We start from the raw sequence: 70,744 nt of genomic DNA, 5'->3' as shown, positions 1-70,744 counted from the left end.
ACAGTCCTCTACTTACAAATGACTCAAGTTACAACAGTTCAGAGATACAAAGTTGTCTCCACATACAAAATATACAGTGCTGTTTCTATTACATGTTGTTTGCTATTACATGTTGCAGTATTGTATAAACTGTTGTAAGTAGAAGCAAAACAAATTAAAAGCACATCGAAAACAACCAAAAAAATATTTTATATACTATTTGTCCAAAGTTCTACGCAAGTAAATAATTCATCCAAGTTTCACTATATATAAAATAACTTACAAATTCAGCTTACAACCTCTTGGAATATATATCCTAACCACTAGAGGGAGCAATGCAGTTGGGTGAGCCCTTTTAGGCCTCTTTCAAATCTAAATACGAAAACGCAAAAGTTTAGTGTTTTTGTGTGCATTTTTTTTAGCGCCACTGTGTACTGCGTTTTTGTTAAAAGTGCTTTTCTAAGTGCTATTCCAGGGCGTTTTTTCATGCACTCCCTGATGCAAGTCAGGAAGTGAACTCTTTGACCTGGAAAAGAATAAATACAACGTATTTATTCTTAAAACCTGCACAAAGCGATTGTGAGCGTTTTTCCTATACCTTGTATTATAGCAAAAACGCCCCAAAAATGGTACAGGCACCACAAAGAGGAAGCAATGCGCTGATATGAACCCTGTCATAGAGATTAATTGCACAAGCGTTTTGTGGGCAAAAACGCCCTTAATGTGAACGAACCCTTATGGTTGTGATAGTTGATAAAGGGTGTGTGTGTGTGTGTGTGTGTGTGTGTGTGTGTGTGTGTGTGTGTGTGTGTGCGCGTGTGTGCGCCTCTGGTATAGGTAGCCAGTTGACCATCTCCCCCCCCTCCAGCTTAGATAGCCCCTCCCTTTCCTCCAGTATAGGTGTCCTAATGACCCCTCCCCCATCGCACTAGTATAAGAAGCCAGATGGCCCGGCTCACCCTTCCATATAGATAGCCTGATGACCTCCCTCCCTCCATTATAGGAAGCCAGGAGACCTTCCCCCTAGTATAGCCTGCTGCCCATCCCCCCCTTGATTCTGTGATGCCCTAGGCCATGGCCTATGTGGCATTGGCTTCAATCCAGCCCTGCCCCTGTGCGCACACAGAATCAATAAATTAGCAGATATTTCGTCCAAAGTCCAACTCAATCATCAGGCAAGTGTTTTTCTTAAACATCAACCATGTCACTTTCCATAAGGTACGTTTGATTCCAGCTTTGGTAGATTTGGCACAACCCAATTATCAATATACTGTACAAGTAAAATGTAAAATGTGATTACTAGTGCTTGGTTGTTTTGGGTCTGTGATGCTTTCATTGGTGATTTTCATCAGCTGTTTAACTTCCCTTTAAACAACACCAGTTACCTGGTTGTCCTGCTGATCTCTTTGGCTTCAGTAGAGTCTGAATCACACACCTGAAACAAGGATGCAGCTAATCTAGTCAGACTTCAGTCAGAAACACCTGATCTGCATGCTTGTTCAGGGTCTATGGCAAGAAGTATTAGAGGCGGAGGATCAGCAGGCCAGCCAGGCCATTTGCATTGTTTAAAAGAAATGAAATATGTCAGCCTCTATAGAGGGTGCAGACAGGAGCAAAGAACATCTATCAGGCCCTAGGCATTGTGACTGTGGGTACATGTAAGAGTGATGTGCAGGTACTCTGCAGGGGAATGAGGGGATTCTTCCTCTATTACACATTCTTCATGTACAATCTGAACCAGGTTTACAGATGATAGACAACACCTCTGTGTTCAGAATGACAATTACCTGTCTGGGAACCTTTTTGCATAGTGGGAAATAATGGCTCTTTCCAACTGCAAGCAGTATCTCCCTCTGTGCACTTGCATAAAAAAACAACCTTTTAGCCTATCACATTGTTAGTGGGTGTGTTTATAGTTAATGGCATTTGCTGCTGTCTGTTCTTTTCTCATGTCTGCCAGTAGTAAAAATGATAACCCGCAGACAAACATTAAGAAATCACACAGCAAATTTCAATCATTTCTTGATCTATAAGACTTGTAGTTACAACCTGGCTGGAATTCTTCTATGGTTAGGAAAGCCTTTGACAAGGTTTTATAGGCACACAGGTACATTGTCAATGTAGAGACTTTCACTTATACACACTACACCTGCTAACGTGCCTGAAAATGCGCAACACAAACACTGTGGGCTGTTTAGCTACGGCGCCATTACCTACGGCACATTTCACACCTTCTACACATGTGGATGCTGCATGGAGATAATGTCGCCGGCAGGAAAACAAATCAGATGATGTGTTTTTGATGTCAGCTGTGAATGATCTTTTCTTCGAATTGAGACAATTTACCTAAATGTGAGAGAAGTCACAGTGCCTCAGCCTCGCTGAATGGAAGAGGAATGATTCTGCGCCGCTCCCATGCTGCTCTCTCCTCGCTCGTGCGTCAGTGTCGTCCTCACACCTTCAGTGAAAACGCTGCTGTTCTGGCTTGTGACCTGTATTGATGGGAGATCATCACGTGAAAGCAGCAGATCCATGTCTGAAAGGCAGAGTGAGGAAGCATGTGCCTCTATAGTGTGGCCTGTGACAGTGACATGCTCATCACTTCCTCTGTCTATCTGCGTGATGTCCTGTCTGCACATCTCCCAACACTACACGTGCCCATCAGACCTGGATCATCCACAAGGCATACCTAAGCAGTTGCCTAGGGCCTGGAGAGAATCTAGGGGCCTGGTGGATGCTACCACCCACCAAAACTCACTAAGAAAAAAACAAACCCCAAAACTACAGGTGACCATCAGTGGTGGTAAAAATCTTGTTTAGCCCCCCCCCCCCCCCCCCTCATTAATACAAAAAAAGAAAAAGCAGATTGCATAAATAGGCAGCGCCACTTAAACATAACTAGGCAGAGGTACCTGGCTTCTATGTTGCCTGGTCTGTCCTGCTGCCAGGTTTTCTGGCAGCCCTCCATAGTGTTCCCTGACCTTCTAGTGGACCTCCTCTCATGCTCCCAAAGGCCTCCCATTGAGGCACCACAACTCCCAGCATGCTCCCCATAGAAGAACCACAGCTCCCTGCATGCCAACATGAAGGCCTCACAGCACCCAGCATGGCTGTGGTTCCTCTATGTGGCATGTTGGGTGTTGTGGTGGAGAAGGGGGGAAAAAGAAAAAAAAACAATTAGGAAGGGCAAAAAATATGGTATGTTCCAATAACTACAAAAGCATCTTAGAAAATCATAATACTTACCGTATATACTCGCAAGCAAGCCGAATTTTTGACCCCCCAAAAGTGGGCCAAAAGTTGGGGGGTCGGCTTGCTTGCGAGTCATGTGTGGGTGGGTGGGTGGATAGGTGCTGTCCCTCCCCGCTCCCCCCGCGGCCACCGCTGCTATTACCTTAGGCGGCGCCGCTGCCTCTATCCCCGTCCTCCTCCGGTAACTCATTCACAGCAGCGCGCCCCCCGCTGCTGTGATGACGCAGGAAACCATAGAGAGCGGTTCCCATAGTAACGGCATCACGCTACAGGAAGCCGCTCTCTATGGTTTCCTCGTCATCACAGCAGCGAGAGGCGCGCTGCTGTGAATGAGTTACTACCGGAGGAGGACGGGGATAGAGGAAGCGGCGCCGCCTGAGGTAATAGCAGCAGCGGCGGCCGCAGGGGGAGCGGGGAGGGACAGCACCTACCCACCCATACTGGGGCATTATGCTAGCTATATGGGGCACTATACTAGCTATAATGGGGCACTATACTAGCTATAATGGGGCACTATACTAGCTATACTGGGGGCACTATACTAGCTATACTGGGGGCACTATACTAGCTATACTGGGGGCACTATACTAGCTATACTGGGGGCACTATACTAACTATACTGAGCACTATACTAGCTAAACTGGGGCACTTCACTAGCTATACTGAGCACTATACTAGCTATACTGAGCACTATACTAGCTATACTGAGCACTATACTAGCTATACTGGGGCATTTTACTAGCTATACTGAGTACTACCTACCTATACTGAGCACTATACTAGCTAAACTGGGGCACTTCACTAGCTATAATGAGCACTATACTAGCTATACTGAGCACTATACTAGCTATACTGGGACATACTGGGGGGATCACGCGGCCAGCGTTTCCTACCCCCGGCTTACATGAGGGTCAATCATTTTTTCCTGTTTTTTGGGGTAAAAGTGGGGGGGTCGGCTTACATGCGGGTCGGCTTGCTTGCGAGTATATACGGTATTTATCAAAAATGATTTAAAAACACGTCATAAATTCCAGTTGGAGAAAGCCCAGAAGAGATGTCTGCAGAATCTGGAGACCAAGCGGGAGGAGGTGAGTATTGCTGCCCACTGCTAGGGGGACATCCGGGGCACCCCGGAATAGATCCAGGGCACGTGCCACTGATCTTTAGGGCTAGCAACGATTCTGGTATACCCCCTCCCCCCCCCCTTCCATACCCATGCATTGTAATCTCACCTGCTCCAGCTGTGGTGACTCCCAGTCTCGGGAGTCACCAACTCTTTATCTCAGAATTTACCTCTCCTTTGCCCAAGTGCAATTCACTTTTTCTCCTGAGCTTTCTCTTAGGAGATTCTTTTTCAACTTCATTTTAAAATAATTTTTCAGCACTTTGCAATTGAAAAAGAATAGAAAAGTAGATGACAAAGTACTACTAAAGTTATTTTGAGTATTTTCTTGCTTGCCAGTAGTTTAAAAAGCATTCTATTTCCAAGGTGTGAAAATATCACTTAAGGTAGCCATACACTGGTCAATTTGCCATCAGATTCGACCAACAGATAGATCCCTCTCTGATCGAATCTGATCAGAGAGGGATCGTATGGCTGCCTTTACTGCAAACAGATTGTGAATAGATTTCAGCCTGAAACCGATCACACAGGGCCGGGCCGAGGCATAGGCTGGAGAGGCTCCAGCCTCAGGGCGCAGTGTAGGAGGGGGGCGCACAATTCATTCAGCTGTCATTCCTAATTGTGTATGAAGCAGAAAGAAATAAGAAAAGGGGATACCCTGCAGTGACTGCAAGCCAGATAATTATATGTTAAGGTGTTGGGGAAGTTGTGGGCCCTGTGGCCCTCTTAGTCTAATAGCAATCAGTGAGTGACGGCTGGGGTGGGAGGGATGGAGGGGCACACTTTGGTGTCTCAGCCTTGGGTGCTGGAGGACGTTGTCCCTGCTCTGCGATCACAATCTGTGGAGCTGCCGCTGCCGCTGCCGCCTGCCCGCCAGCTATACATTACCTGATCTGGCCGGCGCGACTCCCCCAGTCTCCGCTGTCTTCTTCTCCGTGCTAGTCTCCGGTGCGGCTGGCTTGCTTCACTGAACTTCCTGTCCAGGGAAAGTTTAAACAGTAGAGGGCGCTCCACTGTTTAAACTTCCTGCCGGGGCAGGAAGTTCAGTGAAGCTGCAGCCCGGAGCGGAGAAGACAGCGGAGACCGGGGGAGTTGCGCCAGCCGGAACAAGTAATGTATCTCAGTTGTATTGCGTCGGTCGTCGGGCATTGGAACGCCGCTATCGACGCACTCCCGACCCGCCGGCGATCGAGAAAAATCTTCCGCACGGACGGTTCGACGGGAATGATTGATTTCGGATGGATCACATCAATTATCCCTCCCTATAGTTAAAGTGAACCTAAAGCAAAATAAATAACCTTTAACTTACCTGGGGCTTCTACCAGCCACCCTGCAGCTGTCCTGTGCCCGCGCCATCACTCTGTGAGGCTCCTGACAGCCACAGTGCCCCTCTTTCATCCAGATGACTCAGTGGTCGCCGGCCACTGCGTATGCACGAGCATACTCAATCTCGCTCCCGGCATGCACAGTACTGATTTTTAAGTATCAGGAGGTGTGCAGACCAGGGGCCACACATCTAGCTGAAAGTTCAAAGTTTATTCGACCAGCAGCAGCGATCCCCGCAAAGCTTGCCGGCCTCGCACCTCATCACGCTCCCGCGGCCAGGAGTGTTCTGCGCATGCACAGTATGCGGAAATCGCTATTGCGCATGCACAGAGCACTTCCGGCTGCGGAAGTGTGATTAGGGTACGTGCAGCTCAGGGCCACGCATGCGTAGTAGCCTCCAACTGGCAGCAACCGTCCAGCTTTGCGGGGGTTGCCGTAGCTGGCCAAAGGGACGTGGACATGTGTCGTGGGCACAGGAGGACTCCAGGGGGCTGCAAGAAGCACAAAGATTAACAACACACCTGATTTGGGAAAAATACACAATTATTACCCTCTCGGAGGAAAAATAGCTACCATACTGGGGCCATACTAGCTATTACTCTAATATGTGTATTATGTGATACTGATAATGTCTTTATTATTTTAGCACTTTGGCACCTTAGCACTTTAACATTGTTAGCTCCTGACGAAGTTTCTAATTTATTGAAACGAAACATGTAGGGTTTTGTGGTGTGGGGTTTATAATAATCAACAATGGGAAATTGGCAGGCTTGTCGATATGACTAACTACCCGTACCTACCAACCCAATTGTTACACGTATTCACTATTAGTAGTATTTGTATTTGATCCTTTTAGAAACATGAATTAAAAGTTATGTTTTATTGCTATTTTTCCTCCGAGAGGGTAATAATTGTGTATTTTTGGCTGCAAGAAGCCCCAGGTACGTTAAAATCATTTTATTGTAGGTTGACTTTAGATTTCCTTTAAGGTAAAATAGATAAGGAGAGGTAATTCAAGAGAAAAGTTTTGTGAATCAACCCCCTAGCAGGAGTTTGACTTCACAATCAAAGAGATAAACAAAGTTAAGCAAAGGCTGACTTCTTTTCTATGTGTACAAAGCTTGGTAACTGGTAAGTACAGTTCTACGGAGTACTGACCTGTTTTCCAAGAGTTACAGTAAAACTGTTCTGCTGTAGTACTGTGTGCTGGAGGGATCTGCACAGGTCATCAGGAAACACCAATACTCCTGAAAAGGAAACTTCACTTTCACGCTTACATATCAAAATGTACCTTCTAATAATATCCATTTCTCCTGGGGGGGTTGATGTCTAGCCTAGGAGACTCCTTTGATCATGGGTGTAACTAGAGGGAAGAAGCCCCTGAGATCACCAGAGGGTCCAGAGCTGTGGGGGCCCCAACTACTAACCTTCACTTCCTCTGATACAGGAGACTATACTTTAGATCAGGTGTTTTTGTGGCTACATTTATTATGGGTGTGAACATCATGAAGGCCACACCCTTGTTTTTTTACCCTTGTGAGATGGGCAGTGAAGGGCATCAAGGGGAGGCAAGGGAAGGGATGTGAGCATTGGAGGGGCCCCATCAAAGTTTTGCTGGGGGCCCCATGAACTGTATTTACGCCACTGCCTTTGATGTTAAAAGGGAACTTCCAAATTTCACCAATAAGCTGCCTCTCCCAGGCCGACTGCCACATTTGTACATTAGTGGCAGTAGTAACCTCACCTCCTGGACAACAGAGGTAGGGAGGAGCCCCTTGTCCAGAGCTTAGCAGAACCCTCTCCACAGAGCATGACCCAACCTTATGGACCATGTGGGTCTGTAAATTCGGGGGCAGAGCCCCACACTAGTGGGCTCCGAATTCTCTGGGGAATACCAGCCTGCAGCAATGGACAGCAGTGCTTGGGAGGGGTAACCGCATGCTGTTTTTTTACCCATAATGAGTTGTACTAAAATGGGGTCAGTAAAATAAGGACCGAGATTTCGCTGTGGAGTGCAGGACACAAGGCCACCATCCAGTAACATTCCAGTAGTGGGTACAAGGTGGGGCTGGTTCAGACGGATGCTTGGGGGCAGTAAACTTGTTGTTTCCGGTGGCACTCCCCAAAAAAATCCTAACACCGAAGACCCTCAACCCACCCTTTTTACCTGCTTCGCCTCAGGGATGTAATGACCCCAAGCTGATGCACTTTCTTACATTTTGATTGGCTCAATCCCCAACTGCATAAAATCTCACTGACACCCTCTGCCAAGCATTTCTGAAAGGCAGAGGAGCTTATTATGGTTGTCTAATAATGGAATAATGAAAGTCTTGGGATTTGGATTGGTTGGGTAAATTACTGTCCTGTAATTATCAGAGTCATACTTTGTCAGGTCATTAACACTCCTATTAGTAGACAGAATGTAGATCTCGGTGTGTAATGAGAATGTGTAGCTGAGCCACATTTGCTGGAATAGCTTCTGATTACGGAACATGGCAAGACTTGTTTGAAACAACTGGGATTCTGGGCTGAAGTAATTTTATCCAGAGGTGTTTTTATGAAGACAAGTCTTGTCAGACAGCAGACGTCACTGCGCCACACAGGGAGCATCATGAATACTCAGCTGTAGGTCTTGTTATTAGCAGATTTAGGTGTCCTCTCGCTAGGCAGTTCTTACAAGTTTTGTTCTGTTTGTATTTACAGCAGGAGAAGCAGCTGTAAAGCTGTAATTCTGATCGGCTGGGCCGTAGCTGGGGAGGGGGGGGGGGGGGGGGGGAGGGCAGGGGACCGAGGACGAATTTATACTTTTACTGGTTCTAGGCCAAGTATGTTGAGTGGCCCCTTCCATTTAATGTGCAGCCCCCTCATCCATTTGTAACATCCATATATGTAGGTCTTAGTAAAATATCATTAAAGATTACCGATAATGAAGTAGTAGAATATCTTTAACTTTATTGATATTCTACTAGCGGTAATATCTGGTTCCTTTTCTTACTTGTACGCCACTGAGGGGTCATTGATGTAAGGTTCAAGAACAGCACATTAAAATGGAACTACAGTCAAAATTAAGATAAGCCACACCATAAAAACCTGTAAGTACAAACCTTTCTTTTCATAAAATGACTGAAAAGGCTAAGGGACTGTTTCCACTAGCCACTGCACGCAGCTGGGAGACGCGCGGCGGACACTTCCGGGTCTGTGGGAACACAGACGAATCCCAGAAGCGGTGCCATGCACGGCTATAGGATTCGCTACCTCCAGCGTGAAAACTGTGGGCAATGCCGGCCAAATCTCTAGGGCAAGCGATACGGTTGGCGCGCCATTATTTCCTATGGCAGAGTTTCCCCAAGCGATTTACCTGCGGGGAAACTCTGTGGATTCGGCCTGGTTTCCGTGCTAATGGAAACGGGCCCATATGGTCTGTGTTTAAGAGCTGATTGAGAGTGGCATTTGAACCAGCAGCAGTGGCGTCTCATTTAGAAGTTGTCAAATGGTTTTCTGGTAGCGAGCAGAAAAGCATTTGGCAACCTTTAGCGGTGCTTCTCGTCATTCCATTGTTGCGTTTTGACACCCGCACGAGACTATGGGATCAAGCTAGTAATTTGCATAAACAATGAGAAACAATTGTACTGACATTTATCCCGTTAGCAACTTCAATAGAGTTATCTCATTTGTGATAAGTGTACTACTTTTGACCTCAGTCGGCAGAACTCGTTGTGCCGTAAATTCTTGGAATGCTTCGATCTCTCTCTATACTAGCAGCAAATATAGAAACTGAAACCAGACGTTATCTGTTATTGTCTAACACTGCCCCAAGTGGCCATAAATAGATATTTTAACAGCACTAATTAGAAGCAGGGAAATGTAATAAATAAGAAATAAAAAAAAATGTGCTAAAAAAAATTGGCCTGGAGCACTTGCAAGCCTAAATAAATTGGCTGCTAAAGGGTTAAATGGACAGCGCTTGAGCAAAGAACCATTGTTTTTACAGTCATGTGAATCAGGCCTTACAGTAGGCTGATCAGTTACATAGGAGAAGCTAATGGTGCGTACACACGCACTACTGTAATGAACGACGGGTCCGTCAGACCCTCCCACTGGGCGTTCTGCTGACAGTAATGCGTGTGTACAGTCTGCCGGCAGACTGATAAGGCTCAGCGGATCATTCAGAAACAGCCTTTTCAGTGTGCCTGACAGACTGTACACACGCACTACTGTCGGCAGAATGCCCGCCCGGCGGGAGGGTCTGACAGACCTGTCGTTCATTACAGTAGTGTGTGTGTATGCACCTTTATTGTTGCTGTGAAAATTCCCAGACAGTTCTTTGAACACTAATTGCATTTGATAAAACTAAGCAAACACAGCATAGGATTTATTTTCAGCAGGATTTGATTTCCTCACCCAAAAAATTAGATTGGATTTGATGATGTACCATATGTATGCAATGGCAGCTCCTGGCCATAATGATTTGTGATCTTGGGGGACTTGTGATTTTGATACAGATGACATTACATGCAAATAGGATAACCTTTGCGCAATAAAAGTAGGAAAACAAGTTTTTATTGTTTAATGCCAGACTGTAATAGCACTTTAACTACTTAAGGACCGTTGACGCGGCAGCAGCCCCAGGACCGCTCAACGCCAATTGGCGTGAAGTCCTGGGACAGAGTTTTGCAGGAAATCGCACACATCTCCGCTTCAGTCTCCCAGCGGCAATTGCCGCTAGGAGACTGTTAGCCGGCAAAACCTCCATCTATTTACATTGTACAGCGCTGCGATCTGGGAGGCACAAGAGCTGACTATGACAGCAGATCTCAGTGATTGGCTGGCGGGGGAGGGAGGGCTGGGTATAAAATAAAATAAAATAAAAAATAGTCACATTTATTTAAAAAACAACAACAACAAAATAAATAATTTAAAAAAATAAACAGTGTGGCAGGATCAGAGCCCACCAACAGAAAAGGGGGGGAGGAATCACTTGTGTGCTGAGTTGTATGGCCCTGCAGCGAGGCCATAAAAGCTGCAGTGGCCTAAATTTTAAAAAATAGCCTGGTCACAGGGGGTGTAAGCCTACGGTCCTCAAGTGGTTAAAGAGGGTTATCTGAAAAAAAAAAAATCAATATTGTTTTAGATTTGCTAGTTTGTTATTGCATTGTCCTTCAAAGTTACTAAATAATCAGAAATCAACATGTTATACTCTAAAATGCAGCAATAGTATGATTACAGCAAGAAGAAAGATGAATGAGACTAACAGTCTATTAGTTGGTAGTCCACAAAGTAATAGATTACAATAATGCAGATAAGATATTATAAGAGCATTTATTAACATTTTAGTTGTATCCTGAGGGAGAAAAAGTTGGATGCAAGACATGTTTTTGAGCTGGAGATGACAGGACAGGAGCTGGTTAGGGAGTGAATGTGAGGAATAAAAGAGAGAGAGGAGTCAAATATTACACCAAAGCACTGTGCTTTAGGAATTGAAGTTATAGGGGTGTTATTAACATCTATTGTTGTATCAGGCAGAGAAGTGGACAGAGACGGTGGAAAAATGATTAGTTCTGTTTTACTCATATTTTGTTTTAAGAAGCGAGAGGTCATGAAATACAGCAGGCAAGCAGCCAGTCAGAAACACGGGAGAGGAGAGAATTAAGGTCTGGGCCGAGAGGTACACTTGTGTATCGTCCCCATATAAGTTGTACTGAAACCCAAATTGATTAAGTTGCCAAGACCGTGCATGTAGATGGAAAAGAGGAGGGGGCCAAGGACAGAGCCTTGAGGTGTCCCCACAGATTAAGGATGGGGAGATGAGATCTTGAGATTTGATCTGAGTAAGAGACTGTGAAAGAACTTCCAGAGAGATAGAAAGATATGCAGGAGAGAGTGTGGCCCTTTATACCTATAGATGAAAGTATCTGTAAGAGTAGGTGGGTCAGTGCAGTGCATTACAGTGTCTGAGGTGTGCTGGTTAGAGATGGCCCAAACGGTTCGCCGGCAAACTTCCGTGGTTAGTGATCGTGGAGAACCACAAACTTTTCCAAAAGTTCGGTTCTCCCCCATAGTGCATCATGAGGGTCAACCTTGACCCTCTACACATCACAGTCAGCAGGCACATTGTAGCCAATTAGGCTACACTCCCTCCTGGAGCCCCACCCCCCTTATAAAAGGCAGGCAGCGTCAGGCATTGGACTCACTCGTGTGCTTGCATTAATTAGTGAAGAGAAAGCTGCTGCAGACTCTTATAGGGAAAGCTTAGTTAGGTAGGCTTCTTAGCTCCTTGCTGATTCTTATTGCTAAAAAAGCACCCCTCAACAGCTCTTTTGAGAGCTAATCTTGTTCTTGTGATCTATTTTTTTTTGTGTGTGTGTGTGTGCAGTGGCGTCCCTACCATGGGGCGGCCAGGAGCGCTCCGCTCCGGGTGTCAGCTCCAGGGAGGGTGTCATCAAGGCCTCTCCAGAAGCCTTGATGACATAGGAGGGGAAGCAGCGCTGAAGGAGGGGTGGCAGCGTCGGCGGGGAGGGGGGAAATACCCCCCCACATCTCCCTCACCTGGGTCCCCTCCTTCGGCGCTTCCCCTCCACGGGCGCCGGCAACGGGCACTGACAGGGCGGCTGATAGCCGCCCTCAGTTTACCCGAGCAGGGCTACGGGAAGATGGCCGCCGAAGCCCGCACTGGAGACAAAAATAGACGGCAAGATGGCCGCCGACGCCATCTTGCCGCCTATTTTTGTCTCCAGTGTGGGCTTCGGCGGCCATCTTCCCGTAGCCCTGCACTGATGACGCAGCAGGAGACGGCGCGGGACATTCAAGAGGAGCTGCGGAGGCTGCCTGGGACTCGGAAGAGAGGTTTCATCTGCAGGTAAGGTTTTTTTCTTTTACAGGTGCACCGGCCCGGCCACCCACCGCTGCTGCCCACCTACCCACCACTGCTGCCCACCTACCCACCAGGCTACCCACCACTGCTGCCCACCTACCCACCACTGCTGCCCACCTACCCACCGCTGCTGCCCACCTACCCACCGCTGCTGCCCACCTACCCACCACTGCTGCCCACCACCTACCCACCACTGCTGCCCACCTACCCACCAGGCTACCCACCACTGCTGCCCACCTACCCACCACTGCTGCCCACCTACCCACCACTGCTGCCCACCTACCCACCGCTGCTGCCCACCTACCCACCACTGCTGCCCACCACCTACCCACCACTGCTGCCCGCCTACCCACCAGGCTACCCACCACTGCTGCCCACCTACCCACCACTGCTGCCCACCTACCCACCGCTGCTGCCCACCTACCCACCACTGCTGCCCACCTACCCACCAGGCTACCCAGCAGGCTACCCACCGCTGCTGCCCACCTGCCCACCGCTGCTGCCCACCTGCCCACCACTGCTGCCCACCTACCCACCACTGCTAGCAGGCTACCCACCACTGCTGCCCACCACCTACCCACCGCTGCTGCCCACCTACCCACCGCTGCTGCCCACCTACCCACCGCTGCTGCCCACCTACCCACCAGGCTACCCAGCAGGCTACCCACCGCTGCTGCCCACCTGCCCACCGCTGCTGCGCACCTGCCCACCACTGCTGCCCACCTACCCACCACTGCTAGCAGGCTACCCACCACTGCTGCCCACCACCTACCCACCGCTGCTGCCCACCTACCCACCGCTGCTGCCCACCTACCCACCACTGCTGCCTACCTACCCACCAGGCTACCCAGCAGGCTACCCACCACTGCTGCCCACCTACCCACCGCTGCTGCCCACCTACCCACCGCTGCTGCCCACCTACCCACCGCTGCTGCCCACCTACCCACCACTGCTGCCCACCTACCCACCGCTGCTGCCCACCTACCCACCAGGCTACCCACCACTGCTGCCCACCTACCCACCACTGCTGCCCACCTACCCACCAGGCTACCCAGCAGGCTGCCCACCTACCCACCAGGCTACCCACCACTGCTGCCCACCTACCCACCACTGCTACCCAGCAGGCTGCCCACCTACCCACCAGGCTACCCAGCAGGCTGCCCACCTACCCACCACTGCTGCCCACCTACCCACCACTGCTACCCAGCAGGCTGCCCACCTACCCACCAGGCTACCCAGCAGGCTGGCCACCTACCCACCACTGCTGCCCCCCTACCCACCATGCTACCCACCTACCCACCACTGCTGCCCACCTACCCACCAGGCTACCCAGCAGGCTACCCACCACTGCTGCCCCCCTACCCACCACTGCTACCCAGCAGGCTGCCCACCTACCCACTAGGCAATCAGGCTGCTCACCCTTCACCACCTACCCACCAGGCTATCAGCTTGCCAACACTCAAATCTGCTACCGATATTGTGTATTTTGTGGTCAGATCTGCTACCGACATTGTGTATTTTGTGGTCAGTTTAACTACCGTCATTATGTATTTTGTGGTCAGTTTAAATACCGTCGTGTATTTTGTGGTCAGTTTAACTACCGTCATTGTGTATTTTGTGGTCAGTTTAACTACTGATATTGTGTATTTTGTGGTGAAATCTGGTGCTGACATTGTGTATGTTCTGGTCAAATCTACCGCAAGATTGAATGATTTTTTTCTGGTCAAATCTGCCGACATGATTGAATGTATTTTCTTGTGAAATCTGCTCACATAACGTGTAATGTCTGGTGAAATGTTCTCGCATTACGTGTATTTTATGTTGAAAGCTTCTGACATTTTGTGTATTTTCTGGAGAAAAGCTGCGCAATGATGTGAATTTTCTGGAGAAAGGTTGACTAAAACTTGGGTGCACTTTTAAATTAGCTCCGCCCCATCCGGTCATAGCCACGCCCATTATTTCGCCGCGGTAAGCAGGTGTTGTACCGTGGGGGGGGGGGGGGGGGTGTCTTTCAATACCTAGCACCGGGTGTCAAATGCCCTAGGTACGCCACTGTGTGTGTGTGTTCCACTGACACTTGTGTTGCATAGACAGCCTTGGTAATTCCTACTGTGCCACTGCCAGGCCCAGCACATTCAGTGACTACCTGTGTTTGTGACAGGTGCACATTGTAATACCCATCACTGCATACACGTACTACCTGTTGTTCACTTCAGTGCACCCACCTACCTACGTGAGCGCACGCAGTGTCACTGTGCCTATCTGGTACCTGTCTGTGTGCGACAGATGCACATGTAATACCCATCACTGCATATACCTACTACCTGTTGTTCACTTCAGTCAGTGCACCCACCCACCTATGTGAGCGCATGAGGGTCACTGGGAAGGGGGGGGAGGGGAGGTGGTTGGGCACTCCCAAGATAATAAAGTCATTGCTTCATTGTGGACAGACCAAATTTGATCAGCTGGACAGTCACTGTTGTTCGATCATTGAGCCCGGCGACCATATGGGCTTGAAAACCGCCACGGCCTACACTCTTGCCACGGTGCGCACTAGTCCAGCACGGCCGTCACTACGCAAACAGCTGTTTGCGGTGCGTTACACAGTGAGTTTGGTGTGTCAGTGTGAAGCAGTACTCCAATTACACTCCCTGATTGATGTATACACATGCAAGACGTTTTAAAGCACGTTAGGCCTGCAATTTAGCATTCAATGTGATTTCTGCCCTTAAAACGCTGCTTTGCGTCCAATCCAGATTTTTCCCCGGGACTTTTGGCATCTATCCCACTCCGCCATGCCCCCCTCCAGATTTTAGACCCCTTGAAATATCTTTTCAATCACTTTTCTGGCCAGCATTCCTCCCCATTGAAGTCTATTGCGGTTCGCGAAAGTTCGTGCGAACCGAACTTTTGCGGAAGTTCGCGAACCGAAAATCGGAGGTTCGGGCCATCTCTAGTGCTGGTGCAGTGAAGTATCTGAGGTGACTATAGGACAGTGCAGTGCAGTAAAGTGTTTGAGGTGACTATGGGGCTGTGCAGTTCGTTATAGTGTCTGAGGTGTGTTGGTGTAGTTTTTGAGGAGACTATAGGGCTGTGCAGTACAGTATGGTTTCTGAGGTGATGGTGAGGCTGTCCGGTCTGGCACTGAAAGCCACCCATCAGTAAATAAATGTCAGATTACTATTCTGTGGCATTTGAATGTGTAAATATGCTTGAGTGGCTCACACTGCCTTTCTCACTGACTTTCTGCAGAGGCGTAAGTAGGTCACCCAGAGCAGTCCTGCCAAGTGCTGTGAATAAGGCCTCTCAGCTCTGTGCTGCTTCCTGTGTAGCACAGGGTGAAATCTCCACTAATAGAACACTTCTCCCATGGCTGATAACACTTGAATTAACTATATTCTGCAATATGCCTTATTCTCCGTATGCAAGGAACAAAGCCAAGTACAAAATCGTCTTCTGCATATTCCAAAGCTATTCAAAAGTTCTTTTCTTTGGCCTCTGAGGAAGCTTTGTTTTAAAGCGAAACAGCTGTCAGGCCTCCCTCACCCCCACTGTATACCCTGATGTGTCTTCCCACCGTGGATTAAAGGTATATCTTTTGCAAGCTCAGTGCCTCTATTTTTCTCCTCGATATCAATTTCACAATTATTTATTTGTGCATTGTGACGATAGGGCTGTGCAGTGCTGTATAGTGTGCTATCCACTATGCCAGCATAGGGCAAAGTACGGCCCACGCCTGTAAATCTGGCCCGCCACTAGGTGGCAGGATTCCTCCTCTCTCCTGCAGAGTCCTGAGCAGAAGGAAACTGAGGGTTAACACTCACCTAATTGGTGCTTCCTGTGTCGGGTCTCCATGGCCACAGGGCGTCACTTGAGACATCGTCAGGACGTGCCAAGGTATTACATGCTGGGGTATTGCACGCCTATTACACGCTGGCACCAGTGGCGTACCTAGGGCATTTGACACCCGGTGCTGGGTATTATAAGACACCCCCCCCCCAAAAAAAAGGTAAAGGGGCAAAAATGGGCGTGGCCATGACCGGATGAGGGCGGAGCTAACTGTAATTTGACGTGAACCCGGGTGAGAGTGATATGGAGGCTGCCATATTTATTTCCTTTTAAACAATACTAGTTGCCCTGCTAATCTATTTGGCTGCAGTAGTGAACTGAATCACACCAGAAACAAGCATGCTTGTTCAGGGTCTGTGGTTGAAAGAATTAGAGGCAGAGGACCAGCACGGCAGCCAGGCAACTGGTATTGCTTAAAAGGAGATAAATATGGCAGCCTCAATATTATTCTCACCTCAGGTTCCCTTTAAAAGTGCAATGCAAAGACAGTGGACCCAAGTTTTGGTGACCCTTTCCCCAGAAAATTCACATAATTGTGCAGGTTTTCTGAAGAAAATACACGCAATGTGTGCAGATTTGCCCAGAGAATACGTTCAATCATGTCGGCAGATTTGCCCAGAAAATACATGCAATCATGTCTGCAGATTTGCCCAGAGAATACGTTTAATCATGTCGGCAGATTTGCCCAGAAAATACATGCAATCATGTTGGCAGATTTGTCCAGAAAATACATGCAATCATGTCGGCAGATTTGCCCAGAAAATACATGCAATCATGTCGGCAGATTTGCCCAGAAAATACATGCAATCATGTCGGCAGATTTGCCCAGAAAATACATGCAATCATGTCGGCAGATTTGCCCAGAAAATACATGCAATCATGTCGGCAGATTTGCCCAGAAAATACATGCAATCATGTAGCAGATTTGACCAGAAAATACATGCAATCGTGTGGCAGACCTGTCCACAAAACACTTCAATCGTGTAGCAGACCTGGCCAGAACATAAACGCTACCCCTGGCTGCTAATATAAATTTAAAAAAAAACAACATTCACTCACCTGCAGCAGAGCTCCTGTTCCGGCCTCCGTCCAGTGCGCAGCTCCCACGATTCTCTGCAGCCAGCAACTCCCAAAGTCTCCAGAGCAGGGCTTCGGACATTTTACTATAGCCCTGCTCTGCCGCTGCGGTGAACTGATACGGCATCTATTATATGCCGAAAGTCAGTTCACGCTGGTGGGTGCTTGGAGAATTTTAAGAGGTGCTTCAGCACCAAAAACACCCCCCCCCCCCGGTGCTGCCACTGCCCCCAGTATAGGTAGCAGTGGCGTAGCTAAGGAGCTAAGGGCCCCGATGCAAGTTTTACAATGGGCCCCCCAAGCACTCTATAGTAACAATTGATACGGCGCACCAAAACCTGCCAATGGGAACTACAGTGTCAGAGGGGCAAGAAAGGGAAGGGGGACAGCTTGTTAATGATTACCACTATTCAAAGTATCTATAGAAGTGATTATTATGAGCACAGAACCAATAGAGAGCTAATACTGTAGTTGAAGGAGGGCCCTTCGGGGCCCCTCTGGCTCAAGGGCCCCGATGCGGTCGCAACCTCTGCAACCCCTATTGCTACGCCCCTGATAGGTAGCTAGCAGTTGCCCCCTGTATAGGTAGCTAGTTGCCCCCAGTGAAGGTAGTATAGTTGCCCCAATATAGCTAGTATAGTTGCCCCCAGGATAGGCAGCATAGCTGCATTCCCCAATGTAGGTAGTGTTGCTGCCCCCAGTGTAGCTAGTATAGTGGCCCCCGTACAGCTGCCCTCCAGTATAGCTAGTATAGTTGCCCCCAGTATAGCTAGTATATTTGCCCCCTGTATAGCTAGTATATTTGCCCCCTGTATAGCTAGTATATTTGCCCCCTGTATAGCTGCCCCCAGTATAGCTAGTATAGCTGCCCCCAGTATAGCTAGTTTAGTTGCCCCCAGTATAGCTAGTATAGTTGCCCCCAGTATAGCTAGTATAGCTGCCCCCAGAATAGCTAGTTTAGTTGCCCCCAGTATAGCTAGTATAGCTGCCCCCAGTATAGCTAGTTTAGTTGCCCCCAGTATAGCTAGTATAGCTGCCCCCAGTATAGCTAGTATATCTGCCCCCCAGTATAGCTAGTATAGCTCCCCCCCAGTATAGCTAGTATAGTTGCCCCCAGTATAGCTAGTATAGTTGCCCCCAGTATAGCTGCCCCCAGTATAGCTAGTATAGCTGCCCCCAGTATAGCTGCCCCCAGTATAGCTAGTATAGCTGCCCCCCAGTATAGCTGCCCCCAGTATAGCTAGTATAGCTGCCCCCAGTATAGCTAGTATAGCTGCCCCCAGTATAGCTAGTATAGCTGCCCCCAGTATAGCTAGTATAGTTGCCCCCAGTATAGCTGCCCCCAGTATAGCTAGTATAGCTGCCCCCAGTATAGCTAGTATAGCTGCCCCCAGTATAGCTGCCCCCAGTATAGCTATTTTAGTTGCCCCCAGTATAGCTAGTATAGCTGCCCCCAGTTCAGCTGCCCCCCAGTATAGCTAGTTTAGTTGCCCCCAGTATAGCTAGTTTAGTTGCCCCCAGTATAGCCAGTACAGTTGCCCCCAGAATAGCTAGTATAATTGCCCCCAGAATAGCTCGTATAATTGCCCCCAGAATAGCTCGTATAATTGCCCCCAGTATAGCTAGTTTAGTTGCCCCCAGTGTGAGGAAAGCCTGGAAGGAGGGGTGGCGGGGAGGGGGGCAGGACCCCCCACCTCCCTCACCTGGGTCCCCCTCCTTCTGGCGCTTCCCCCTCCTAATTAGCAGCAGCGGGCAGCAGCGGCGAAGAAGACTCACTCACCTGCTCCTGGCGATACCGGCGGCGCATAGCGTCATCCTCACGCGACGCTGGTCTCCGACTTCTCTATTGCTCACTGTGCTTCCGCCAATCAGGAAGCACAGTGAGCGGTGGAGAAGGCGGAGACCAGCGTCACGGGACGATGACGCTATTTGCCATCGCCTGGAACGCAGGAAGGAGGTGAGTAAGTCCTCTTGCCCGCTGCTGCCCGCTGCTGCTAATTAGGAGGGGGAAGCGCCAGAAGGAGGGGACCCAGGTGAGGGAGGTGGTGGGTCCGGCCCCCCTCCCCGCCGCTTTCCCCGCCACCCCTCCTTTCCGTGCTGCTTCCCCCTCCTGTCCTGCACATTGCACAGGCCTCTGTGGGAGGCCTGATGACACCCCCTGGGGCGCCCGACACCCGGTGCGGGGCGCCCTCTGCCGCCCTATGGTAGGGACGCTACTGGCTGGCACGTCCTGAATGAATGTCACGTGAAGCCCTGTGGCAACTCAGGAAGTGGCGATTAGGTGAGTGTTATCCCTCATTTTCCTTCTGCTAGCGTCATTGTGAAGAAATGTGGGTGCCCAAGTTATAGGTGGTGGTTAGGGTTTGGAATCAGGTCTGTGTGTGTTTGTAGGGGGGAAGTAGGAGTTCAGCGGGTTATGTGTGAGGGTAGGGTTACACTTTAACAGTAGTATATCAGTAAATGTACAGATATTCTAACCTTGGCTTTCCTGGTGCCGAAATTTCCAGGCGCCTTTTTATTAAAGGATACCTGAGGTGACATGTGACATGATGAGATAGACATGGGTATATACAGTGCCTAGCACACAAATAACTATGCTGTGTTGCTTTTTTTTTATTCATCTGCCTGAAAGAGTTAAATATCAGGTATGTAAGTGGCTGACTCAGTCCTGACTCAGACAGGAAGTGACTACAGTGTGACCCTCACTGATAAGAAATCCCAACTATAAAACACTTTTCTAGCAGAAAATGGCTTCTGAGAGCAGGAAAGAGATAAAAAGGGTGAATAGTTCATAGATTTTAGCTCTGGCATACCTCAATAAATGTGTCATTGAACAAAAACAATAAAACAGGTAAAACTTAAAAAGTAGATTTAAACATAAAATAAAACTGTGGAACATCGTAAAACGTCATTTTTAGGAGATGGAAGATAGATACAATAGTTTATTTTCGCTTAGGGTGTCCTTTAAGTATGCCTCCAGCACTGTCTGCTTTCCTCTACTCCAAGCTCTCTCCCTTCAGCCTCCTCACAGTTCTAGCACTTTCCCTTTACTCTCTGAGGTAAGTCTTTCTCTCATTGACTACAAAGCTCCATAAGGTGAAAGCTGCTCTCCTACTGGTGGCAGGGAGGGAAAACTGCAAGCACAGCAAAGTGTTCAGCAATGAAGGCTTGGTTCACATATAAATCTGTACGGACATCGGTCCGTTCCTGTCCTGTCTTGTCAATGTTGCATCAGTTTTCCCTTTTCCTGCAACTCAGGGCCGGATTTACCATAAGGCACTGTAGGCACGTGCCTACAGGCACCTGATGGTTGAAGGGTGGCTCAATCCCTGTCATGTCTTGCAGACATCTTTCATTAAAATGGGTGCTAATCCATACAGGATTTATCCTGTGTTAGAATGAGGTAGGACAGCGCCACCTACTGACCACTCTATTACATTGTTCTCAGTTTAGTTCAGCCTTCCTGTTACTCCTCCTCCTCTGTGACCTCATGTATCAGACAAGAGAGAAGTAGTCTTGCTAGAAGCTGCCATTTTCACATGCTCTGAGGAATCCTGTCCATGCTTCTACTAAAGGCTGCATAGCCGGTAAGTCTTACTGTTTTCTATGAATCTGCATGACTAGTACTAGCTGTAGCCATGTATTATGTGTTATTTCTGTGTAGGCAGCTAGTTAGTAGTTCAACTGTATAGTGAGGCCTAGTCAGCCAACCATGCAGCCATGTTCCTGTATGTACTACACTATTGTATGCTGATATGTGATATGTATATTTTCAGTTCATGTACTTATTGCATCCTTTCTGTTATTTGTTTACAGTTTCACACCAACTTACTTCAGCTCATTAAAGCTACAGATCATTACCTGGTCTCAATTTATTGAGTAGTAGGAGGGTGTTTATCTGCCTGCTAAGCTCCATACACGCCCCAGGGGTACACGTGGTAGTGAGGACAGGACACTCCCCTCCTCGAGCGTCTCCCTCCTTCCCTATGCAGAGTCCTGATGAGAGTGTAAATGAGAGGTTACTCACCCTGCTCTCTGTATTATGACGAAGGCGACACAAGAAGATGCATATCAAGCTGAGAAGACAAGACAACAAGCTGCGTTTGAAGCTGAGAGAGCAAAACAACAAGCAGCACTAGAGAAGCTCTCAGCACAGAAAGAAGCTGCTGCAGCTATTGCCAAAGCAGAAGCCTTAGAAGCACTCGTCCATCCAGACGACGAAAGGCACAGCAGGCCACCCAGCCTTGATCTCGCCCATCAGGATCCCCTGCAGCGCACTTCAGATTATGTCCATCGACATTCCAGAATGATCGACTCTTTCCTGTCAGTGGAAGATGTTCAACGAGACCTCATCGACAGATCTCATCAAACTCACTTCACAGCACACACAGAAGTCCAGAATAAGTCTCCAGCCAGCAAGCCAGAAGTCAATATAGAAAATGAACTGATTTCAGAGCACCTGTCGCCACGTCAGGAACTTCAGCCGGCACATAACGTACCAGGAACTTCTCCTTACACGCCAAATAGGTATGAGACATTTCGACCAAAATGAGAGACTACTGACAGGTATGATTACACACCACTTTCTCACTATGGCAACACACCACCAACTTTCCCTGCTCCTGCTCAAACCAGCATGGACATTGTTAAGTTCCTCACACGGCGTGAGCTGGTTGCCAAGGGACTTGTGAAGTTTGATGATCACCCTGAGAGTTATAGGGCCTGGCGGTCTTCCTTTAAGAACACTATTAAAGATGTTGAACTGTCCCCTAGCGAGGAGATGGACCTCTTAGCTAAGTGGCTAGGGACTGCATCTGCTGAGCATGTAAAAAGAATCAGGTCCATTAACATAAGAAACCCAGCAGCTGGACTAAAAATGGTTTGGGACAGACTTGATGAATGTTACGGTTCAGTGGAGGCTATAGAAAATTCTTTGTTTAAGAGGATAGAAGATTTCCCTAAAATAGCTTCCAAAGGCTTGCAGAAACTCAGGGAACTTAGTGACTTGTTAATGGAACTTCAGGTAGCCAAATCTGAAGGTGATCTGTCAGGACTTGCATACTTTGACACTGCCAGAGGTGTTAACCTCATAGTACAGAAGTTAACCCCTGGCTTACAAAATGAGTGGGTTAAATGTGGTTCTAACTATAAGAAAAAACACCATGTTTCATTTCCTCCATTTTCTGTGTTTGTAGACTTTATACGTGATCAGGCTAAGATGAGAAATGATCCTAGTTTTGATTTTACACTAACATGTACTTCTGTTCCAGGTCTGCCTTCACACAAAGCTTTAGTGGCAGTTCACAAGACTGAGCTGTCTCCCTCAGACGCTCCCCACAGGTTTGCTGCCTCCCCTCATGCAGCAAATAAAGTTAGAGACCCTGGTAAGCAGTGTCCTATACACCGAAGGCCACATTCTCTGCTGAAATGTAGAGGCTTTAGAGAGAAACCCATTGAGGAACGTAAATCCTTCCTTAGAGAAAATAGCATCCGCTATAAGTGCTGCTCATCCACCACTCACTTTGCCAAAAACTGCAAGTTTAGTGAAAATTGTAAAGAATGTGATAGCACAGATCACAACACAGCATTACATCCTGGACCAGCTCCGTGGACTTTACAACATACTCACAGCAGCACCGAGCATGGCGGGGAGGAGGGTGACACTCCTACAGCTACATTAGAGGTTACTCCTCAGTGTACAGAGGTCTGCAAAGGAACCACAGGTGGAAGATCCTGCTCCAAAATGTGTCTAGTCCGAGTCTACCCAGCAGAACAAAGGGACAAAGCAGTCAAAATGTATGCCATTCTAGATGATCAAAGCAATGGGTCTCTAGCCCACTCAACCTTCTTTGATATATTCAACGTTAAAGGCCCCAGCTCTCCATACTCACTAAGGACTTGTGCAGGAATTGTGGAGACGGCGGGGAGAAGAGCATCCGGCTTCCAGATCGAAGCTATAGATGGAAGCATCTGCTTGCCCTTACCAACTCTAATAGAGTGCAATCAGATTCCTGATCATAGATCTGAAATTCCTACTCCAGATGTCGCATTACATCATGCACACTTGAAGCGTATAGCCCACCTGATCCCAGAACTTGATCCACAGGCTAAGATAATCTTGCTACTTGGGAGGGATATCCTACGAATCCATAAAGTGAGAAAACAAATAGATGGTTCCCACGATGCTCCTTATGCTCAGAAGCTAGACCTAGGATGGGTCATAATAGGAGAGGTCTGCCTAGGGCGTGTGCACAAGCCAGATTCAGTTCATAGTATGTTCACAAGTACACTTGCAAGTGGACGCCCCTCACTTTTCCAACCATGTGTCAACAACTTTCTCATAAAGGAGCTACCGTGTGCCTCCCATCTACCTTGTCCCTTCACAGATGTCTCTAGTGACAATGATGCCTGTGATAGTGACCAAGACCACTTAGGGTGCACAGTCTTCCAGAGGTCAAAAGATGATAATCGGGTGGCACTATCTATTGAAGACAAGAAGTTCTTGGAAATAATGGAACGAGACTTTGTAAAGGACAGCACTAACAGTTGGGTTGCACCCCTTCCTTTCAGAACTCAGAGCAGACGCCTACCTAACAACAAAGTACAAGTGCTTAAACGTTTCTCTTCTCTCAGACGTAACTTCCAAAGAAAGCCAGAAATGAGAGAACACTTCTTTTCTTTCATGCAGAAAATATTTGAGAACAATCATGCAGAGATTGCCCCACCCCTTAAAGGTCCAGAAGAATGCTGGTACCTGCCAATTTTCGGAGTATACCATCCAAAGAAGCCGGGTCAGATCAGAGTAGTGTTTGACTCTAGCGCCAAATTTGAAGGCATCTCCCTAAACGATGTGCTCCTGACAGGCCCTGACCTGAACAACAAGCTACTGGGGGTACTCCTCCGTTTCCGCAAGGACACTGTCGCTCTGATTGCCGACATCCAACAGATGTTTCATTGCTTCCTTGTTAAGGAGAAGGATAGAAACTTCCTCAGATTCCTCTGGTTTAAAGACAATGACCCTTCAGAGGACATCATAGAGTACCGCATGAGAGTACACATCTTTGGGAACAGCCCCTCACCTGCAGTTTCTATCTATGGACTCAGACGTTCTGCTCAAGAAGGAGAGAGAGAATATGGGTCGGACACAAGACAGTTTGTAGAAAGAGACTTCTATGTAGATGACTGTTTGAAATCATTACCTTCCAATGACTCTGCAATTAGTCTCCTCAAAAGAGCCCAAGACATGCTTGCCTGCTCCAACTTGAGACTTCACAAGATTGCTTCAAACAGCAAAGAAGTTATGGAAGCCTTCCCTTCTGAAGATCATTCTAATGACCTAAGGGACTTGGATCTGGGGTCAGAAGCTTTACCAGTCCAACGTAGCCTTGGACTTCTCTGGGACTTAAAATCTGACACCTTCACCTTTCAAGTTAGCAAGGAAGAGAAACCTTTCACTCGCAGAGGTGTCCTATCTGCAATCAACAGCCTGTATGACCCTTTGGGATTCGCGGCTCCTGTCACTATCCAGGGTAGGGCCTTGCTCAGAGATTTAACCCGTGAAACTACTGACTGGGATGTTCCATTGCCCCCTGACAAGAAGAATCTGTGGGTAGAATGGAGTAACTCTCTAACAGCTCTGTCTAGCCTTAAAGTTGCACGCACATATGCTCCTGTGCCATCTACAGATGTCCAAGATCATACACTTTGTGTATTTTCTGATGCTTCGGTTAAAGCCATATCTGCTGTTGCCTATCTTAGAACCATAGACACTAAAGGACAATGCCACATTGGCTTTGTCATGGGCAAAGCAAAACTTGCACCACAGCCTGAGCACACGATACCCAGACTTGAACTTTGCGCAGCAGTCCTAGCTGTTGAAATGGCTGAGCTAATCACATCCGAGATTGACATTGACCTTAAAAAAGCTGAATTCTACACAGACAGCAAAGTAGTCTTAGGCTACATCTATAACGAGTCCAGACGATTCTATGTTTATGTCAACAACAGGGTGCTGCGGATTAGGAAATCTACCCGTCCAGAACAGTGGCACTATGTGCCCACCGACAGTAATCCTGCAGACCACGCTACAAGAGCTGTTGCAGCAAGTCATCTCAAGAATACAACTTGGTTCACGGGTCCTGCATTCTTGTGTAATTCCACTCCAGCAGTTCACCAGAACAACATGTTTGAACTAGTGGATGAAGACTCAGACACTGAAATCCGTCCACAAGTGTCTGCACTTCACACAGTGACACTCTTCAAGTCCTTTGGATTTCATCGCTTCAAGAGATTCTCTACCTGGAAATCACTTGTTAGAGCCATTACCTGTCTAGCTCACATAGCCCGATCTTTTCAAGAACCCAATTCTAATGATGCTAGGAAGTGCAAAGGTTGGCATCACTGTCAAGAGGTTTACACCATAGCAGAACTCCAGCACTCCAAGAACGTCATCATTCGCACCGTACAGCATGAAATCTATGCCAAAGAGATTGACTATATCACTAACAGCAAGTCTATCCCTAAAGACAGCTCTTTAAAGAAACTTGACCCGTTCCTTGACAAGGACGGTCTACTGAGAGTAGGAGGTCATCTTAAGCATGCAAGTTTGGAGCCTGATGAAAGAAATCCTCTAATAATTCCTAGTCATCATCATGTTACAACATTAATTGTACAACACTACCACATTCAAGTCAAGCATCAAGGAAGACTCTTTACAGAAGGAGCTTTACATACTGCTGGATTGTGGATAGTCGGGGGAAAGAGATGTGTGAGTAGCATCATCTTCAGTTGCATCACATGCCGTAAACTTCGTGGTATGCTTCAAACACAGAAGATGGCTAATCTGCCTGCTGATAGACTCAGTATGGATCCTCCTTTCACCAACATTGGACTTGATGTATTTGGGCCTTGGTCTGTCACAGCACGTCAAACTAGAGGAGGTCAAGCAAACAGTAAACGCTGGGCAGTCATATTCACCTGTATGACCATCAGAGCTGTTCACATTGAAGTCATCGAATCTATGGATACTTCAAGCTTTATCAACGCCCTTAGACGTTTTATTGCAATCAGAGGTCCTGTGAAGCATATTCGATCTGACAGAGGCACCAATTTCATTGGAGCTGCTAAAGAACTACAGATCTCTTCCAATATTGATGCCAAGATTGTGGAAAGATACCTGAGTGATCAGGACTGCACTTGGACTTTCAACCCACCTCACTCCTCTCACATGGGTGGAGCTTGGGAAAGGATGATCGGCATAGCCCGAAGAATCTTGGATTCCATCTTTCTACAAGTAGGAACTGCAAGACTCACTCACGAGAGCCTGGTAACCTTCATGGCTGAAGTCACAGCTATCATCAATTCTAGACCTCTGACTCCAGTTCTTAGTGATCCAGAAGAACCATTCCTTCTCACTCCTGCAACCCTCCTTACCCAAAAGACTGGGAAAGTGAGTCCTCCTCTTGGTGAGTTCAGCACTAAAGACATGTACAAGCGCCAATGGAAACAAGTGCAGTGCCTTGCTGACACATTTTGGGACAGATGGAAGAAACAGTATATCTCTACTTTGCAACCACGGAACAAGTGGCAGACAGTCAGGCCCAACCTGAAACCTGGAGATGTTGTTCTTCTAAAAGACTGCCAATTGCAGAGAAATGAGTGGCCTCTAGGGCTTGTCACCAAGACGTTTCCAAGTGAGGACGGAAATGTCCGCAAAGTAGAAGTAAAGGTCTGCAGACAGCAGGAGACCAAATTGTTTCTCAGACCAGTGTGTGAACTCATCCTGCTATTATCCTCTACTTAATGATAGTGGTATCTGTTGATACCAGACGGGGAGTGTCATGTCTTGCAGACATCTTTCATTAAAATGGGTGCTAATCCATACAGGATTTATCCTGTGTTAGAATGAGGTAGGACAGCGCCACCTACTGACCACTCTATTACATTGTTCTCAGTTTAGTTCAGCCTTCCTGTTACTCCTCCTCCTCTGTGACCTCATGTATCAGACAAGAGGGAAGTAGTCTTGCTAGAAGCTGCCATTTTCACATGCTCTGAGGAATCCTGTCCATGCTTCTACTAAAGGCTGCATAGCCGGTAAGGAATTCTTTCTTACTGTTTTCTATGAATCTGCATGACTAGTACTAGCTGTAGCCATGTATTATGTGTTATTTCTGTGTAGGCAGCTAGTTAGTAGTTCAACTGTATAGTGAGGCCTAGTCAGCTAACCATGCAGCCATGTTCCTGTATGTACTACACTATCGTATGCTGATATGTGATATGTATATTTTCAGTTCATGTACTTATTGCATCCTTTCTGTTATTTGTTTACAGTTTCACACCAACTTACTTCAGCTCATTAAAGCTACAGATCATTACCTGGTCTCAATTTATTGAGTAGTAGGAGGGTGTTTATCTGCCTGCTAAGCTCCATACACGCCCCAGGGGTACACGTGGTAGTGAGGACAGGACACTCCCCTCCTCGAGCGTCTCCCTCCTTCCCTATGCAGAGTCCTGATGAGAGTGTAAATGAGAGGTTACTCACCCTGCTCTCTGTATTATGACGAGATCTCCCTTCAGTCAGGGGCACCTCTAGCTACTTAATACTGAGGTTCTGCTAGCTACCTAATTCTTCAGAGCACCTCTAGCTACTTAATATTGAGGGTACGTCTGGCTACCTATTACTAAGGGCTACCTGTAGCTACCTATGATGGGAAGGGAAGTAAGGGAAAAGTGACACCTAGAACAGACAGCAGACTTGCAGTGCGGTTTGGTGGGGACTGTAGGTTCATGGAGGGTGAAGTTTTGGGTGCCAGGACATCTGTGCCTATAGGCTCCTGTAAGGTAAATCTGGGCCTGCTGCAACTGGTATTGCTTAAAAGGAAATATGGCAGCCTCCATATCCCTCTCACCTTGGGCTCACTTTAAAGAGACTCTGTACTCTAAAAAAATGTCCTACTACTTACTTCGGGAGGGAGAAGCCTCAGGGTCCCAATGAGACTTCCCCATCCTCTGTAGCTTGGGGGAATCCAGCGCTGGCTCCCCCGAAACCTCCCCTGACAAGCTTGACAAGGGTGCGCAGGCGCTGGCTATATTTATCTCTCCGCAATCCTGCGCAGGCGCACTGGCGGCTCTTCGTTCGAGTAAGGCGGAAATAGCCGAACCCGATCGTATCCTCAAAGGACTTGCGCCTGCGCAGTAGAGCAGATCTGATCGGGTTTGGCTATTTCCACCTTAAGACACAATAAGATAAATAGTCCTGTTCCACCCCAAAATGCAGCAATAAGCAATTTCCACCAGATGAGAAAACACAGGGTTTTACTTGAACAAATTCTCGGTTTATTCTTCAGTCACAATGTCTTCAAAGTTGCGGACAATACGTATGGACATAAGTTCAGGAATCCAAATCATATAAAAGACTGCCTGACTCGTGTTTCACGGCCAAAAGCCGCTTCCTCAGAGGCACACTGTGTACAAACATCAACTATGGACCAATAGGGTTGTATAGCCACAATCTGTGTTTAGGAGAGAATAGGTGTTCAATGCCGATTCCAAGTGCGATGCAAGCGTCCCTGGACTGAGAGGAGCACCTTAACCTGAACGGAGAGACGCTAGTGCGTCTGCACAGGATCGCAGTAGGCAAATATTTACCTCGCCGCAGTTCGGGGGGCTGCAGCACTGGATTTCTGGGACACAGGAGGACGGGGAAGCCTTGTTAGTATCCAGAGGCTTCACCCTCCCGAGGTAAGTATCCCCCAGAGGGTTTTTTTTTTTTCATTACAGGTTTTCTTTAAAGGTAAATAGCAAACGTATACATGTTAGAACAACCAAGTTTGCTAGGTATGTGTAGAACAGAGGCAATGAGGGTAATGTTAGCGTCATACTGCCCCCAAGTGTTGCGCTTGGTGAGAAAGGAAACATGGGAGACTTCAGCAAGCGAGAAAGGCCTGATTCGCCAGGGGATCATACTTATATTCTCGTTTGCTCATCCCTAGCCACAGGGGGCTCCTACAACTAAAGTACCAGAGGCAAGCCCCTCTACCGCCTACACCAACCCGGATTCAGACACAGGTGAAGCAAATCAGAGATGTAACTGGGCTCTAGGGAAGGTAGTAGATCTGGGAACCCTTTGTAGTCTTTTTGGTAAGCTGAAGTGAAAAAAGGTCAGAGTAGGTGGCAGATGAGCCCCTTGACACCCACTAGGCCCCGGGCACCTGCCTAGGTTGCCTGGTGGATGATCCTGCTCTGAAGCAAATACGTAAGCACCATGGCCAGTTCATTCACAAAAGGGTAAAGCAATGGCAGCCTCCACATTGCGTTTGGTTTCCTTTAATGAGGTGTCAGTCCTAAATGCATGCAAAGCACCGCTGATAAAGCTTATCCATAATTCATGATGTCCTCAGTATTTCCTGATATGGGCAAAGCCTATAGCTAATGTGGTCCCTATCTATAAATGCAGATGATCCTGGCTTGTCTGGTTTTTATTCATTTCCCTCCCCAGGAAGCCCCGTATCTGCATATGGTTCTAGCCGCTTACGCGTCGTGCTAAAATAATCACAGGGCTTTTATAAATAACTTCCACTGATGAAAATGATGCCATGAATACCAACACATGACAGATTCATTTCACAACTAAATGAAGAGCAATGAGGCTGTGATATACGAGATATTGTCCTTTCTTCTCGCATGGAAAGTCGCCTAATTTGCTTTTCATCTGAGCTGTTTGGATGGTATGAAAAAAAAAAAATGAAAGTTTATCCCAAAATAGCGATCGCTAAGTAACTAAACACAAGGAAAGGTAAGATAAAGTTCAGCTGACTGTTGCATCTTGGCTTTGGGCCTGGACACTGGGCAATGGGGCGGCCTTTTCAGTACATTTTTTTTTTTTGCTGAAAAATTAGGCTTATACGCGAGTATACAAGGTACATCTTTTGCTTATGAATTTTTGGTGGTAGGCTTGGCTAGGGGTGTGGCTGGGCGTGATTAGAGTTGTGGCAGGGGCGTGTCTTAAAGAGTTCCTCTTTCTTAACTAAAAAAGTTGGGAGGTATGGATGTATCCCACCGCCAGGATAAGTAGCCAGAGAGTTCGCCCTCTTCCAGTATAGGTAGCCAGAGCCCCCTCCCCTCTGTGTAGGCAGCTAGAGAACCCCATCCCACAATATAGTTAGCCAGAGAGCCCCCCTCCTCCCTATAGGTAGCCAGTGAGCCTCCTTTCCCTCTGTATAGGTAGCCAGTGAGTCTCCCCTCTGTATAGGAAGCCAGTAAGCCCCCCACCCCTCTGTAAAGGTAGCCAGGAAGTCCCCCCACACACATACAATATAGGTAGCCTTCCCCCTTTCTATAGGTAGCTAGGGAGCCCTCTACCCCTCACCTCCCACCGTACAGGTAGCCAAGCCCCCCTTCCTCCTCCTCTACTCTGCAGTAGTAACTGACCTCTCTGTGATCTAATCGCTGAATATCTTCTTCCTCCTCCATTCAGTTGCATTGGTAACAGCGCTCCCTTGTAGTAAAATAAGAGCATGGAATGGACGGAAGGAGAAAAAAGATTGTTACTTCCTACGGTACCAATATAGCATATGTTGCTGCAGTTGTTGCGACAGGCCTTGGTGTGTCGTATCCGTCATTGCTATCTTAATGCTTTAATAATTTGACCAATAATAAAAAATATTGTGTAAAGGGGACCTGATGTGACAAGTTGTGTGATGAGATAAAGATGTGTATGTACAGTGCCAATTCTACTTAGAGCTAACTTGTGTTCCTTTTTTCCTATGGATTAAGAATTCAGGACTCTAAATCACAGTTTTTTTGTGCAGTTGGTCCATAGTGTAGCTTTCACTGATAACTAATAAAGGCAGATAAAACTCTGTGTAACTAATGTCAGGAACCGGCCCCGCGGCACGCCTGCGTATACGGTTCCCGACTGCGGGTTTGACCAGATCAAGCGGGGAGCAGCCTTATTCAAGCTAAAACAAGGCTGTGACCCCTCAGAACACTTCTCACTGCCACCACTAGCTGCCGCTAGACACTTCCACTCTGCTGTCGAGTGATCTGCACGCAATCCGCGGGTCCGTATTCGGGTCAGCTTTGCGCTTTAGGCCAAATACGGGAACGCCCCCCCCCCACACACACACTATACAATCATACAGTAGCACGGCACAATCATGCAAGTTACACTGCAGTCTCTCCTTCTAGGCTATGAGCGTTAGTTTAGTGCAGCAGAAGTCAAACTTATTAAATAACGATTTAATATTCCAGAAAAAAAGTGGAACAATGCAGAAAATAATATATACAAAAGATTTACCAAAACAAAGTAAAAAGTTACAAAATAAAAATTACAAGGATACACAACAAGACAAGTTGCAAAAATAAAAGTGAAATAAAAACGTTACCAGCGTAGGTTAGAACGTGGTTGGCGGGAGAACGCCGTTTCCGATTAGCTCGGGATCATCCCTAGCTATGCGCTACCTCCAAGAGAAGATGATCTGTGACTGTCCTAGCTGCTGTTTTATAGCAAAATTTGTGCCCTGGGGCCACCCCAATGTCCAGGTCCAGGAATAATCTAATTTCCTGTTTAACGCGTGCAACTTCAAAGCATTCCTGTTGAAATTTAGGGTAAAACTATAGTCTAGTACATACATCAAAAGATTGTGGAGTGAGGCTTCCTTCTGTCATATGTAAATTCCAGAGTTTCCTGTTAGCCCTTTGCAGACTTAATTAGTCCGATAGTGTTTTGACCAACAGGCAGCTGTTTACATTAATACAAAGATCAAAGCAAGGCAACACCTGTAACGACTGTGGAACTTTCTCCGTGATCAGCGCACAACGCGTGCGCTGACACGGCGGAAATCCTCCACAAGCGTATATTTGCAGGCACCCAGCAAAAGGTGCTATGCAGCTGTAGAGGGAAATTCCTGTCGGCAGATGGCGCTGGGGAGTGCAGAGGAACCAATCCTCTGTACCTCCACAAGTGCCAGACAGGAATTGTACGAAGCGAAGAACGCAATCGCAAGAGAGGCGATTGCGAATGAGATTGAGCAAAGGGACAGGTTGTATGTGTGTGCGCCAATCCAGTCGCCACCCCGCGACCGCGCACACACAACAGCAGACATGAAATAGGAACGCAATCGCGAGAGGTGCGATCGCCAGACGTGACACAAGGCAGATCAGAATAGAATACGAGGGTAGCAAAGGCACAGCAAATAATACAATAAGGAGATACGGAAAATAACAAACGCTAGCAAACCGCACTCATTCGCAACAGTGCACGCGGTTATGCGCGATCTCCACGTGATAAGCACAATAGAGACAAGCACGCCTAACTAACCATTACCAGACAAACATGAAACAGAGGACGCGAGCGCTTGCTTAACAGTTACTTCACCGAGCCTCCAGCAAGCGTAGCGGACAAGACAGACACACGAAAACAGGGACAAGCGAGAGATAGGATCCACAGCACTAGCGAAAAGTAGCTAGCGCGATCCCAGAAGACAGAACAGAAGGATCCCCAGCGCTAGCGAAAAGTAGCTAGCGCGATCCCAGAAGACAGAACAGAAGGATCCCCAGCGCTAGCGAAAAGTAGCTAGCGCGATCCCAGAAGACAGAACAGAAGGATCCCCAGCGCTAGCGAAAAGTAGCTAGCGCGATCCCAGGAGACAGAACAGAAGAGATAGCTGGTAGCAACCGCTGCACCAGCTATACTCCAAGAACAGAGATCAGAACCATTTTCTGTCGACCACCGTTGGGACAGGACAATGGCAACAGGCAAGACAAGACAGAACAGGCAATACAGATAATACAACCTGACTGGGCTAGAAGGGGAGCCTAAAGCAACCCCCAGGAATTAACTATGCTAGATAGCAATGGCTGACACTCCAGCAGTGTCCATCAGGAACAGACCATGGAAGGGAAATGACCAGCAAAGCCTTCTGGGAAACATAAAGCTCTTATAGTGCCAGTCATCAAAGAAGGCAGGTAGGGGATTTGCATAACGAATGTATGCAAATTCCCCAGCAAGAGAACAGAACAGAAACTTGCAATGGAAAGACAGGTCTCTGTTCCAGAGACCTGCAGCCCACAGACTAGAGGAATGGACAAACAGCTGTCTGCCTGTGCAGCCAGCTGAGCGGATCACCACAACACCTTTGCAGGATGCCAGACAAAAGGGGATTGTTACCTAATTACCTGTTCCTTGCTGTCCAGAGGAACTGTATGCTAATGTCCAAGCTCCCTTATTCCAGAGGAATTTAGTGCAAACGTAGGTCTATTGACACACACACAATCACATTAACAGTTTCCATGAAGCTAGCTGCCAATACCTTCAAAGCCAGACTGGCTAGCAGACATACACATATGATACAGTCAGAAAAATAAAACATATGGCTTCCGTATTATCCCAACATCATAACTAGCTGCAATATCATGACAACTAAAGCCATGTATATATACTCTAGGCGGAAATCTAACTTGTGTACAAGTGTCCCGCAAGGTTGCTTGATCTTTAAAGTAAATCTGTCATGAAGGGAGCAAAAGGGCTTTATACTGTACTTACCTGGGGTTTTTTCCCAGCCCCAGGACCCCTGTAGTCCATCAGCTCATTCAGTGTCCATCTGGTCCTCTCCGCTCTCCCACTGTCAGCCCCAGTAGTCGCTGATTACTGCACATGCACGACCCTGGCTGTGTCCCTCCTTGGTCACACTTGTAACTGTGCAGGACACTCCCAGTCATGGGAGCGCAACCAAGGACTTGCACATGGGCAGTAGTCCCTGACTGGCCATTATCGTTGCTGACTGTTGGAGAATGGAGAAGACTGGATGGACACCAAGGAGCTGACAGACTACAGAAGGCTGGAAGAAGCCCCAGGTAAATAGAAATGCTTTACCTTTAAGCCCCACCCACCAAATGCCACTACATTGTGTACCGCAACGTTGTACCTCCTCCCAGCTTTATAGAGACAGAACGCCTCACTTATACTAATACCTGTAGTGCTTGAAATCAATCCTGACAGGTGATACTAATAGTGCATGAGCAGCTCAGAGTATTATAGGTGGGATGTGAGGAGACTTATTTGCTAATCATTTTATTTCAGAAGTATGAGGAGTCTGTGACTGCAGACTGATTCATTGTGACAGGATGACTGTTCTGCAGCCTCTGAGAGCTTGCATTATCTAGGTCAGCCTCATGAGTCATATTGCTAGACTCTGCCATCCTTATTTACTGTTTACTGTGGGGACTCGGCTAAAGGGGCTAGTCTAGCCCTCTAATACAGTCTCCACTCACTTCACTGGATTAAGATGGAGATCAGCTGTACCAATTTATTCTAAATTATGTACGGGAGGTGCACAGGTATCTGCATAATGAATGTAAATAAACTGGACTATATCTGAAGTGACTGGGTTACCTACCTGTCCTTAAAGAGGAACTGTAACGACAAAACGTCCCCTGGGGGGTACTCACCTCGGGTGGGGGAAGCCTCCGGATCCTAATGAGGCTTCCCACGCCGTCCTCCATCCGTCAGGGGTCTCGCTGTAGCCCTCCGTGCAGCGGTGACGTAATATTTACCTTCCTGGCTCCTGCGCAGGCGCTCTGACGGCTGTCGGCTCCGAAGTAGGCGGAAATACCCGATCGCCGTCGGGTCTGCTCTACTGCGCAGGCGCAAGTTTCCGGCTGAAAGCAGCCACAGCGCCCCCGCTGGAGCCAGCAAAGGTAAATATTGAAGCTACAGTCGGCTCTGTCGCCGGCTGTTCGGAGGGCTGCAGCGAGACCCCCGTGGGACAGAGGACAGCGTGGGAAGCCTCATTAGGATTCGGAGGCTTCCCCCACCCGAGGTGAGTACCCCCCAGGGGAGGTTTTTGTTGTTACAGAGTCTCTTTAAGTGAGAGATATGGAGGCTGCCAAATGTATTTCCTTTTAACCACTAAACGACAGCGTAACACCAATTGGCATCAAGTCTTGGGGGCGTGTTTTGCAGGAGAGCTTGAATGACGGAGCTCTGCTCCGCCATCAGTCTCCCAGCGGTGTTCGCCGATAGGGACTGTTAGACGGTGAAACTGCCATCTCTTTACACTGTACAGCGTTGCGACCTATGGCAGCGCTGTACTGGGGACAGCCGTGTCACTCGGCTGTCCCCCTGGGAGGCTCAGGAGCGATCTGCTCTCATAGGCTGATGCCTATGACAGTCGACCATGGTGATTGGCTGGTGAGGGTAGGGAGGGGAAAAACAAAATTATTAAAAAAAAAATGGTACATAAATAAATAAACATTAAAGGGAAGGCTCAGGGACTAACAAAAAAATAAAATAAAAATCCATATCCACTTACCCTATGGCTTCCTCCAGCCCGTGGCAGGCAGGAGGTGCCCTCAGCGCCGCTCCGCAGGCTCCCGGTGGCCGACCCGACCTGGCCAGGCCAGAGGCCAGGTCGGGCTTCTTCTGAGCTCCATTGTGCGTTTCACGCCGGCGCACTGACATCATCGGACGTCCTCCGGGCTGTACTGCGCAGGCTCAGTAGTTATGAGCTTGTGCAGTACAGCCCGGAGGACGTCCGATGACGTCAGCGCGCCGGCGTGAAACGCACAATGGAGCGCAGAAGAAGCCCGACCTGGCCGCCGGCCTGGCCAAGTCGGCCACAGGAGACCACCGGGAGTCTGCAGAGCAGCGCCGAGGGCACCTCCTGCCTGCCACGGGCTGGAGGAAGCCCCAGGTAAGTGGATATGGATTTTTATTTTTTTGTTGTTAGTCCCTGAACCTTCCCTTTAAGGAAGCGATCAGAGCCCACCAACAGAGAGCTGTTGGGGGGCGGGGGAATCAAAAATAAGTTCTTTTTTTCAATCAGTTTCCTTGCTGGGGCCTATAGATTTTTGTTGCGTGTTCTGTTATAGTGTGACTAATGCAAGGGGACGGTACTGTCACTCCTGCTCAGCACATCTGGAACAGACTTCATGCCTCTGCAGATGTACGCTGGCAGCTGTCACCTCTGATACCAGATTTTACCGGAATTGCTGCAAATATAACAGATTCCGCATTAACTTAAAAAAAACAAACTCTGGGACCTTCAACTGTACAAAATGTATGGTGCAAAACACGCTTTCGGCTTATAAAAAAGCATAGAGGGTACATGTGCTTGGGGATGATCCACAAAGGGGTACATGTGCTGAAAAGATTGAGATTTACTGGTTTAAACAATACCAGTTGCCTGGCAGCCCTGTTGATCTATTTGGCTACAGTGACGGCTTTTGATTGGTCGGTTTTTAGCACTGAGTTTCTGTTGGGCTGGTGCGCAGTAAAGACAAGATAAATCTATAGCAACCAGCAGGACTTAAAGAGGAACTCCAGTGAAAATAATGTAATAAAAAAGTGCTTCATTTTTACAATAATTATGTATAAATGATTTAATCAGTGTTTGCTCATTGTAAAATCTTTAGTCTCCCCGATTTACATTCTGACATTTATTACATGGTGACATTGTTACTGTGGGCAGGTTATGTAGCTGCTGCAAGCTGTTTTGGCTGTTGGAGACAGCTGTAAACAGCTATTTCCTGTCTGTGAACCTTGTTACATTGTGGCAAACTGTCAAAAGTACCACGGTCCTCAGAGCTTCTTGTGGGAGGGGTTTCACCACAATATCAGTCATACAGCACCCCCTGATGGTCTGTTTGTGAATAGCAATAGATTTCTCATGTAAAAGGGGTATCAGCTACTGATTGGGATAGCCCCAGCTGCTTACCTGTAGCCGTGTTTCGGCGAGTCCTCCAGGATGGCTGCTGCTGAGATATTGCTTGTCCCTCCCCGAACGGAAACACCTGTAAGAGTAATCAATTTAAAAGAACCCGCCCTTATATAAGGACTCCTCCTCCCTCACCAACTCAGTTATTAAGAGTATATCACCTTTAACATAAATCAAACTTAGCAACTATATTACAATAGGGATGGGAACTCAGGAGCCATCCTGGAGGACTCGCCGAAACACGGCTACAGGTAAGCAGCTGGGGCTTTCTCCCATCGTCCTCCAGGATGGCTGCTGCTGAGACCAGCGAGAAATTTTCATTAGGGAGGGATGATGGCTTGTAATACTTTCTTCCAAAAGAAACTCTGAACCTGGCTTAACAGTAGTTCAACTCTGTAGCGTTTCACAAAAGTTGTGTGTGACGACCAGGTAGCTGCTTTACATATCTGTTCCAGGCTTGCTCACGACCTCTCTGCCCAAGAGGCTGCCAAGGATAGAGTAGAATGTGTCGCAATTCTAGTATGGAATATTTCCTGCGATTCCCTGTAAGCCCAACCTATTAGCTCCTTAACCAGTCTAGCTATGGCGCTTCTTGATGCCTGCAATCCCTCTGAGGCTCCCATATATGATACAAATAAATGGCTAGATCTTCTCCACCGAGCTGTCCTTTCTGAATAAACTATGATAGCTCTTCTCACATTAATCTGTTTCACTGCTCCTCTAGCATCCTGCGGCTTGGGAGAAGAAGACGGTAAAACAATCTCCTGTGAACGATGAAAGAAGATGAAGAGATCTTTGGAAGATAGACTAGGTCAGGTCTGAACACAATTCTGAATGAATAACCATATCAAAAGGACGTTAATGGATAGTGCCTGAATATCCCCAATTCTTCTAGCTGACGTTATTGCTACTTTTAATGTTAGATTCTTTAAAGGGGTCTGAGCAATAGGTTCAAATTTATCAGAAGTCAAGAAATTTAGAATTAAAGATAAATCCCAAGGGGGAACTAATTTCCCTGGCATTGGTCGGAAATTCGCTACTGAAAATAAGAGTTAACAAAACCCTTCTTAGACAATTGTGTATGAAGAAAACCCAATAAGGCCGATATGTGGACTCTTAGGGCACTTACCTTCAGCCCCATATCAATTCCACTCTGTAAAAATTCCCAAAATAATCTTAAGGTCATCCGTCTGTATATTATTCCTTTCCTTTCAGGAAGAATATGCGTTCCGAATTTTTGCATATTTCCTCGTTGTGGAAATCTTTCTGCAGTTAACTAAAGTAGATGCCACCTCTTTAGAAAACCAGTCTTACCAGGATTCTTTCCTCAATACCCAGGCTATCAACTTTTACATCTGGAGATTAGGATGAACATTTGACCCCTGAACTAACAGGTCTTGTCTTTCCCAGATGCCATGGGCCTTTCAGGACTAGAGACAACAGATAAGGAACCATGCCCTTCTCAGCCACCAGGGACCTATGAATATCACTGTTGCCCTTCAACCTCCATCTTTCTCAGCACCTTGGGAGTGAAGTTGAATGGTGGAAATGTGTAGAGGAGACCGCTCAGCCAGTCCACTAATAACTCATCCAATCTGTTCCCTGACACCGATGGGTGGAGAGAGCAGAAATCCTCCACCTTCGTATCAAAAGGTAAACAGATCTGAACCCAACGCAAAGGCAAAACAGATCTGCAACACATGAAAAACATTTCAGACAAACGCCAAAGCAAAACAGATCTGAGACCAACGCCAAAGCAAAACAGATCTGAGACCAACGCATAAGCGAAGCCGATCTGAGACCAACGCATAAGCGAAGCCGATCTGAGACCAACGCATAAGCGAAGCCGATCTGAGACCAACGCATAAGCGAAACCGATCTGAGACCAACGCATAAGCGAAACCGATCTGAGACCAACGCATAAGCGAAACCGATCTGAGACCAACGCATAAGCGAAACCGATCTGAGACCAACGCATAAGCGAAACCGATCTGAGACCAACGCATAAGCGAAACCGATCTGAGACCAACGCATAAGCGAAACCGATCTGAGACCAACGCATAAGCGAAACCGATCTGAGACCAACTCATAAGCGAAACAGATCTGGGACCAACGCATAAGCGAAACCGATCTGAGACCAACGCATAAGCGAAACCGATCTGAGACCAACGCATAAGCGAAACAGATCTGAGACCAACGCATAAGCGAAACAGATCTGAGACCAACGCATAAGCGAAACAGATCTGAGACCAACTCATAAGCGAAACAGATCTGAGACCAACTCATAAGCGAAACAGATCTGAGACCAACTCATAAGCGAAACAGATCTGAGACCAACTCATAAGCGAAACAGATCTGAGACCAATACAGATGCTAAACAGGTCTAGAACCAAAGCAAAATGCAAAAAACAGATCTGAAACAAATTCAAAAGCAAAACAGATCTAGAACAAATGCAAAAATTAGATCCAAAGCTAAACAGATCTGACACCAATGCAAAAGAAAAACAGATCTGAACTAACGCAAATGCAAAACAGATCTTAACTAACGCAAATGCAAAACAGATCTGAACTAACGCAAATGCAAAACAGATCTGAACTAACGCAAATGCAAAACAGATCTGAACTAACGCAAATGCAAAACAGATCTGAACTAACGCAAATGCAACACAGATCGGATACCAAATGCAAAAGCAAAACATATTTGAACCAATGCAAATGCAAAACAGATCTGACACCAATGCAAAAGCCAAACAGATCTGACACCAATGTAAAAGTAAAACAGATCTGACACAAATGCAAAACAGATCTGACACCAATGCAAAAGCAAAAGAGATCTGAACCAATGAAATGCAACACAGATCTGAACCAATGCCAATGCAGAACAGATCTGACACCAATGCAAATGCAAAACAGATCTGACACCAATGCAAATGCAAAACAGATCTGACACCAATGCAAATGCACAACAGATCTGAACCAATGCAAATGCACAACAGATCTGAACCAATGCAAGTGCAAAACAGATCTGAACCAATGCAAGTGCAAAACAGATCTGAACCAATGCAAGTGCAAAACAGATCTGAACCAATGCAAGCGGATCTGAACCAATGCCAATGCAAAACAGATCTGAACCAATGCAAATGCAAAACCGATCTGAACCAATGCAAAACAGATCTGACACCAATGTAAATGCAAACCAGATCTGACACCAATGCAAATGCAAAACAGTTCTGAACCAATGCAAATGCAAAACAGATCTGAACCAATGCAAATGCAAAACAGATCTGAACCAATGCAAACCAGATCTGACACCAATGTAAATGCAAACCAGATCTGACACCAATGTAAATGCAAACCAGATCTGACACCAATGCAATGCAAAACAGATCTGACACTAATGCAATGCAAAACAGATCTGACACCAATGCAAATGCAAAACAGATCTGACCAATGCAAACATATCTGAACCAATGGAAATGCAAACAGATCTGACACAAATGCAAAAGCAAAACAGATCTGACACAAATGCAAATGCAAAACAGTTCTGAACCAATGCAAACATATCTGAACCAATGGAAATGCAAACAGATCTGACACAAATGCGAAAGCAAAACAGATCTGACACATGCAAATGCAAAACAGTTCTGAACCAATGCAATGCAAAACAGATCTGACACCAATGCAATGCAAAACAGATCTGACCAATGCAAACATATCTGAACCAATGGAAATGCAAACAGATCTGAACCAATGCAGGTGCAAAACAGATCTGAACCAATGCAAGTGCAAAACAGATCTGAACCAATGCAAGTGCAAAACAGATCTGAACCAATGCAAGTGCAAAACAGATCTGAACCAATGCAAGTGCAAAACAGATCTGAACCAATGCAAGTGCAAAACAGATCTGAACCAATGCAAGTGCAAAACAGATCTGAACCAATGCAAGCGGATCTGAACCAATGCCAATGCAAAACAGATCTGAACCAATGCAAATGCAAAACCGATCTGAACCAATGCAAAACAGATCTGACACCAATGTAAATGCAAACCAGATCTGACACCAATGTAAATGCAAACCAGATCTGACACCAATGCAAATGCAAAACAGTTCTGAACCAATGCAAATGCAAAACAGATCTGAATTAATGCAAATGCAAAACAGATCTGAACCAATGCAAACCAGATCTGACACCAATGTAAATGCAAACCAGATCTGACACCAATGTAAATGCAAACCAGATCTGACACCAATGCAATGCAAAACAGATCTGACACTAATGCAATGCAAAACAGATCTGACACCAATGCAAATGCAAAACAGATCTGACCAATGCAAACATATCTGAACCAATGGAAATGCAAACAGATCTGACACAAATGCGAAAGCAAAACAGATCTGACACAAATGCAAATGCAAAACAGTTCTGAACCAATGCAATGCAAAACAGATCTGACACCAATGCAATGCAAAACAGATCTGACACCAATGCAAATGCAAAACAGATCTGACCAATGCAAACATATCTGAACCAATGGAAATGCAAACAGATCTGACACAAATGCAAAAGCAAAACAGATCTGACACAAATGCAAATGCAAAACAGTTCTGAACCAATGCAAACATATCTGAACCAATGGAAATGCAAACAGATCTGACACAAATGCGAAAGCAAAACAGATCTGACACATGCAAATGCAAAACAGTTCTGAACCAATGCAATGCAAAACAGATCTGACACCAATGCAATGCAAAACAGATCTGACCAATGCAAACATATCTGAACCAATGGAAATGCAAACAGATCTGACACAAATGCAAAAGAGATCTGACACAAATGCAAATGCAAAACAGTTCTGAACCAATGCAAATGCAAAACAGATCCGAACCAATGCAAATGCAAAACAGATCTGAAAGAAAAAAGAACTCCTTGAAACTACCCAGAGTTTCACTTCTTGAAAAGTTCTATTTCTCATTTACATAGATTGTCAATCACCATCGCTCCAGTTCAGGCTTGACCAATCTTATTATAACCCTGGGGAAACATACTGCCGCAATGGCAACAATTCCCCTTCACTCATGCTTTGCACCCACTGTTACATTGCATGGACACAGAGGATAAGGGAAAGTATAAACCATACAAGGGAAAAAACACTAACAATCAATCATGTAAGTGCATATTCCAGCAAACAATCCTCAGTCTCTACAGCTAGTATAGGTTTACTGCAAACCTAACAATCAAAAATGGGAAACCAATAACTCCCTGAAACTGCTCAGGGATTCCTTATTACCCTGAAAGTTTCCATTAGCTGTTTATGTAAATTGTCAACCACTAGTTACCACAGATTTCGTGCAGGCTTGACAATTCTTTGTTATATTGCTGGGGAAGCCCAATGTTGCAGTAGCAACATTTCTAAGATGTTAGCTTCTCCAACCCTATCCGATACCCCCTCTGCTTTGCCTGCACTTTTAGCTTGCTAGGTTATAGAGGGAAAGGGAAAAGGTAAAACACAGGGGAAATCACACTGCAATCTCAACCATAGGAGTGTATATTCCTGCAAAAAATGCACCATCAGTGCACTCACCTTTGCTGCTGGAACAGGCTGGGATGCCTATTGTCTGTGATCCCATCTTTCCAGCATAGTGGAGAACGTGAGGAGCAGTTCCATTTCTTATCATGTAATCTAATGTTACACTTTTGGCATCTCTATCTCTCAGGCTGTTGCTGTGCAAGTTTTGCAAAACCGTGAAAGAAGAGTCACTGCTCAGAAAAACATTTTGCTAGAGGTATTTATAGATAGCAATCGTTTTCTCATATATGTACCTGTGCCAATTCCTCCGAGAGAGAAAGTCTCGGTCGGGCATCAGAGGCTGCTGTTGCTGAGGACTGCTTCTGCTCCATGGCAGCGTCGCTGGCGTCCCACGTGTAGAGAGCGCGGAATTCGCGCTTCTCTTGGCTCTTGAAGACACCGTCCCACTTCCTGTCCTCATTGGCCAAACAGCGGCTAGCAGAAGTGACACCTGCGGGACCAGGAGATCCTATGTCATAACTTCTGACATCTCTAGCTGCTCTGTAACACATGGACGCAGCAAGAAGGGCGGTAATGGCGGCGATCCTTTTGGACAACCTGCAGCCAGGTAACATTCCGCCCCCACCGCACACAGGTTAAAACTGGGGCATCCTACTCACAGTTTCCACCGCCATCCAGGAAAAACCCCTGCCTGACAACATAGGCGCCCCAGGCCAACCTATGCTTTAAAACAAGAAAGGTCTACAGGTGTATCCTCAGGTGATGGGAAACAAACAAAAACTGAGTTGGTGAGGGAGGAGGAGTCCTTATATAAGGGCGGGTTCTTTTAAATTGATTACTCTTACAGGTGTTTCCGTTCGGGGAGGGACAAGCAATATCTCAGCAGCAGCAGCCATCCTGGAGGACGATGGGAGAAAAAGTTAAATTCTTGGTTGGAGTTTCTCTTTAAAGGGGAACACTGTTATTACAGCGCAGGAGATTTGGGCCAGCCGGCGCCACCATAGACCGTAATAGGAATTACCACTATAGCGGTGCACAGAGTGTAACTTCGGCGCCGTCAGAAGATGGAGCTAAAGTTACCTTTAAAACACTGTAATTCAGCTTCCAGCAATAGCAGATGCCGAATTAGTATTAAACGCTGCCGGGAACATGTGCAGGATCAGCCATATTCCGGTTGTATCCTGCGCCCAAGTCTCCCAGTGGCCCGTTATCTCGTACGCCTTAAAGGAGATGTTGACTGATTTTTTTTTTTTGCCCAGTTACTTACTTGGGGCTTCTTCTAGCCTCCTGAAGTCTTCTTGGTTCCTTGCTGTCCTTCCGCGCTGCTCGGCTCTCCCAGTGTCCCCCTCTGTAAGCCAGGCGACTTGGCCATTTGCTGGTCACTGCGCAAGTAGGGCATTATTATTATTATTTTATAAAACGCCAACATATTCTGTGGCTCTGTACAATGTAAGAAAACAAACAAGGGATACATAATGATACAGACAATGATATACATCAAATATGGATACTGGTACAAAATACAGAACTAGTGATTACAATAGCAAATATATTATTTAAAAATGTATTATTTAAAACTTACTTAAAGAGACACTAAAGCGAAAAAAAAATTATGATATTATGATTTGTATGTGTAGTACAGCTTAGAAATAAAACATTAAGATCAGATACATCAGTCTAAAGGTGGCCATACACTGGCCCGATTCGCGGCCGTTTCGACAGCAGATTCGATCCTGGGATCGAATCTGCTGCCAATCGTTCGCGCTAAACGCACCCACCGATCCGATCTCCTCCCGAAATCGGATCGGTCCGTCGATCTCGCCGTGCGGGAAATTATCCTCGATCGCCCGCGGGTAGGGTGCGCGTCGCTAGCGGTGGCCGATCCGATCAGGTATACATTACCTGACGCTGGCTCCCGGGCGTCTTCTCCGCGCTGCACCGCTCTGTTCCGGCTCCATCCCGGCGCTTCCTGTGTCACTGCAGTGACCAGGAATTTCAAATAGAGGGCGCTCTATTTGAACTTCCTGGTCACGGAGTGACACAGGAAGCGCCGGGATGGAGCCGGAACAGAGCGGTGCGGTGCAGCGTGGAGAAGACGCCCGGGAGCCAGCGTCAGGTAATGTATACGGGGGGGGCGCACAGGCGGCAGGAGAAGCTCAACAGATTGTAATCGGTTTCAGGCTGAAATCGATTCACAATCTGTTTGCAGTAAAGGCAGCCATATGATCCCTCTCTGATCAGATTCGATCAGATAGGGATCTGTCAGCTGGTCGATCTAATGGCAAATCGACCAGTGTATGGCTACCTTAATTGTTTCCAGTACAGGAAGAGTTGAGAAACTCCAGTTGTTATCTCTATGCAAACAAGCCATTAAGCTCTCCGACTAAGTTAGTCCTGGAGAGGGCTGTTATCTGACTTTTATTATCTCAACTGTAAGTGAACTGTTTACTTTTCCTCTGCTAGAGGTGATGTCATTACTTCACAGACTGCTCTGAAAGAATCATTTTGAATGCTGAGTGTTGTGTAATCTGCACATATTATAGAATAATGCAATGTTAGAAAAAACACTATATACCTGAAAATAAAAGTATGAGACTATTTTCTTTGCTGCTAATCTTCTAGTAATTATTCATAGTACACAACCAATTCATTATATCATTTTTTTTTTTCGCTTCAGTGTCTCTTTAAAGTGAACCTCCAGACTAAAAATCTACTCAGCAGCACTGAAAAGGCTTGGTGTTTCTTTAACAGTTTCACAGCATCAGAACTTTGTTTTTCTTATCCAAGCCTCATTTTTAGTTGCACAGAAGCTAAGCTCCGCCCCATCAAAGAAATCTGCCCGGGCATTTTTCCCCTGATGCTGTGCAAAGCATGATGGGATTGCTGACGTTGTTCTCGTTGCCAAGTTCGCACAGCTGGGAGGGGAGATCAGTTGGAACTGTGTCTTACGCTCCCTGTCACCTCCTTTCAACCAAAAAGGTGGCTGCCCTCTTGAAATTACAAACATTTGCTTGTTCTTTTAAAACAGGGTGTGTAAGAGATTATATTACCTGTCTATTTTAATTAACATACCTAATGTAACTTAATGTAACAGTATGTTTGTTTAGGCTGATGTTCTTCTTTAACTGGAGGCAGGTGAATCAGTGTGCAGCCGCCGATCCTTTCGCCGTCACCCATAGAAATGCATAGGGAGGTTATACGATACTGTCTATACATATAGAAACCTGTGCTACAGGTGGAGGAGTGAGAAAAGGGGAGGTGCTGTGTGAGGGGAGACCCGCCCCTGCACTGCACCTGACCGCTGATGTAGATACTCGATACTCACATATTACTCAATACTCTTAAAGCTAATGGGAACCTGGTTTGTTAAAAAAATAAGGTCAGATACTCACCTAAGGAGAGGGAAGGCTCGGTCCTAATGAGCCATCCCTCTCCTCTACCGGTGGCCCCGGTGCTGCGCTGGCTCCTCCGTTCTAGTCCCACGCCGAGGGGACTTTCGAAGTCTTCGGGAGCCGAGTCCTCCAGAAGACAGGTGGCGCACTCGCGAACGCGTCATAGAGGGCGTGCGCGCGTGCGCAGTGTAGAGCGGCCCGTCTTCGGGAGCACTCGGGCTCCCGAAGCATCTCCGAAGCCTCCCTTCGGCCGGGAGACAGCGGTATTTGACCGAAACAGTCGAATACCACTATGGGGGAGCCAGGACAGCAGCGGGCACCGGGAGAGGAGAGGGAGTGCTCTATGGGACCCATTAGCTTTAAGGCGCCCATACACTGGTCGATTTCAGTGATCGATCAATTCTATAAAATCAATCGATCAACCGCAAATCGATTTTATAGAATCCGCCAATTGATCAATTTGCAGCCGATTTTGATCGATTTGATCTATCTGACAGGATGGAAAATCTAGGTCGATCTGCTGCCAGCCCAAAGAGTTGCATTGGATCTAATGGTCCAATAATGCATTTAGATTGAGTTATTAATAGATTTCCAATAGATTTCAGAATTAAATGTATTGGAAATCTGTTCCTAGTGTGTGGCACACATCAGATAGATCACAGTTCCCCAACCCTGTCCTCAAGGCCCACCAACAATACATGTTTTGCAGAAAACCACAAACATACACAGGAGAGGTAATTAGTGTCTCAGCAGAGCTGATTTAAACCTCTGTGGATTTCCACAAAACACGCACTGAGGACAGGGTTGGGGAACACTGAATAGATTACTGTCAGATTCGACCTGACGGGCATCTGATGGTCAAATCTGCTGCAAATCTATCAGTGTATGGCCACCTTTACGCCACGATCCCCTCCTCCGCTTTTAGCACATGTCCCTTTAAGTATATCTGTTACACAGGATTACACCATCTGATTACTCATCTAATAGACAGAGAAACGTTTTGTGCTGCGGAAGCCAAGTCTGGCAGCGTGAAAACAGCATTCTGAATAAATGGCGTCACTACGACTGTGCTTTGCATCCAGGTATAATACAGAGGAGCGATGAAGCATACAAAAAGCCACAGAAGAAGTGGCACTGTGAAACGTACGTCAGGCAGTCTTTTTACTTTGTGTGGTGCAGAGTATTTTATTAGATAACAGTCTGTTCAGCTGCATACATTATATTATAATATAAAAATACTGATGTGATATTTCTTTGTACACTGTGATGTTGTGAAATGTACTTTATACTTTTAAATGATGATTTTTTTGTTATGATTATGTTATTAACTCTATCTAGAACAACCTTTCCTATGGATCACTGCAAATAGAGCCCAGGGCAAGGTACTAGCTTCACTTCACTCCTCCTGTAGACTTTTTGGTAAGATGAAGTGGGGGAGGGTTCAGAGAAAGTGGCAGTTGGGCCCCCTGCTACCCACTAGGCCCCAGGCAGTTGCCTAGATAATGATTCTGTGATCACTGTGATTAGTTAGATCATGCATGTCAAACTCCGGCCCGTGGGCCAAATCTGGCCCTCAGAGCCATCAGATTTGGCCCTCATGTGGTTTCTCCACTTTGCATTATGTTTGGCCCACTCTAGACGACCAGAGAAGCTATATTGGAGGGTAAGCCCTAGAACACCAGGGAAGCCATATGGGGAGGGGAATAGCACTTGAAACCAAAAAACTGTATAGTAGAGGGAAGGGAGCCACTAGACACCAGGGAACTGTATAGGGGAGGGAGGACCACTAAACACCAGGGAATTGTATAGGGCAGTGGTCCTCAAACTAAGGCCCACAGGCTGAATATGGCCCCCTGAGGCTTCCCCCCCCCCCCCCCCCACACACACACACACAAAATGCATTATAGATGTGGTCAGCTACATCTTTAAATATTGGTTTTCCACATATAGAATGAAGCCAGAAAGCAGTAATTCGCTGGTTTTCAATAAAATTCCAAGTCAGGTGACACTGCTGTCCAATTGGACTGCAGGTTGTCACCTGGGTATGCTTCACTGTCTGGCCCGCAAAGACTTCTACATCATTTTATGTATACTCTGGCCCCCAGCAGACTGAAGTATATTGACCCGGCCCTCGACCCAAAACATTTGGGGACCCCTGGTATAGGGGATGGAGTAGGGCTATTAGACACCAGGGAACTTTATAAGGGAGAGAGGTGGCCAGTAGAGTTTGATGCTCCTGAGTTAGATGCAGGGATATAGGAGGAAGGGTCACTTGATCAGAGACCACACTTGGTCTCAGTCTGAAGGTGGCCACTAACGGTCCAATTTCTAGCGAAAAATGGTTTGAGCGATCAGAAATTATGATCGGATTGGTTGTAAATAATCTCCATTGGTGGACACAATCGATTATGAACGAGTGAAAAAAATGTCGTCCGAATGAATTTTCGTCAAACCAAAATTTGGATTTTCTTGTTGGTTGTGATAGATAGGAAGCAAAGATTGGTTCGTTGATGGTGTAGTGAACAATGTATTACAATATTCTGAATTTCTGATCGCTCGAACGATTTTTCGCTAGAAATTGGACCGTTAGTGGCCAGCTTGAGTGTCATGGCTGTGAAGTTGAACTACAGCACAGCTGACTGAGGGAATAGCTAGCATGTACTGTATCTGTGAAAGCACACAAGTACAAAAATCCCATATACCTCGTGGTGACCCAGTATCACTAGGAAATGATAAAAGTCCTCTTACTAAAAACAAAAGCTAATGCTGCACATAAATGTACCTTCTACATGGGAGATACCTTTTTTTTTTTAATGACCAAAAAAATATCTGCAATAATTCAGCTTGATTCACGTTAGGTTCCGGGTAGAGACGGCCAGAACGGTTAGCATGCAAACTTGTTCGCGTCGAAAAGTGAACCTTATGCGGGTTCGACCCGCCCCCTATACTACATCACTGGGCTAAACTTTGACCCTCTACATCACAGTCAGCAGACACATGGCAGCCAATCAGGCTGCACTCCCTCCTGGAGCCCCCCCAATCAGGCTGCACTCCCTCCTGGAGCCCCCCCAATCAGGCTGCACTCCCTCCTGGAGCCCCCCCCTTATATAAGGCAGCAGCATCTGCCTTTTTCTCACTCTGTGTGCTGCTGTATTAGTGAGAGAAGGGAGAGACATTGGAGAGATAGGGAAAGCGATAGTTAGGAAATATTTTAGCTTGCTCCTTGCTGATATTTGTTGATGAAAGGCACCCCAAAACAGCTACTCCCATCCCCCACAGTATTCACTGTTAATGCCCCCCCCATACACGCACACAGTATTCCCTGCTAGTCTAGGGGTACTCCCATCCCAAAAAGTATTCCCTAGTAGTCACATCCCCCACAGTAGGTAGGCGTCAGGAAGGGGGGTTTTAGGTGTTAGGTGTCAGTAAGGGGGGTTTTAGGGTCAGGCGTCAGAAAGGGGGGTTTTAAGGTTAGGCATCAGGAAGGGGAGTTTTAGGGTTAGGCATCTGTGTGAGTAGAGTTAGGTTAAGTTGTAGTAAAATACTTTATTACGATATTTTATACCACTTACACTTTAAAAATGAAGAATATCGTTAGATTTTAACAATCATTTTGTCAACGACAACCGGCGCCCATTCTTCCTTGCGCTCTTATTTCACGCATGCGTTTAGGGTTACTCCCATCCCAAACAGTAATCCCTGGTAGTGGTCCCCAACCCCCCCCCCCCCTCCCCCACATACACACACTATTCCCTGCTAGTTTAGCAATTGGCTTTTGGTGTCTACAAAACCTGTGTATGAAGGTTAGGCTCTCCATATTCATAAACGTCTCTGATTATCGGGGTTCTCTGTATATTATATCTGGAGTCGACCATGAAAGGGGAGCTATGCCCATGTATGGACATGCGTTAGTAGGCAAGCGCTGGCATTAGTCACCATGATGATGTCACTGCGTGATGTATGTGTGTTTACATCAGTTGACACAGTGTACATTTCCCCTGTGACATCACCTTCCAAGCTCACAACAATCAATAGCCAGCACGACTTGTGTCTTTGGTATAATTGTTTTTTTCCAAGCTGTGAAAAAAAACAAACAAGTTATTTTGTCTGATAGACAGTATTTTGCTGTAACATTCACATGACAAACAACATGCAGAGGCAGCATTGGTGGCACGTATCACGCAATCATTCTGCCATAGACTCCCCTGTTTCCTGATCATTGCTCCATCTGTGTGGTGTGCGCAGCATATTGGCTGGCAGCTCCCATTAGAACACCTAGATCAATATGGTAATGATCAGGTTATTTACAGATCCACTACAGAGTGTTCAGAGGAGGGAGAACATTGGAAAATACTCAGAGCACAAGCGGGTCTATCCTCTACGCCAGATACAGCCAGGCTTACTCATAGGACATTTTGGCTCCTATTCACCTCAGGGACAGAAGAAGCTATGCAGAACTTACGCATTGTAGCAATGGATTACGAGATTTTAAATGACTTTGTCTCTGCTGCAGAGTTTGCACTTCATTTTCTCTTTGGATCCGAGATGAACTTTTACACATTGCATAATTGTGTTCCTTTCATAGTTTATAGGGCATTCCTCAAGCCAAATACTTTTTTGTTTTTGTTTTAATACTCTAATTCCCTATAAACTAAACAAGCCACACCCACAGGTTTTCAGAGAGCCAAGGCACTTTCAGACGGTAGCAAGGGCTCATGGGAGCTCAGTCTGGGCAGGAGGAGGGGGAGGTATTACTAGCCAGAGATTGCAGAGGCAGAGGGAGGAGGAGGGGGGATTAGTTTTCTTTGCTCAAGATACAGATAAGCCTGCCTCTGTGTAATGTTTACAAACAACATGGCTGTTGTCATTGTATCACAGGAAGAAATAATCATATTCTATTAAAGCTGTTTGCAGCTAGATTTGCTGTGTAAACTATCTAAACTTTAGATAAGATATATAGACAAGTCACTTGTTATAGTTAGTTTTTCATCTCGGATGCGCTTTAAGTTTACTTACTTGATAAATTTACTAAAGCATTTATACTTACCTGGGGCTCCATTATACTTACGCGTGGCCCCATCGCGCTCCGGTCGCACGCCAATTGAAGCATGAGGGGGGCGTGCACACAGCCAAACTGCACATGCATAGCACAGCACAACTGAGCAAACTGGAGGAAGAGACCCGGCTGGCCAGCGGACAATCGGAGCGGCCGAAAGAACGGGAAGGGAGCTGAAGGAAGCCCCAGGTAAGTATTAATGCTTTAGTAAATTTCATCTCAGGTTTCCTTGAATGCAAACCTGTCACCTTAAAAAGATAAGAAAGTCACATACTTACCTCGGTAGAGGAAAGCTTCTGGATCCTCCAGAGGCTTGCAAACTCCTTCCTCGAAACCACTGAGCCACAGCTGAGACCCTCTGGAAGTTTGTTGACGTGCTTCTGTCCGTGAACAGGCATGGCCACATTGTCCAGAACACCTCGCATCAGCACAGTAGCACAGAGCCGCTCAGGCTTTACGGCTGTGCTCCTTCCTGGATGGGAGCACAGCTGCACGCACAGCTGTACGCACCTCTTGACAAGCCCTTGTCAACAAGGTTGGGGGGTCCCAACGCTGAATCAGTGGAGACGAGGGGGATGGGGGGGGGAGCCTCTACTTTATCATGAGGCTTCCCTCTACTGAGGTAAGTATCTTTTTTCCCAACGTTGCACTTTTAGAGGTGGTTCCCAAAACTCATCTTATGAATTATTAAACCTCTCATATTAACTTGATTATTGACATGATTGATTTATCTCTCCTCGTCTGTCCTAAATTACGATTTCTCTCTCAATATCTGAACGTTATCTGATGTAGGCCCCTTTTCCACAGAGGGGGTGAAGGTCTTGAATTCACCACTAGTAATGGTCATTTCTAGGAGAAGTCATTGAGAAGCATCTGAGCAGTTTGGTCAGGTGATAGACACTGTATGTAAGGGTCTGATTTGCTAGTCATGATGATGTGCTAAAGCGGGATGTGATCAGTGAGCTTTGCAAATCTATCAGCTGATCAAACAAATCACATGCTTCTCCATGAGTTGTCCTAGACACGACCATCACTATTCACCACCTGTCAGCTGCTCCCCTGTACCGACCAGATGCTTTGTAGCACATGCACAGGTGTTAAATAGGCGAGTTGCAACTGGGTGCAACAGTTGACGCCCTCAGTCAGATGTGACCTGTTGCGGTTTTTTTCTTGCAATCCGGTAACACCACCGGGTGTCATTTCTACCAAGCGCTGCCGTTAGGCTCATGGAGGCTGAACCACCCAACAAGCACATGGTTCAATCCCACTTGGAAAAGGGCCTAGGAAACACATACAATCAGTTGGGCTGCACCTGGTGGGAATTTAATGTGTGTACTGATGCATCACCAAGACATCCGGAGTGCCTAAATAAGAGCGTATTGTTCCCCTTTACTTTTTCTGCTCTATCGTGCACTACGTGTTATTTAACCTATTTTGGTTCCTGGACGTAGAAACTACGTCCAGGAACCATGCGCGCTACCGCGCGCTCCCGCGGCCGATCGCGCGCGTGCACGCGCACTCCCGGCCGCGGATTCGGTAGCCAGGGAATCAATGTATCGGGCTATGGTGCCCGATCACTGATTCCTCCCCCCCGCTGAAAAAGCGACAGCTTCTCTCGGAAGCTGCGCCTTTTCTGGCCGTTCCCTCCCCGATGCGTCACTCTAAGCGTGTTACGCTTAGAGTGACGTCATGTAAACAAACTCATGGCCGCCATCTTGTGGCCAAAAAGTAATACTACAACTGAAAATAAAAATAAATTAAAATGAACACACATTTACATTATAAATCTATTGTTTACCTTTCACCCTCCCAAAACTACCCAAATAGTCTAGTTTAGACTCACCGGTAATGATGTTTCTAACCATCTCAGTGTACGCTTGGAAAGGAGAGACTCCAGGCTCCTCCTCCTGTGGAAACACAAAGACAAGAAGCTTAAAAGGCCCCCGCCCTCCCCACCTCCTCAGTATCTAGATAAGAATCCGGCCACCGTGAAACCCGTGACCTCAGAACCTACCTAGATTCTTCTACACCCAATAGAGTGTGCGAAGGTAAGGAAGCAGCAGTGAGGGAGGGAAGTTTGTAGCGCGTACACTGAGATGGTTAGAAGCATCATTACCGGTGAGTCTAAACTAGACTTTCCCTATCCATCTCAGTGTACGCTTGGAAAGGAGAGACAGGCAAGTAATTTACACTAACCTCAGGGAGGGACTGCTGCCTGCAAAACCTTTCGACCAAACGCCATGTCCTGTCCCGACAGCACATCTATCCTATAATGCTTAATGAACGTGGTCGGTGTCGTCCATGTAGCCGCTTGACATATCTGTTGTAGTGAAGCACCCGCTTTTTCTGCCCATGATGTTGATACTGATCGTGAAGAATGAGCTGTCAGAACTTCTGGAGGCTCTATCCCTTTTAGTTTGTAGGCCTCTACTATCACCCTCTTAATCCACCTGGCCAAGGTTGACTTGGACGCCTGTAGCCCCTTATTTGGCCCTGTGTAGTTTACAAATAGATGACTTGATTTTCTGAATTCCTTTGTCCTTTCAAGGTAATGCAACATAACCCTTCTCACATCTAATTTATTGTATTGTCTTTCTTTGGTGTTAGTTGGGTTCTGACAAAACGATGGCAGGACTATCTTCTGTGATCTATGGAATTCCGTGACCACCTTTGGAAGATAACTTGGATCTGGTGTAAGTACTATCTTATCCGGAAATACTAGCAGGAATGGCTCTTTAATTGATAAGGCCTGCAAATCCCCTACCCTCTTAGCTGAGGTGACCGCTGTTAGAAACAAAGCTTTTAGTGACAGTCTTCCTAAGTCTAACTTTTTTAGTGGCTCATACGGTACAGACATAAGCATCTGAAGAACCATCGGCAGATCCCACTGTGGCGAAATCTTCGTTTTTGCTGGACTAGATCTCTCCACTGCTTTCAGAAAGTCCTTAATTAGTGTCTCTTTTGCTAATGGTCTATCTAAAAATAGGGAAAGGGCAGTGCATTGCACTCTCAAGGTGCTTACTGCTAACCCCAGTTCTACTCCCCTTTGCAGAAATTCTAATATATCTGGCACAGTGTTAGAATGTCTATTAGTCTTAGAACACCAGACCAAATATGCCTTCCACATCTTTGCATAGATTTTCCTGGTTACTGGTTTCCTCTTTTTTAGCAGAGTCTGAATAACCCCCTCAGACAAACCCTTCCTTTTTAGAAGTCCTTCTTCAGAAACCACGCTGTGTAACTGAAAATCTTTGGATCTGGGTGTCTTACTGGGCCTTGCAGCAGAAGGTCTGCTCTGTCTGGAAGCCTCCAGAACAGACCCCCTGCTTTTGTCCACACTTGAGTAAACCAAGCCCTCTTTGGCCACCATGGGGCGATTAGAATCATGTGTGCTTTTTCCGTCATCCATTTTTTTATGACTCTTGGGATGAGAGACGTTGGGGGAAAGGCGTACACTACCTTGTACGGCCATGGACGTGCTAGAGCGTCCACTGCTATCTCCTGACTGTTTCTGCTTAGAGACATGAACTTTTTCAACTTTCTGTTTAGTGGGGATGCAAACAGATTTATCTCTGGCATGGCCCACCGACTTGCCACCGCCTCGAACACTTCCTGGTTGAGGCTCCACTCTGCCTGATCTATCGTGACTCTGCTTAGATAGTCTGCCTCCAGATTCTGGCTGCCTTTTAGATGGGTGGCCGATATGGACGCTACCTTCTGCTCGGCCCATTCTAGAATTTCCTGGCTTAATTTTAGTAGACTTGGAACTCTTGTCCCTCCCTGCTTTGTCAGGTAAGAGACTGTTGTGACGTTGTCTGAAAGTATTAGGACATCCTTGTCCTGTATCAGCTCCTGAAATCCCCTTAGCGCCATTCCCACCGCCTTTAGTTCTCTTGCATTGGAGGATAGAAGCTGATCCGGTGTTCTCCAGCACCCCTGAATGTACTTTGATTTGCATACTGCTCCCCATCCTCTGCTGCTTGCATCTGTGGTAATCGTCACTGTTTCCCGGGATATCCAGGGTCTTCCTTTCTCTAGATTGCTTTCCTCTAGCCACCAATTTAGAGATTCCTTTACTTCCCAATTTATTTCTACTTTCTCTTCCAATGATTGTTGAGACTTGTCCCACTTGTCCAGTAAAAGATTCTGAAGCGGTCGGCTGTGTAATTGTGCCCATGTGACCGCTGGTATAGCCGAGGTCATCAGGCCGACCACCCTCATTATCTGTTTCTCTGTAAGCTATACGCATACAACATGAATCTGAACAGCAGGCCTCAGCGGTATACATTACCCCTCCGCTGCTGGCCTGTGTGAAAGGCGCCGCTCGCCCTGGCGTCTCCTCCTGCTCCATCTCCGCGTGGAGTATGCGGAAGTCTCGCCTCCTAAATGCTCTCGGCGTCACTTCCGAAAACGGGACGGAATGGCGTTGCCCAAACAAGGAAGAAGCCATCCTCCGCCCCCTCCTCCTCCTCCCTGACGTAAAGGGAGTGACGTCAGCCCGCGCGCGCGTAAGCACGCTCAGAAGCTCTGCATCCTCGCACGGAGCTCACTGCCGCCATACTCCGTCTGTCTACGGAAATCCTCACCGCCAGACAGCATGTCAGGGAGGGTATTTTCCCCAGCGCTCCTCGCCGGTCGGAGTCCGCTAGGCCGCACTAATAGCTCACTACCGCAGGTAAGATGTGCCCCCTTTGCCTGATCACAGGCCACGAAGGGAGCCCATGCTTGCAAAAAACCAACACTGCCTAGTCAGCTATCAGCTTCCTTGTCAATGTGCTCCCGGTAGGCCGGAAACACAAGATACTGAGGAGGTGGGGAGGGCGGGGGCCTTTTAAGCTTCTTGTCTTTGTGTTTCCACAGGAGGAGGAGCCTGGAGTCTCTCCTTTCCAAGCGTACACTGAGATGGATAGGGAAAAAATGTTTACTATAAAAAAAAACAACATTACAATAGTAAAAAAAAACCCATGTAAATATTTACCCAAGGGTCTAAACTTTTTAAATATCAATGTAAAGATGAAATATTTCTATATTTTTTTATTTTAAACTTGTTAATAGTGCTAGATGCAAAATGGAAAAAATGCACCTTTATTTCCAAATAAAATATTGTCGCCATACATTGTGATAGGGACATAATTTTAACGGTGTAATAACCGGGACATATGGGCAAATACAATACGTGAGTTTTAATTATGGAGGCATGTATTATTTTAAAACTATAATGGCTGAAAACTGAGAAATAATGTTTTCCATTTTTTTCTTATTCTTCCTGTTAAAATGCATTTACAGTAAAGTGGCTCTTAGCAAAATGTACCCCCCAAAGAAAGCCTATTTTCACGACAGTGGTCCTTTAAATACAAATCGTAATTTCCCTTCATAATTACAATGCAAAATCGTAATGGGAAATGTCAGGAAAAATCGTAATTAAATTTCATTTGTAAACGTAATCAGGGACTGTATTTTCACAATTTTGCGTAATTTTGTGCATAATTGAGCAGTTTATAGCATAGCCCCCATACATATTATCGTCACCAAGATTTATCTTACCAAATCGTTATCCTCACAGACACCGAGGAAAAGCCAGATCCAGCCGTCGCCAATCTGTGCCATTCTATCTCTGTGGATATTCCTACACTTCTTGTCAGAAACTGTGGTGCCCCGACGTCTGCAGGAAGCGTCACATGACAGACTGATCGAGAAGCTTCCCGGAAAATGACCTACAAAAGGACTGTAACATGCTTGCAGCTCTCACATCACCCCAAGTGACTTATTCAGCCCCAGTTGGCTCTGCTAAAATATAAATCTGACATTTACATGAGCCATTCTTTGTATAACGTGTAATTAAAAGTGGCCCTGCTTCCCACAGCCACTAGTTAATTTGGGTTACTGCATGTTGAGGAAATGAGGTTGTTGCTGTGTAGATTCATGTGTCATAAATTGACCGGAGAGGAGAGACCACTGACTCACCACAGACAATAAATCTCTAAATTCAGGTGAAATGTACAGCTAATGATGTAGAAGTATCATTGTCCACCTCTAAATAACACTTAAAGTGAACCAGCAGCGAATATACTTTGCACTGCACATTATAGCCGTGGTGCGACCAAAAAACCCCCCAAAATCCGTAGTATAGGTGCCAACAGCATAGGTAGCCAGGTATAGGTGCCCCCAAGTATAAGAAGCCAGGTACAGGTGCCCCAAGTATAGGAAGTCAACTAAAGGTGCCCCCAGTGTAGATAACCAGGTATAGGTGCCCTCAGTATCGGTAGCCAGGTATAGGTGCCCCCAGTATCAGTAGCCAGGTATAGGAGCCCCCAGTATCAGTAGCCAGGTATAGGAGCCCCCAGTATCCGTAGCCAGGTATAGGAGCCCCCAGTATCCGTAGCCAGGTATAGGTGCCCCCAGTATCAGTAGCCAGGCACAAGTGCCCTCAGTATAGGAAACCAGTTATAGGTGCCCCTAGGGCAGGTTCTAGAGGAGCAGTTGAAAAAGTTGCAGCCAAAAGTGGGCGCAATTGTTATTTTTTCGATATATGTAGGCACAATTGTTATTTATCGTAATATAGAAAGCCATCACGCTATTAAGCAGGCATCTGCAATTTAATTGAAATGTATTGTATTATTGTTAGTAAGGATTAGTAAGGGGTTAGTTAGGTTAGTAAGGGGTCTTAGGGTTAGGCACCACCAGGTGGGTGGCTAGGGTTAGGCACCACTAGGGGGCTCTTAGGGCAAGGCACTACTGGGCAGTGGCGGCTCCAGGAAATTTTTTTAGGGGGTGCTATGCAGGTGCTGGACCAATTTCCGGGGGAGCTGACGACCTGCGGCGCGCTTCGCGCGCCGCGCCAAAAATGGGTGTGGCCACAACCTGCGGCGCGCGAAGCGCGCCGCGGCGAAAAAATGGGCGTGGTCATGACCGGATGAGGGCGGGGCTAACTGTAATTTAAAGTGAACCCAGGGTGAGAGTGATATGGTGGCTGCCATATTTATTTCCTTTTAAACAATACTAGTTGCCTGGCAGCCCTGCTGATCTATTTGGCTGTAGTAGTGAACTGAATTACACCAGAAACAAGCCATGCAGCTAATCTTGTCAGTTCTGACAATATTGTCAGAAACCCCTGACCTGCTGCATGCTTGTTCAGGGTCTATGGTTGAAAGAATAAGAGGCAGAGGACCAGCACGGCAGCCAGGCAACTGGTATTGCTTAAAGGGAGATAAATATGGCAGCCTCAATATTATTCTCACCTCGGGTTCCCTTTAAAAGTGCAACGCAAAGACAGAGGGCCCAAGTTTTGGTGACCCTTTTCCCAGAAAATTCACATAATTGTGCAGGTTTTCTCAAGAAAATACACGTAATGTGAGCAGATTTTAACAAAAAACACGTCCAATGACCCCAATATGCACAATCGTTATCAGATATGGCCCCAATATGCACAATCGTTATCAGATATGGCCCCAATATGCACAATCGTTATCAGATATGGCCCCAATATGCACAATCGTTATCAGATATAGCCCCAATATGCACAATCGGTAGCAGATATGACCCCAATATGCACAATCGTTAGCAGATATGACCCCAATATGCACAATCGTTATCAGATATGGCCCCAATATGCACAATCGTTATCAGATATGGCCCCAATATGCACAATCGGTAGCAGATATGGTCCCAATATGCACAATCGGTAGCAGATATGGTCCCAATATGCACAATCGGTAGCAGATATGGTCCCAATATGCACAATCGGTGGCAGATATGGTCCCAATATGCACAATCGGTGGCAGATATGGTCCCAATATGCACAATCGGTGGCAGATATGGTCCCAATATGCACAATCGGTGGCAGATATGGTCCCAATATGCACAATCGGTGGCAGATATGGTCCCAATATGCACAATCGGTGGCAGATATGGTCCCAATATGCACAATCGGTGGCAGATATGGTCCCAATATGCACAATCGGTGGCAGATATGGTCCCAATATGCACAATCGGTGGCAGATATGGTCCCAATATGCACAATCGGTGGCAGATATGGTCCCAATATGCACAATCGGTGGCAGATATGGTCCCAATATGCACAATCGGTGGCAGATATGGTCCCAATATGCACAATCGGTGGCAGATATGGTCCCAATATGCACAATCGGTGGCAGATATGGTCCCAATATGCACAATCGGTGGCAGATATGGTCCCAATATGCACAATCGGTAGCAGATATGGTCCCAATATGCACAATCGGTAGCAGATATGGCCCCAATATGCACAATCGGTAGCAGATATGACCCCAATATGCACAATCGGTAGCAGATATGACCCCAATATGCACAATCGGTAGCAGATATGACCCCAATATGCACAATCGGTAGCAGATATGACCCCAATATGCACAATCGGTAGCAGATATGACCCCAATATGCACAATCGGTAGCAGATATGACCCCAATATGCACAATCGGTAGCAGATATGACCCCAATATGCACAATCGGTAGCAGAAATGACCCCAATATGCACAATCGGTAGCAGAAATGACCCCAATATGCACAATCGGTAGCAGAAATGACCCCAATATGCACAATCGGTAGCAGAAATGACCCCAACATGCACAATCGGTAGCAGATATCGCCCCAATATGCACAATCCGTAGCAGATATGACCCCAATATGCACAATCCGTAGCAGATATGACCCCAATATGCACAATCCGTGGCAGATATGACCCCAATATGCACAATCCGTGGCAGATATGACCCCAATATGCACAATCCGTGGCAGATATGACCCCAATATGCACAATCCGTGGCAGATATGACCCCAATATGCACAATCGGATCCGTAGCAGATATGACCCCAATATGCACAATCCGCATCACCTGAAAAAGAAAAGAAAAACCCATTTACTCACCTACAGCCAGAAGACCTTCTTTCCCGACCTCCCGTCCCGAGTCCCGACCTCATTGTGGCGCGCAGCGCCCGCGCGCCCACGATCCTCTTCCTTCCCGACGTCACGACGAGACTTCCTGCCTGCATGCAGAGAGCAGGGCTACGGGAAAATGGCCGCCCGAAGTCTGCAGAACAGGGCTCCGGGCGGCCATCTTACCGTAGCCCTGCCTGCTGCTCCGTGCTGCCGGTGTGTGAACTGACTTGGCGTCTTTTAGACGCCTGAAGTCAGTTCACTCCAGGGGGTGCTTTGGGGGTGCTTGGACAATTCTAGGGGGTGCTCGAGCACCCCCAAGCACCCCCCTGGCGCCGCCACTGCTACTGGGGGGATCTTAGGGTTAGGCACCACCAGGGGAGAGTTCTGTGTGAGAGTAGGGAGAGGTTAGGTTATAGTTAGGTTCAACATTATCAGTAAATTTATCGATAATGTAATACCGCAATTAAATTGTTATTTACTGTTTTTGTTATTTAATGTTGTGCTTAAATTGTGATTTATTGTTAGTAATATCGGTATTTAATGTTGCGCCCAAACTAGCTTGCGACTTTTCACAAAATGTATGTGGTTTGTATGTGAAGCAAATTTGCGAGGATGTACCCCATCCCCAGGAGCAATTTCACACAGCATGCCTTCCTCAGTCATACATGCACAGCAATAAGCTTCAGGAAGACCAGAGGGCAGAACGGTACATGGAGTTAAGGCTAGCAAAGAGGACCACTATTGTGCAAAATTGTCAAATTTAAAATGAAATGAATGAAACATGAAAACACACAAAATAAGTACATTTCTAAAATGTGCTATAAATTACCTTTCTCATATGTTGCTGTCACTTACAGCAAGTACTAGAAATCTGACAGAACCGTCATGAGTCCTCATGGGAGATTCTAAGGTTTTTTTTAATTTTCAAAAGCACTTGGTGAATGGCAGTTGCTCCGTCCCAACTGCCAGAGTAGTGTGCAAACAGGTGGTGGTGGTGGCATTCTGCATCTTTGTATAGAACCTTTCCAGGAACTGCTTTTGAAAAGAATAAACACAATACTGAGAATCCCATATGAAAAGATGGACTAGTCAAAAACCTGTCAGTTCAACCAGATTTCTACTAACTACTTTAAGTGACAACATAGGAGAAAAGTACACACATTTGTTTGTTAATTTGTATGTGTTCACATGCATTTTATATTTTAAATTTTTTTTTTACGATAGTGGTCCTTTAATTAAGGGGTCTGCCAGCACACACAGACTCATATCAGGCAAGCTCTGCGAGTCAGACAGAAGCAGCAGAGCCAAGAGGGAGACTGACAACGATCAGCTGAGTGTAGAGCTGATGCTGCCCCCTACAGTCTGCTGCCCTGAATCACACAACTCAGTCTGCTTCATGGTAGGGCCGCCCCTGCTTGTAAGCACCTGCGGTGTGAAAAGAAGGAGCACAGAGCCAGTGTGCTCCTCTCATAGGGGTTTAATTGCAGTGACAGGGGTGGAAGGCGTTTGCCAATCCTATTTCCTGATTATGGCTTTCAGCATAGCTTCCAACTGTCCCTGTTTTGGAGGGACAGTCCCTCTTTGGGAAACAAATCCCTGTCTCTCTTTTTTCTTTATTTGTCCCTCTTTCAGGACTGATGTAAAGATTTGTGTAAATATATGTATTTGTCTACTGCAAAATGTGTGACTCTAAACTTTATTCTCAGCCTTTAGGCTGCTTTCACAGTGGGACGTTACAGGCCCACGTTAGAGCAGCCTGTAACGCAGCCCAACTCACAGTAATGAAAAATCAATGTGCTGCTCACAGTGCCCACGTTGCGTTACATTGTAACGCTACACGTTGAATGAAAGTGCAGCATGCTTTGCATTATACTGGGCTTTAGCTGCGTTAGACTGCATGCACAGGCTCAGTGACTAGCCACATGGCTAATTAATATTCACTGCACTTTGGTGACATAACCTGGACTCATAGTGATGTCCGGATCATGAATAAATCATTGATTTGATCCGGATCTTTTTTTGTGAGTCAAATCATCCGGATCATCACAATGAGCGATTCGGTTCACAGTGGATGTCTGTCTGGAAGAAACAGGAACATACAGAATGTACAGTGCAAGGAAAGTCCTGTCCTGCTAGTCATTTCACCCCCAGTCTGCTTCCCTAGTAAAATGATTCAAATGATTTGGTTCAAAGATCCAGCTCTTTTCAATGATCCAATTTGAATCAACTCAATCCTTGAAAAGATCTGGACTTCCCATCACTATCCTGGAGCTGTTGTTCTATCAGTATAGATAGAACGAAAACAGCGCACCAAGAGCTGCATAACGCGGCTCAATCTGACGTCCAACTTCAACACCACCATGCGTTGCGTTAGGGGCACGTTATGCGACCATAACGTGGCATCTGGGAAAGAAGCCTTAAAGAGACACTGAAGCAAAAAAAAAATATGATATAATGAATTGGTTGTGTACTATGAATAATTACTAGAAGATTAGCAGCAAAGAAAATATTCTCATACTTTTATTTTCAGGTATATAGTGGTTTTTCTAACATTGCGTCATTCTATAATATGTGCAGATTACACAACACTCTGCATTCAAAATGATTCTTTCAGAGCAGTCTGTGAACTAATGACCTCTCCTCTGGCAGAGAAAAAGAAAATTGTTCACTAACAGTTGAGATAATAAAAGTCAGAAGACAGCCCTCTCCACGACTTTGAAAGTCATAGAGCTTAATGGCTTTTTTGCATAAAGATAACAACTGGAGTTTCTTAACTCTTCCTGTACTGGAAACAATTAGACTGATGTATCTGATCTTAATATTTTATTTCTTAGCTGTACTACACATACAAATCATAATATCATAACATTTTTTTTTGCTTCAGTGTCTCTTTAAATTGATATATTTCTTATTTTCATGAAGGAAAATGAACCAGGATAGAAAGAACCAATGTCATTTGAATTATAAAACATTTTCTTATGAAATCTTTATGGTATGCGTGACTAGGGGTGTGCTAGGTGCGTGATTAGGGGTGTGGCTTAGGTCTCCCTCTTTCTTATCTCAAAGTTAGGAGGTATGCTTTCAGGCCCAACACGCCTCCAATTTTTCTTTCCATATATTGCTTACTCTTGTTTTTCCTGTTATTTTTATTATTCATTTAAAAAGTGCCAACATATTCTGTGGCGCTGTACAAAGTTGGAAAACAACAAGAGGTACATAATGATACAATGATAAACATCAAATATAGATATTGGTACCAAATACAGAACTGGTGGTTACAATGACAGATGTAACATGATGAATAAAATGTATAAGGGCTCAATCCCACTAGGCTTTTCTAAGTGCTAGCGATCTCAAAAAGCTCTGGCTAATGCAATGCTATGGGGGATTTTTATGAAAGCACAACACTCAAGTGGGATCTCACCCATAGCATTACATTAGCAAGAACTTTTCAAATCACAAAGTGCTCAGAAAAGCGAAGCTAGTGGGTTCCAGGCCTAAGAGTGCAAACTACAAAATGAACAACACAATTCAAGACACAAGAGGGTGAGAGAGCCCTGCCCTTGTGAGCGTACAATCTAAAGGAATGGGGGTGGGGAAACGAGGTGGGGAAGTATGCAGTAAACATACAGGCAGTGCGTGTTTAGGTTATCCAGCAAGGAGTAAAACTGAAGTGGTTGAAGGGGAATGGCCTAAGTTAGAGCATATGCTTGTCGGAAAAAGTGAGTTTTGAGGGAGCGTGCAACTACCTAACGACTGCATCGCGCCAATGGGCGTGACCACGGTGGCAGCCCCAGGACCTCCTAATGCCAATTGGCGTCAAGTCCTGGAGCTGCAGTTTGGCAGGGAATGGGTGCATGCGCGATCGTTCCCTGCCAGTCTCCGTGATCAGCCGCTAGCAGGCAGTTTTCCGCCGAAAGGGGAAGTAATTCCCCTTTGTACAGCACTACAATCTCCTGCAGCGCGGTCCGGCTGACACTCGGCTGTCCCCCGGATTGGCTGGCGGATGTAGCCCTCTCATAGGCTGATGCCTATGAGAGGCATAAGTGCCGATCACCTCCCTATCGTGATTAGGAGAGAGGGAAAAGCCTTTCTTACAAAAAAGATTGCAGCAATGATCAGAGACCAGTCTGGCATAGTGTCCTACGAAGTACAATAAAAGGAGGTAAACATGTGTGTGCTTCGTTGCAGGGCTGTGTAATGCCCTGACCAAGCTGCACAGCCTTGTATTGTGAAAAATAGCCTGGTCTCTAGGGGGGGTGTAGGTCTATGGTCGTCAAGTGGTTAAAGGACTACTGTAGCGAGAGGGATATGGAGGCTGCCATATTTATTACCTTTTTAACAATACTAGTTGCCTGGCAATCCTGCTGCCTCTAATGCTGGATACACACGGTGTGTTCCCGCACTCGATGCGCCCGTCGATTCGCGTGGACACGATTATTTCCGAGCGCATTTTGATGATTGTTCGGTCGATTTACATGTAAAGTATGCCAAATCGACCCAACGATCCATCGAAACGCGAATCGGACATGCCGGAAATAATCGAGTCGACGGGCGCATCGAGTGCGGGAACGCGCCGTGTGTATCCAGCACAATACTTTTAGCCATAGTCCCTGAACAAGCATGCAGCAGATCAGGGGTTTCTGACATTATTGTCAGAACTGACAAGATTAACTGCATGCTGGTTTCTGATGTGTAGCAAATACTACTGCAGCCAAACAGACCAGCAGGGCTGCCAGGAAACGGTCATTGTTTAAAAGAAAATAAATATGGCAGCCTCCATATTCTTCTCACTTCAGTTGCTTTTTAAAGATTTCAAAGGTTGGAGAGTGACAGATGTGCTATGGAAGTGCATTCCAGAGGAGGGGTGAGGCACGTGAGAAGTCTTGTATACGTGAATTTGAGGAGGCAATTCTAGAGGACAACAAAAGAAGCTCCTGTGGAGCTCTGAGATGGCGGTTGGGTTGGTATCTGGAAACTGGTGAGGAGATTTAGAGGGGAGAGAGATTATGGAGAGCTTTGTAGGTTAGGGTTAAGGCCTCGTTCACATTCAGTGATGAGCTCCAGGATCAAATTCAAAAAATGTTCTTTAACCCGTACCATGCTTCGTTCCAAGCCGTGGTCACGTGACTACAAACATTTCCTCCTTCCGCGTTGAAGGAGGAAGCGTAGTAGTCACGTGACACGGCTTGGGACGCACAGTGGGACGGGTTAAAGAAGAAAAGGCTGCTGAGTAAGTTCAGAAGACGGAGCCGAAGTTGCTTAAAAAAAACACAATTCGGCCTCCAGCAATCGCTGGAAGACGAATTATATCATTCCCCCACTATCCATGGCGGCCTGGAGGGGGAATAGTAATTAACACGGCCGGGACTTGTGCAGCAGCAGGATCAGCCATATACCGCCTGTATCCTGCGCCCAAGTCTACCAGCGCCGATTACAAATGTACTCCTCTTAATGGCCCTTTTTTTCAGTCAGTAAATGTATTGTCTGTTGGCAGCCCTGGGTATCCCTACACAAAAGCAGTGCCAATTCTAGAATAAAAACTAAATCCAAAACGTCATAGCATTATGTAGATCTTATGTTGGCATCACCAACTTTCAACTGTGTTGTCGCATTTAAAGTACACCTGTAACAAAAAAAATAAATCAGCCCCTATGTGGTACTTACCTCAAGAGGGCGAAGCCTCACAATTCGGAGGCGTCCCCCATCCTCTGTAGCCTTGAGGATCCGGCGGTGGCAGCCCCCTATAATTCCCCCAGACAACCTGATCGGGTCCATTCTAGTGCACAGGTGTGAGTCCCCTGTGCAGTACAGGGATCCGATCAGACTCAGCTATTTGCGCCGAAGCCTGATGTGAAAGCCGCTACCGCGCCAGATTGCAGTAGGTAAATATTTACCTCCCCAGGGTTCGAGGGCTACCACCACTGAATCCCAGAGGGTGGAGAGGACAGAGAAAGCCTCATTAGGATCCCGAGGCTTCCCCTCCAGAGATAAGGATCCCCTCAGGGGCTGGTTTTTTTTTCATTATAGGTTTCCTTTAATAGTATTCAGAAGATTACTACTCAAATCAGGTTAATAATTAGATGCAACTCAACAATAAATTACCTTTTAGCCTCTTTTCCACGAACTGTTTCTAGGCAGTGAAATGACTCTCAAACTCTCACTGCTGCCTGGCAACTGCTTGCTGAGCTCACAGCTCAACAGTTTGTGGAAAAGAGGCCCGTGTGCTCAGCAAGCAGTTACCAGGCAGCAACGAGCGGTTACTAGGCAGCAGTGAGGAGTTGGGCCCATTCTGAGAGGGAGGCGGAGCGATCACCTGCCTGGAGAGAAGTCCTCAGGACAGGTGAGTATTTAATGCCCCGTCCCCCATATCAATCATTCAGACAGACACTGGTTTCTGTAGAGCTGTGGCAATCTCGGGAAACATGTCCGCCGCTGCACTGCTGAGAAGTGGAGCGGAGACATTGACAGGTTTGTATTTAAAGAACAACTGAACTAAGAATATGAAGGCTGCCATATTTATTTCCTTTTAAGCAATACCAGTTGCCTGGCAAACATGCTAATCTATTTGGCTGCAGTAGCGTCTGAATCAGCATGGTGGCGTAGTGATTAGCGCTCACACCTTGCAGCGCTGGGACCCCGGTTCAAATCCCAGCCAGGTCAACATCTGCAAGGAGTTTGTATGTTCTGTTTGCCTGGGTATGGCAGCTTGTGTACAACAGCGCTGTTGATTTTAATAGTTGTATTGACACTTTTTATGCTTTGCTGGTCACTGGAGTAGTCAAATTATTTCCTTGATCACAACTGACCCTTGTCACGTGCCTGTTTGCTATAAACAATAGTGTGGGTCAGGGTTATATTTACCTAGTGATCAAAAAGGATATAATTGGTCATGTCCTATTTTTCCCTCCCCCTTTTTCCTCCAATGCAGCTAATCTTGTCAGATTTGACAATAATGTCAGACACATCTGATCTGCTGCATAAGCTTGTGCAGGGTATATGGCTAAATATATTCAAGGCAGAGGATCAGCAGGATAGCCAGGCAACTGGCATTGCTTAAAGGACAAGCAAAGCAAGAGGGCTATGAAGGCTTCCATATTTATTGCTTTTTTAAAGGATACCAGTTGTCAGGCAATTCTGCCGACTGTGCTTCTTACACTTTTCGCTATATACCCTGAACAAGCATATCAGATGTTTCTGACGTATGATCTAAGATCAGCTGCATGCTTGTTTCTGGTGTTATCCAGACACTACTGCAGCCACATAGACCAGCAGGGCTGCCAGGCAACTGGTATGGTTTAAAAGGAAATATGGCAGCCTCCGTATCCCTCATTACCGTTGCCCTGGAAACCCCCCCCCCCCCCCCCCACACACACACACAATCTGCCCCTTACTCAGACAGAGCCTGTCAATTTGACCTCAGGTGTTCTAATGTAAAGTTTTACACTTTCAGACACAGATTATCCAAACCAGGATCATCTCACACTGCAGAGTTCACTTGGGTCTCATTCCCATTGCGTTCCGATAGCATGTCTGTTCGCGTTGACAGTTTGAGGCATTTTTTTTCCCTATCCTGGCGCTTGGGTGGGCGATGCGTTTGGAAAAGCGCTTTTATCAGAGCGGTTTTGTAATTCACTCCCTGACGCAAGTCAGGGAGTGAACTCTGATCCGAAAAATTATTAATACAATGTACTTATTCCTCAACGCGAACGCAATCTCTGCACAAAGCGATTTTGTGAGCATTATGCCCTGAATGGAAGGTAAAGTGCAAATCACCCCAAAAATGGTCCCTGCATGCAGCGCTTCTGTCAACTGACAGCGCACGGAACGCCCCAATCTGAACGACACCATAGGAAAGCATGGCGTTGCTGCTTTTAAAAAATTGTCAGCACTTTACTTGCCGACCGCGCCACACCAATTGGTGTGAACGGCTCTCTATTGGGCTAGCAGGAAATTGCGCACACATCTCCTGCTTGGAAAGTGGAGCTCAGCTCCGCCTTCAGTCTACTAGCAGCGATCGCCACTCGGAGACTGTTAGATGGCAAAACCACCGTCTAATACTTGTGTACAGCGCTGCGATCTGCAGCAGCGCTGTACTGGGGACAGCCGTGTGACACTGCTGTCCCCTCTGTTCATGCGGAAGTGATCTGCTGTCATAGGCTAAATCCTATGACAGCCAATCACACTGATTGGCTGGTGGGGGGAGGGAGAGGATAGAAAATATATATATATATATATATATATATATAGTAAAAATTATAAAGTAAATATATATTAAAAACAGGGGGAGCGATCAGACCCCACCAGAGAGCTCTGTTGGTGGGGAGCAAAGGGGGGAAATCACTTGTGTGCTGAGTTGTGCGACCCTGCAGCTTGGCCTTAAAGCTGCAGTGGCCAATTTAACAAAAAAATGGCCTGGTCTTTGGGGGGTTTACACTACAGTCCTCAAGAGGTTAAAAAAGTCAGAAAGCGCCTCTAGTGTGAATGAGCCCTTATTCTGTACATACTGAGGTTGACTTGTGTAATGCAGGTAGTATGCAATACTGATCAGGGACCCAGTTTCAGTACACCCACGGTAGGTACACACTAAGGGCTCATTTCCACTACAGGCAGATTGGATGCAGATAAACTGACTCCAATGAATGCCTGCGGTAAAATCTGCATCAGAAGAAATGCGTTTAGTGGAAACCGGCCCATAAGCATTCATTGGAGTCAGTTTTTCTGCATCCAATCGGTGTGCAGTGGAAACAGGCCCTAAGGGAGGGTTCAAATTTGTAGCGTGCGCGCCATTTTCCTGCACATTTATCCCATTATAATCCACATCCAAATCATAGCATACTTATAAATTGCCATGTCAAACATTCACAAATGTCAAAAATCACACACAAAGCTCAATTGCACACTCACATAATTCCCTTTCAGAAGCAGCCATAGAATAATCATTAAGGACACAAAACACGAGTCGCTAGGCAGAACCAACCCATGCTTTTATTTCCATTGCATATAAAAATTTTCATATGAAGATAATGATGTACAGTACTATCCCATAGGCTGTTAAAGAGGCTAACATTGAAAATCATTTGCAGTGTTCACATAGGATGGCATTCTACGGACAACCCCCCAAAAAAGAGCAAAGGAAAAATAAATAAAACAAACAAACCAAAATCAACAGCATAATTCCGGATTTCATGTAGTGTTAAAATCCCTTTTTTTTTTTCAAATGCAGTTATAAAAAAACAGAACAAAAACCAATCAAAATCCTTTGGACCAGGGCTGCTAAAATCTACAGTTTGTGTGTCAAAAAGGAGGCTCTGATTCGTGATGAGGAAAAACAAACAAACCCCACCCCTTTCGCTGACCTTGATGGCTGGGCAGTGATGGAATGGAGAGGACAGGAAATAGTGCTCATGGATTTCAACTGGCCAGAAAGCACAAGTAGTGTTGAAAGGTAAAGAGGACCAGTCACAGTCAGGAGCGTAGCGACCGTGACCAGTGATTGCATGCTATGCCTGCACATTACAGAGAAGCGCAATGCCTCTCTAACACTATGGCAAGGTACATCCATCATTTTGAGGCAATAAACTACGTTGCCGGACAATACTGTGCAAGTACAAAAGCCAACGTAGTTCGGTTTCGGACATAACTTGGGGAGAGGACGACCAGTTTTGGACAGAACGACCGGTTTCGGTCATTACAACACTCCCTGCTACTCTTCTTCCATACAACCTGTGCAGTTGCTTAAATAATATAAATAAAAAAAAGGATATGTGTAGTTATCTACCTGTCATAGTGCAACTATACATTTCTGTACAATGTTCTCTACTGTACACATTTACTTTCTCTACAAAGAAATAAAGCTTTGGATTACTAGAACACTTGTATTTGTGTGATGACAAAAAATGTAACATTAAAAAAGGTGTTCTATACATGCAGCAGTGTAAGTTCTATATTGAAAAAAAATGCTACAGAGGGTCTTGTTCACCCTGCAGGACGAGCATGCGCCAATTGCGCAGGTACACAAATGAAATATTGCTTTGGCGGACGGAGTGTGCTATAGATGAATGAAATAGACATGAAGGTTATGAAATAGTCTGCATGATAGGTCTATTTTAGAGGTTTATAAATAAAGGCTTGCTTCACAATTTAGTGCGTTATATGTAATGTATGTGGACAACTGTTCGCCATACTAACTTGTTTCGCAAGGATGCAAAACAGGAAATAATTCACCAACTTGACTAGCCTGTTGCTGGGAGGCTTTTTGTGGCATAGGTTTTAGGCCTGTTTTCCACGGGCAGTTGAACTACGTGCTCAGCAAGCAGTTGTGAGAGTTCGAGAGGCATTTCATTGCCTATCAACTTCCCGTGCAAAAGAGGCCTTACTGGGATTAGAGATTGTGGTTAATAAGATGCAAATTTAATGCAAAACAGCATGCAGCGCAGAAATCGGCAAAATATGCATGCGATTGGCTCAATTTCAAGCCACATTAATTATGCACTGACCATCTCTAGCTTAGATATTGAAGTAACACTTCTAAGACTCCATAAGGCACAAATCCCATCATGTTTGGTTAACGCCTCATTAGTGCTGGATTTTGTTTTGGAGACCAAAGCTTTTTTTCCATCAGTCTAGATTCGCAACATGTGGTACGCGTACCCAAGGG

General features: G+C 46.3%; 1 protein-coding gene across 1 annotated transcript; it reads left to right on the top strand.

The window, feature by feature from the left end:
- Positions 1–21,439: 21,439 nt before the first annotated feature.
- On the top strand, positions 21,440–27,909 carry LOC137529368 (uncharacterized). Its single transcript, XM_068251221.1, has 2 exons — positions 21,440–27,569; positions 27,807–27,909. Exon 1 carries the CDS (start codon positions 22,114–22,116, stop codon positions 27,277–27,279), a length of 5,166 nt encoding a protein of 1,721 aa, XP_068107322.1. The 5' UTR covers positions 21,440–22,113; the 3' UTR covers positions 27,280–27,569; positions 27,807–27,909.
- Positions 27,910–70,744: the final 42,835 nt, after the last annotated feature.

The sequence above is a fragment of the Hyperolius riggenbachi genome, chromosome 1 (assembly GCF_040937935.1).
Source record: "Hyperolius riggenbachi isolate aHypRig1 chromosome 1, aHypRig1.pri, whole genome shotgun sequence".
Classification (NCBI taxonomy): domain Eukaryota; kingdom Metazoa; phylum Chordata; class Amphibia; order Anura; family Hyperoliidae; genus Hyperolius; species Hyperolius riggenbachi.
The sequence above is the reverse complement of the archived record's forward strand: the minus strand, read 5'-3'. Positions and strand labels throughout refer to the sequence as shown.

Bases quoted from the DNA above. Each gene is read 5' to 3' on its own strand.
- LOC137529368 (XM_068251221.1), top strand. From the start codon at position 22,114: ATGGACATTGTTAAGTTCCTCACACGGCGTGAGCTGGTTGCCAAGGGA.